Source organism: Sceloporus occidentalis, unplaced genomic scaffold, assembly GCF_023333645.1.
Source record: "Sceloporus occidentalis isolate IW3139 unplaced genomic scaffold, rSceOcc1.0.p SCAF_22, whole genome shotgun sequence".
Taxonomy (NCBI): Eukaryota; Metazoa; Chordata; class Lepidosauria; order Squamata; family Phrynosomatidae; genus Sceloporus; species Sceloporus occidentalis.
The window spans coordinates 11,203,143-11,275,231 of NW_028317002.1; the positions used below are offsets into that span (position 1 = coordinate 11,203,143).

Sequence of the window (72,089 nt, forward strand, 5' to 3'; positions counted from 1 at the left end):
GCAGCACATTTTGATGACTTTCACGTTCACACTACTCATACGCATGTTTCCAAAACATGCAAGAAAGCAATACAAGGGGTTTTCTTGAAACACATCTGACACATTTAATTGGTTTTGTAAGTTTTCCTTGCAACACAAAATTTGCTTGTACGATACAAAAGCATCCAGTTTAGGAAGCACTATGGGTTGGCACGGAATGTAAGTGCACACAGAAAGGTAGGGAAAAGCACTGGTAAACCACAAGTAAAGCACTAACACAAGTGGCACATACACTAGAAGGTCAACGAGGTTTAACTTCAGCAAGCACATACAATAGGAAAAGACTACTAGCTATGCATGGATGGCATACATTAACCCGGATTACTTACACAAAGGATGATATGAAATTATTTTAGTGCCACTACATGGATTGCTTGCTTCTATGAAATGTATCTGGCTTGATATAAGTGCACACATGGTCTCCAAGGAAGTCACTACTTTGCACTCTAAATGTTCGCAATTTAATAGGTCACAGTACATATATTGGCTGTAATTTAACATATCTATATCCACAGTGCTGTATATGTTAAGGGGCACATCTATTATGAGCACAGTAGTTAGAAAGCTACGGGGCTGTATATATTGCTGTGCAATTAAATCTGAAACAGGTCTCTGTAAGCAGCCAATACTCTTTTTTTTTTTTGAGAAACAGGCAATTTGGAGGCTGTAACAGACCTGTTAAAACATAGAAAGTTCTTCCTCCAAAGCCTACTAAGCTGAAAGATTCCAGCCGAGCTCTGCTGCAGCTTGAAGCCCAAAATCAGGGTTTCCAGCCTATGTAATGGATTATTTAGTAAGAAGAAAGAATAAAAAGCTACAATTGAGACATGTCACGTGGAAAGTAGTTTATACACATACAGACGATGGATCTTTATTTTCAGTTCTTCAGTATGGAGTCATAGACTTGGTACACGTAATTACACACCTCCGGAGCACGGCACTTCAGAGACAGCTGAGTGGGACAATAGAGAACAAACAATTATTTGTTAATTTTATCCAGCAATCATATACAATTGTATCGGAAAATAATGATACAGAACACTGTTGCTCGTGTGCAGATGTCCACCTTTGCCATTCATGGCCCATTTAGCAGTCAACCAAATTTACTCCAAGTACATATGAACAGCCACTGCCATCTGACCTAGCTTTATAGCACACACCGCTGATAAATACATTTACAGTCTTTACTACTAAGTCTTAATTCACAGCAAAAATTTACAAATTGCATCCTTTTCTGCCTGAAAGGAAGAAAACTGTACAAACGTCAGCATTTTATCTGACACGGGTGCAAATAGAATCAAATGAAATAAAAACAATTATGTTTTTTTTTATGTTTTTCAGATATTAATATGTTAGCAAGTTATATTAACAGTTGAGCTTTAATTTCAAGATTAGACCCGAGACATATGAGCAAAAGAAACGAAGATTTATTGTGAAAGGCTGCAGGAAGGACCTTGTTGGATTTAAGTAGCAGTGGCTGTGTAGAACACAAAGCAGGATCATCATTAAGTAGCTACAGCAACAGACACAGAGTCAGTTGCTGAAACACAACCTTTAGCCCCTGTAGACTGTATGACCAGATTTACAGATCATAAAAACGTACCTTACCGGGCTGCATAGAAATCTTGCAAAACGTGTTCTTGGACAGAAGGTACCGTATTTGCTCGATCGTCTTCTAATCGGGGTCGTCTTCTAATCAGACCTCAAATAGAGGTCTGATTATGAGACTAAGATCCAGATCCCCCGCACCGCTGCAGGGGACCTGGATCCTCCTGTCTCCCCCCCCCCACACACACACTTACCGGTGCTTCCTGCTGTATTGCCGGGGCAGCGGGTTGACGTCTACGCGATCCGCGTAGACAACGTCCGCTGCAGCCGGAAGGAGGTGTGGCTAGCAGCGGGGGTTGTTTGCGTCCGTCGCGCATACCTTCCCCGACTGTCAGAGATCAGAGTTCCCCGCACCGGTGCCGGGGAAGGTATGCGCGACCGACGCAGACAAACCCCCGCTGCCAACTCCACCTCCTTCCAGCTGCAGCGGAAGGAGACGTCAACCCGCTGCCCCGGCAATACAGCAGGAAATTGGAAGCACCGGTAAGTGTGTGTGCCCGTGTGTTAAATAGGGGCATAGGGCATTTCTGGAATGCCTTATACCCCTATATCCCATTCTGGCATTTAGGGGGTTAAAATGCATATTATGGGGCAGAGTGGCATATAGGGAGGTATAAGGCATTTCAGGAGGCAGAGTGGCGTTAAGGGGGCATTTAATAGAGCACTCTGCCTCCTGAAATGCCTTATACCTCCCTATATGCCACTCTGCCCCATAATATGCCTTTTAACCCCCTAAATGCCAGAATGGGATATAGGGGTATAAGGCATTTCTGGAGGCAGAGTGCTCTATACAATGCCTTTTAACTCCCTTAATGCCACTCTGCCTCCTGGAATGCCTTATACCTCCCTATATGCCACTCTGCCCCATAATATGCATTTTAACCCCCTAAATGCCAGAATGGGATATAGGGGTATAAGGCATTTCTGGAGGCAGAGTGGCACATAGGAGGTCAAAAGGCATACCATGGGGCACAGTGGCATATAGAGGGTTAAAAGGCATATCATGGGCCACAGTGCCATATTGGTGTGGCAAGCCTGGGGGACAAGTTGGAAAATACAAGGAAATAAAAACAAAAAAAATATTTTTCTCAATCATAGCTTTTATTTAAAAAAAATTGTTTACATGAATTAACATTTACTGGTAAAACTTTTTTCCTTTAGGGTCGTCTTATATTCAGGCTTTTTCTTTTTTTCCTAAGTTAATATTCAGATTTTGGGGGGTCGTCTTATAATCAGGGTCGTTTTATAATCGAGCAAATACGGTACTTCTGGTCACAGACATGTAATCTGAGTGTATCAGTGGCCAAAGGTGCTTTGACAAAAGTTATATGAATGTTCCTGAATACAACCGTGATATGGCGTACATTGATTTCAAAAGGGTTATAGGTTTAATCTTCTCTTAACTCTGCTGGTTTAATTTTAAGGACTATTCTGTTGCTGTAGTGCAAAGACAGTAATTGGTGTTCGTTTGGCTGATATGATCTGAAAGCGCCTTAATCTTCTGTAATAAGCAATTTTTACTGCAAGGTGAATAATTACTGCTTCCTAAGACATCGCGGGGCACGGAGGTCAAAATGACTGCATTTTTCTATCATCTCAATTTCTTCTAATAAGGCTGCGCTAGCACAAATTATTGCTACAAGTCAGTAATAGTAATTTAGGTAACAATATTTATTGTTTATTTTCAAAAACAATCACTGTGAAATTAAGCAGCGTGCATGAGTCTAAAGCCTCATCTAGAGACCTGGCATTTAGAGAGCGTGGCAGGCTTCTTTGAAAAAGACAGTTGTTTTCGCACATAGCACTGAGAAGGCTGGACAGGTACACTGTAAACATGTCTGAAGACACTGTGCATTAAAATAATGAAGGGGAAAAAACTAATACGTTGCAAACAGATGTAGGCGCTTGGCAGTTTTAAATACAATAGTCATAATGGGAATGCTGCAGTATTTAGCCCAACCCAGAGAGGGACCTTTTGAGAATGCTGGTTACTGTACTCCAGCTACCACTGGGATGCCATAAACACAGTGAAGAGGGAGTAGTAATGGAGTGCTATGGACTGGTATAATTTAAACTAGCATTTCAAGGAGGTGTGAGAGTGATCTACACACAATGTCACAAAACGTTAAGCATCGCCTCACCGTGTAATTAGGGTTCCCAGGCTGGATCCTCAGCTCTGCCAGTATCCAGATGCCATTGGTGAGTTTGAGGGATTGGTAAAGCATATCTTGTCCTTCAACATTTCTCTTGGCGATGGTGTAAACATTGTTATTCTGGAGTTTGCTGGAAACCGAGTCTAAAAAGAGGAGAAGATTAAACAGGAAGGTTCAATGAGACCAAAGTCAAGGTTCTGAGGGTAGGGCATAATAAGGTTTATAATACACGTTCAGTCAAGCACTTCGAGTGGAAATAAAAATTTAAATTGCATAATTTTAATGATACGGTGAGTGATGAGAAGCAGTCTACTGACATGACGTCCTGGCAGCCAAAGAGTAGCAATAAAACTCAGCAAAAAAAGAGGTATAATAATCCACTAATTGTCTACCTTTAATTATGATGCTACCTAAAGATGCAGGCATAGCAGAATTTTATAGAAATATATATATATATCTCAATACATTTTACATTATGTGGAATTTTATGACATTGTACATTTACTATAATCTTTTTGTACATTTACTGTGGGGTTTATTCACTGTAGGTAGAGTTGCTGGGAGATGTGTAGTTTGAATTCACTATGTCATTGTTGTCACCTCTCTCTTTGGTGAATACACCCGTATATGTCTAAACCGCAAAAGCACGGCAGTTTGTTCCGCTTAGGCGTTCCTATGGTGTTCTGCATCCAGACTCGAGCGTATCTTAAGTCTTAAAGCATGGCGTCATTTCCAAAGTGACACTACTAGCCTGCGTCATACGTCTGTGTGCACTGCGGTGCTGCGGTAGACTAGTTACAGTGCTCTGTATGTAGCTCTTTGTTCTTTGCTTATAAACCCTATCACTTCCAATACAGAGCTGTTTTCCCTAGGATATATATACGGGTTCTCTTCTCAGATGCGATTCCAGCAAACCGCCACGTGACTTGCTGTTATTTTTAGATCTTTCAGAGCTGAGCTGCTGAACTGGAATCAACTGCGGTGCGCTCTGCCATGCTCTCCCACTTCATCTCATTGCAGGGGAGAGGCGACGCAGGTAGAGATAGGGTTTTGATTGTACGTATGCCGTGTGGATACAAGGAGGAAAGGGGGAATATTTAAAAAGCAAAAAACAGGATTAAAAGAAATGGGTGGGGTGGAGTAACAACAGAAAGAAAAGGATGCAAAGAATAAAAAGTACCCAATAAATATTTGCTGGGGATGGATAGAGTCTTAGAGTAAAATCACAGCCGAAGGCAGGAAAGTAAAAATGTAAAGAAATGCGAAATTATTGCTTTTACATATTAATTGTCATGTATTGTGTTTGCAGGGTGTGGAATAAAAAGGACAGTATTCACCAGTTTAAGTATATACACAGCGTCATATATTTACCATTTTCACCTTGACAGAAAACTTATTTTATCAGTTTTCTTTCCATTACCCTGAAGTCTATAATCCCAGAGCAATCAAAACCTGAAAGTACTGCCTGTTATAAATCACCATATTTTCACAATACTAAAATAATCCACAGCAAGTGCTCTGTCGGTATCAATCTGCTTCAGAACTACAACACCCATGAGTCCAATAATAAATTAATGATGGCGGTAGTAGTAGTAGTAGTTCAATATAAGCTAAAACTGTTTGGAGAATCGGGCTCAGTGGGGATTCCTTAGATGACTGCATGTTGCCTCAAAATCTTCCTATGATTTAGATATATTATGGAAAGATAATATACTCAGCCCATAAGAGGTTATACATTTAAGAAGCTTCTGGCTGTCCAAGTTTACGGAATACAAGCAAACGATAAGCAACATCAATAATCGAGAGTGACCCTCTAAAAAACCTCTTGGAGCGCATACAGAATATGGAATATAAACTAGAGCTCCTTACTAATAATAAAAAAATAAATCCATAATGGCTTGCAAAAACAGAAATTCTATTGAATACAAGAAGTAGTGAGTCACTTTTGTCTCATTTCTTGAAGCAAATGGTTAAATCGTCTGTTTCAATTTATCTTTTTAAATGAAACCCAAGTATTTGTTGTGCACAACTAAGCAGCTGCATGAGCTCAATCTAAAAAACAAAAAAACAAAACAGATTTTGGTTCCATATTTAACCCCTTCGAGACAAAGGCTGATTTTACTTTTTGTACCCTTTGTGACAATGGCCTTTTTAACATTTCTGCGCTGCTTGTGTTTAGCTGTAATTTTCTTCTTTCCCGTTTACTGAACCCACACACATTAGATATTGTTTTTTTCAGGACAAGAAGGGCATTCTTTAGATGACATTGTTTTGATTGTATCATATTATTTACTATTAAAAAAATTATAAAATATGGTGAAAAATTTAGAAAAAAATGACTGTTTCTAACTTTTAGTTGAAAAATCTTTTACTCATCTATAAAAGGTAATGAAAAAACCTGCTAAATAGATTCTACTATTTGTCCTGAGTTTAGAAATACCCAATGTTTTTATGTTTTTTTGCTTTTTTCTACCCATTATGGGGCAATAAGTACAGGTAGCGTTTTGCTATTTCAAAGCCATTTTTTCCAAATCTGGTAATTCTTCCCCCCATGTGCCATTTCGGGTATCTTTGAACCCGGCCAATGCAATTTACCCCATCAAGTCATATATTTTTGAAAACTAGACAGCCCAGGGTATTCCAAATGCTAGTATTTTAACTCTTTCCATGCACCATATCTACCACCAGTCTTTGTCAAACTTTATGGTAGTCATTTTTTTGCATTTGTTTTGTCATACACATTTTACTTCAGGTATGAATTAAAATGTTCTAGTTTATGTCACTATCACAAAACACCCCAATATGTGTTCAGCAACATCTCCTGAGCGCAGCGATACCCCACATGAATGATTTTGCCTGGCTGTTTGGGGGCAAAAGGGCCACATTTGGGGCATGCGCATTTTTCAATGTTGAACTTTGGCATTTGGGGATCCACTGCCCATGCCCTATTTGGTACATCTTTGAGCCGGGCCATTTCAGTGTGCCCAATAAACCCATATATTTTTGAAAACTAGACACCCCAGGGTATTTCAAATGCTAGTATTTTAACTCTTTCCATGCACCATATCTACCACCAGTCTTTGTCAAACTTTGTGGTAGTCATTTTTTTGCATTTGGTTTTCCACACACATTTTAATTCAGGTATGAATTAAAATGTTCTCGTATATGTCACTATCACAAAACACCCCAATATGTGTTCAGCAACATCTCCTGAGTACAGCGATACCTCACATGAATGATTTTGCCTGGCTGTTTTGGGGCACAAGGGCCACATTTGGGGCATGCGCTTTTTTCAATGTTGAACTTTGGCATTTGGGATCCACTGCCCATGCCCTATTTGGTACATCTTTGAGCCAGGCCATTTCAGTGTGCCCAACAAAACCATATATTTTTCAAAACTAGACACCACAGGGTATTTTAAATGCTGGTATTTTAACTCTTTGCATGCACATATTTTACCACCAGCATTTTTTCAAAGTTTGCAGTAATATTTTTGTGTGTGTATTTTTCCCACACACACCTACTTTATGTATGAATTTACAGCTCCTGGTATATGCCGCTGTCACACGACACCCCATAATGTGTTCAGCAACATCTCCTGAGTACAGTGATACCCCACATGCATGGGTGTGTCATTTTTTGGGGGAACTAAAAGGCCACATTTGGTACGTGTGCATTTTTCTAATTGGAAATTAGATGTGTGGCCATCCTTCCCCCCGTGTTAATTGGGACGTTGTTGAACCTGGCCCATTCAATTTACCCCATCAAATCATACATTTTTTAAAAGTAGACACCCCACGGGCATTTAATATGCCAGTATTTTAACTCTTTCCATGCGAGAATTGTTTTAAGCTAATATGCTAATTTTAGGACTTGCTCACAAAAATATATTTTTTATATATATATATATATATTTTTTTTATTTTTTTTTAAAAAAAATTTAACATTTTTTTTCAACTTGGAGGTTCCCCTGATAGTGACATCAGTGGGAAATGATTTTTACATTTTACTGTTTTTTTACTATTTTTTTCTAATTATTATTAATTTTATTTTTTAATTTATTTTTACTAATCACACTGTGATTAGAAAGCTGGGCTCCATTGACTTGCATGGTGAATGCAGTACCTGTATTCAACCTGCAAGTGGAGCCAAAGTTCTCTAGATGGTCTGGACTATCTAGCGAACTTTTAAAATTTGTGGTTCCTGTTACAGGACGGCGGCCATCTTCCTTGATGGCGAAGATTGCCGGCAGCTGCGGCTGTGACCGCTCTCCGGAGCGGTCACAGCCCATCAAAAGGTTAGTGTTTGGTGTCGCTGGATGCCTCCTGATCGAGGCATTCCAGCGACACCATTTAAGTTTAGGAGGCGATCGTCGATCGCCTCCTAAACACTTTTAAAACGGGCGTCCGCCGCCATACAAAGTATGGCGGATGTTGACGCCCCGTGGAGGGGCCAGAGATGGCCCCTTCGTGCCGATCGCGGCGTTGCTGAATGCCTCGAGGTCGAGGCATTCAGCAACGCTTTTTGGGTGCAGAAAGCGATAGTAGATCGCTTTCTGCACCCGTTTAAAGACGTGCCGGTCCTGGCACGTCAATTGTCGTAAAGCACATGCTTTTCCGTGCCGTGCCAGGACCGGCAATTGTCATTAAGGGGTTAAGCAAGTAATATTGTAAGTGACCAAAGGCCAATCCCAGATCTGTTGGGCAGCCTAAAATGTGCTTTTAAATAAAGAAAGGAGAAATAATAAATAAATTGATGTTACATAGAAACACAGTAAAACCTATATTAGAACAGCAAGAACGAAAAAACATCTAGTCTGCCTTCTAGAACTATTTACTTATTTATTCCTTAGGATGGCTTTTATGCACATCCCAAGTATTTTCTTGAAACAATGAGTTACCTAACAATGGTTCTAGCTTTGACTTAAAGCTAAAAATCTTAAATTACAATGGGGTACTTATTGCGCTATAGTAAATGGCGGAGGTAATAATGTAACTATTTTGGGCTCTTTTCTAATCTGCTTTAAAATTAGATGTGAGCTGTGGGTTGCAGAAGTCTTGTCTGGGATTTCATATCTGTTAGCTTTACAATGAAGGTGAAAATGATTCCATACATACATACTATGTACTACCGACTGTTCTACTAGTCTGTGTGTATAATACTTCTTCACAGAGATGAATGAAAGATTTTAAGTGAGCTCAAGCCTAGGGGGTCTAAAAACTTGACGCATTTTGATATCAAACAGCTAGGAGCTTCTGAAACCAAGATCGTGGCAAATGATGGAAAGCCGAGCCCTGCAGGCATCCTTCCCTTCTTCTGTAAAATATTGTACCCATGTGAATTCATCCATAAGGTTAGATGAAGCAACGAGCCAGAGGCACTTGGTATGGCCCTTGAACCATAAATCCTTTAATCAGAACAAATGAAACAGAGAACGCGACAGAACCAAGCAGCCCGCTCAGTACATTCTGAAATCTCAAGGAGGCCATTCGCTAGGTAGTGAATGGAACATCAGTTCATTTATTTTTTTTGTTAAGAGATTTAAAATAAAGGGCTAAAACTGGGTGTGACCATGATGTGCAGACAAAGCATTTTGAGGAAAAACACACTCCAGTAACTCAAGAAAAGGGAAATATGAATCACATGTCATCTACCACCATAGAATCATTCTTCATGTAGAACCTAATCTGTTCCTGGAATTTGTGCTATTAAGAACACCATCTGTAGTGCCCAGAAGAGAATTGTGACATAAATGGGTTCATAGTGCGATGAAGGCATCTTAGTGTAAGGGTTAATTATTGAGAAACGGTTTAATTCGCTGTTTTTTTTTTGTTATTCTCTGTATAAAAGCATAACAAGAACTTTAAATCAAAGTGAAGTCATGTAGAATGTTCTAATGGGCTGAACACAGCTAAACATGTCCTTAAACCCTTGGATGCTGGGAGCTTGAAAACTGGAGTACTGCATGAAACCAGCCACAAATTTGCAAACGATCGTTAATGAGCATGATCACGTAGACAGATATTGATTTTAATGTATTACTAAAAGAAATAAAAGGGGGACCCTTCCAGCCATTAAAGCAGACTCTCACACGGATCGGTTAGTGATGTCTGGTGTCTCGCCCTGCAGCCCGTCTCACACTGTGAAGCAGTGCATAATTTTGAGGGTCTCTCAGTGAAGGAAGGGATATATAAGGCATAAACCGTTTCATTCTTCATTCATTACCAGATATTATGCATGTATTTTGAATTGGTTAGTAAATTATATGCATAATTTCATGAAAGTGTCATCTTTGTATCCTACAGGCGTCTGCAGTCCTGGGTTAACACATCATCTCAGAACAGATTTCTAATTATTGCAAATTGTCTCCTCCTTTTAAAAGCTTGTTTATCGTAGGATAAATCATACATTATGGCATGTGTGTATATAGGTAAGATAGATAGACAGACTGCATTAAACTAACCTGCATTTAGATGACACTCTTTAATCTGGAACTGCAGTTCGTTCTCATTGGGAATGTCCTTCCAGGTGGCCAGGAAGACTTGGCGTTCTGCGGGAGAAAAATAAATGTAGTAAAAGTATGACACTGGCGCAAATAAAAAATACTGCCTCTGTTAGTATGTCAACTAGAAAGGGACTTTGGCAGGAAAGAGTGGATTAATGATAAAGCAAAAAGGGGCAGCTGCCACAAAGCCCTTGTATTTGAAATGCAAAGTGCTACACTGAATGCTGGCAGTCAAGCAGCCATGAGGAGGCCTAGCAAGTATAAATAAAAGGGGTCAACGTGGTCAATGTGTCAATTAAGTACACACACTTGAATTAACATTAGGGAAAAGGGCCTTCTTCAGGCGATGGTAGACTGGCAGTAGCGTGCTGCTCTTACAACGTTTCATGAACCAAAATGCCTAAGGGGCTCTTCACTAAGAAGAAAGCCATGCAGTGTGTTGCAATTAGATTCAGATGAAGTCAGTTTCTACAACTGTGTAACATCCAGTATATATATAGCAGGATAATTCAACTAGCTCTGGTTGGAAGATTGAAAGGCGTAGCCGTAGCAAATCGGTGTAAGGAATGGACGCTGCGAATGAAAACCCTATTATGTCTTTTTGCTATTTATCTGTGGTATGAAAAGCATGCTTATGGTATGGTATTCTTATGAAAGCAGAACTAAATGAATTCTGCTACAAAGTTGTAAACATGGAGGAAAATGCCATGGAAACCAATGCAACATTAATGCTGATTTCTCCCTTTGTAACAGCCAATGGAATATTACCTTGATAAACATAGGACTTTTGTATGTTGTACCAGTGCCCAGGAAATCAAGAAACATGTCCACCCCGCTTACTCTGCATGGACTTAATCAGCATGATACCCCATGGCTCTTACCCATCTTTCCATCTTCCACAAACAGTACATGCAGAGGTATGAGGCAGCTGAAGTAGAAGACATCAATGTTGTTTTTCACAGCAACCTATGATACATACAAGAGTAGTGAGCAGAAAACGTGTGCACCAAGCTTAAATTACAGAGCACCCCCAGCAGATCCCAAGGACTTTAAACCACACATAACCCTCATCCTGTGCAGGGTCAGATTCAGCTGCTCCTATATCATCCTCTCATGCGCATGAATAGAAATGACACTCGTACGCCTGTGTTCTTCTAAAAATAACCAATGCCCTTTTAGTTATTACTGACCGAAATTAATACAATACATCAATCCACTTCATTTCCACCCTTCAGTTCCCTTAGCCGACACTCAAGCAAATTGTTATTTCCATAATACTGTCATCTTGTGCATCCAGACTAGGTTTGCATCTCAGTGGACCATTTGAATATATACATTTGGCTTTTGTAATCAATCATGACAGCAGATCAAGCTCTGTTAACGGCAGTGCACAAAACTCTTAACTTATATGTGCGGAGAAACACGTGACCTGGACCTGCGGGTGACCTTGTTGAAAGAGATTCCTGCAAGCTGGATCCTCACTATTGTACTGGTGACTGTATGTCTCGCCCTCACACTAGTTAAGATCCTATGGGATCATATCACATTATACAGTTGAGAAACTTGCTGACCGGTGTAAGGACAGTCTCAGCAAGAAGCATCACACATTAAAGGGCAATTATGAAAAACCACAATGCTGGGCATGGTAGGTTGGGATAGGGGACTATGACGTGTACTTTCTCCCTTGTCTTATTTTAGCATCCTGCTCGTGTAGAGACCATTGAAATGCTTCAAACAAAAGCTATGTTTTATAGGGGGGGGGGGGTTACGGTTTCTGTAATCAAAAATAATAATAAAGCCACATTTATGTAAAATATAAATGTGTTCAGGGGTATGAATATTTTGGATGTGTTGATGTAATTAATGAAATTTGTAGTACCAAATAATTTTTCGTATCTCTTCCCTTCTTTTTTGCATTAAACATAAGCAGTTCTGCTTTAATTAATTGTTTTGGCAGGCTACATGATAAATCAGAGGGAAACAAATTACATTTATTTCCCTAAATGTGAAACCAGGCATGCTCGCATACTCCCAAATGCTACAAATGTGTGGTGTTCCAGAGAGGAAAATAAGCCACAGAGGATGCTACAATCTCCAGAGGCTTTGGAGACATTTTGAAGTACGCAGATTGGGTTTTAATCCTTGGGACACAAAACCACCTGCATTTCTACCATTAACCTGGAACATTGCCACATGGGAACAAGAAGCATAACAGCCATGTAGGAGATGGCAAAGTCACTAATGACATGTCTGGCATGGGTGGAACACTCTAATTGATTTTTGTAGATGCATCACTAAGAATGAATGGGGAAGCAGATGGCTCTATGGGAATACATCAACCAACACACGCAGCTGAACATTCTGCGAAGGGAATATGTTATAGCGGGCGATTTCCCTAGCCTTGGACAAGCACATCATTTTCTTATTGTTGTGTATGCTTGCGACGTCTGCTGTTATCTGGCTCTTGACGTACACACTGTAAAATGAAATTCAGAAGAACCTCTGGCATTACTTTGGAGAGATCTCTGTTTTATGGTAATTCAGGCACCATGATTATGGGTCTCTGAAATTTTCTCTATGTCAACATAATGTATGCATGAACCAACAAACCTTACAATGAGTTCATGGTTACCTGAAGGTTGTTAAGTGGCTCCATTTTCATGACTGGCCCAAGGGTGTTAAGAGGGAGGGAAATATCAATGCTTTGGTTTGGCATGAGGGGCGTGTGGATAGCCAGAGGGGTACTGGGAATGACTCCAAAGCTGAAGTAGAAGACAGAAAACAAATACGTTGTCGGATACAAAATAAGGAGAACATGTTGCCTAGTTGTTTTAGGCAATACAAGTAGCACAGAAAATACAGAAACATAGAATGCGTTAATCTTCACATGAATCAATGTTCTTTGTTCAGTAACTGATTGTAGACTTTGGGGAAATTGTACCTGTTCTTGTTAAACTGGATGGCAAAGTCAGTCATGTGCTGTAGCGCCTTGTTTGTGAAGTTCATGTCCATGTAGATATGTCCCTGTCTGTGGGAGAACGTACCAGAGATCTCAAGCCCTTTGGCCTTTACGGCAGGCAACCACACCTGCGGAGAAGAAGCTATGTTGTCATCACTGGCAAACATTTTAAACGGATATACCTTGTACAACATAAACATAAGCAAAATTGTTTTATTAAAAATTACACATTTAAAGGAAAAGCAAGCAAGCAATTTATATTGGCTTAGAGTGGATATGTCAAGAGTATATAATACATTTTACAGACCAGTTACACTTGCGAATCGGCTTTCAAGGACCATGTCTTACAGTTGTTAAGGCAGCTTATGTATGTAGTGAGCAAGTCTGGCTGGTCTTGTGGGAAGTTTGGCGTGATGCTCACATGGTGTGGCTGGGATCCAGCTTGGCAAGCCGTGTCCAAAGTCTAGCTTGCCTGAATCAATGTGTCCATCCCTGGCATTTGCCAGGTAATCTAAATGATACAGAACCTGCGATTGGGACATTTTTTTTTCAGTAGCATGGATACCATGTTGATTAGGAGGGGTTAGACTTTAAGTAAGATTGGAATATATTTGCCCGTCAGTTTTTCTAGAGCTAAAAAGGCAGTCAAGGTGAAAATTCTTCAAACTCTCACTCAGGGTTGCAATAAAATTATGTAATGCATTTTAAAAAAAAATAATTTGCTACTGATCAATCCCAGAACAATAAGGAAAACAGCTCTCTAGGATCAGATGGAATACAGTTTCACTAATTATTTGATGAGACCAACTCACAGCTTTTGGTGTAACATATCCCCCGGGGGCCATGCCAATACCAGTGGAAAGCTCAAACAAGTCATTCAGGCCACTGCTAACCACGGCTGGGGTAGGCGAGGGAGCAAACGTTGTAGGAACCGAGGAAGGAATGAAGGTTGTCCCAACCTGTCAAAAAAATGTAAATAGAGGGAAGATTTTTCGACAATGGACATCTTTAGAGCCCCAGGCAGAAATGCATATTTCTCATCTCCTGCTCAATCACAAGCAGACCACTTTTGGCACTCACAAGAACTTCAGTAAAGCTATAACAAATTTACTTAGCAACCAATGGAATGCTCATGTCAACTTGATTTATTTATTGCTATGGTAATAAGACCATTAGTCCTTGCCTTGATGCACTATTGTGAACAAAATACCTCTGTCTTAATTTACAAATGATTCATCTGACTATTCTGATAAGAGGAAATGTTCATAATGGTGGACACTATGTCTGTAATGTAACAATAAAAAAAAAAAAACACCACACACATTCTCAAAGAAAATTGGGCTTTAACTTGCAGTGGTGCAAAAAAAACCACATAGCAAATGAAGATGTAATTAAGGGCACTAAATTTTGTCAACTGCTGAAAGCTGTACAGGAAGAAAATGCTTATAGCCCTATGACAACTATGTCCCCAATAACACAATAACAAAATGTCATGCTTACCGCAGGGCTTCCACCAATGCCTCCTCCAAGGTCACTTCCCAGCTAAAAGAAAATACAGTAAGGACCATCTTAAATGACTAACCACCTGACTTTAATAACATGCAAGGTTTTTCTATCGAGTCCTTCACCCTCTAGGCTCAAACTACTTTTGTGGCTCACTACATGGTTCCATAAGGGCAATGGAAAAGCCATCATGGTGGAAAAAAAGCAAAGATTGAAATGTAATAAAATTGCACATTAATAAAAAAAATACCAGTAAGCAAGGATGGTCAAATCAATTTACAGTTTAGAAACCAGTGTCTCTTAGAGCTGGGAAGAGATATGTCAATACAGATCAATATAAAACAACACTAAAGGCTAGTTTCTAGCAGTAAAATCATCAGCCTGGAAAAGCTTAAAAATAAATTAACTGAACCGGTACAAAGTTGTGGTCATATAGTTCTGAGTATACTATCAATATTCCTGGGGTTGTGATGTATTCAATGCATTATGCAGTCCTACTAACCAGGGAGAAGTAATGCCTTGAAGGCTCCTTTGCATTCACAGCCACCAGTGACCAAGCCCTTTTGTCTGCTGTGACTGTGGTTAAAGGACACTCCAGCCATCATTAATGCTGAGAGGTCAGTTTAAAGTTTCTTGGGTCCTCCCGCAAATGCATGAGGGGATTCAGGAGAACACCCCCATTTGCCCGTTCCCCATTGTCCAGCTGTTTTCACTGCAGGAGAAGTGGTCAGCCTGACACATTGCCTTGCATGTGATACATATCACCAGTTAGCTCCAGGGCTAGCTCCCAATGGAAGTGCTTTCCTGACTCACAAGTGTCAGACCACAGGAAAGGATGGGAACTACAGCCCTACATCTGTAGCTGCGTTTTTTAGGTTGACTAAATGCACATGGAACTATGTGATCCCTTTACATTCTCATGCCTTGGATAAATGTCTTGCAGGAGATGTGTTCGACGGAGCACATCACCCTGTACGTGATATACTCACACCAGAGCTAGCTTGGGGAAAGCTGGGGACGGGGTCTGTTCAGACCCCGGTGCGCATGGTGGAAAATCCTGCCACTGAATGGGAACGCTTTCCTGCCATTGACTGACTGCTTCAATCAGCCAAACATTCTGCACAAAGTATGTGCTTTTATGTTGCTTTTTTGTTTTGGAAGAATGCATGTTAACGTACTTACAACATACTTTAACAAGCATTGTTATGTAAATTGTAGGTCAGGGACATTACACAGTCAAAGGAAAAGAAATTAAAAAATTTAACAAAGGAAAAAAACCTTTGTAAAAAATTATGTGGCCACTTTAAGGAAAGGTTGGACTATGCCCTATTTACATATTGATTGCAAGAAAGAAAAATGCCTCGCCAAAAATTAACCATTGCTAAACGAACAGTTTAAGGGTCAGGTCAGAGGTGAGACAGGGTACAGGAAGAAAAAATACTCAATAAGCAATCATTATAGCAAAATAATTGCATGTGTAGATTGGGGAGAGACATAGGAAGACATGTCACACATGGTACCCCTTTTAACAAATTGAAGAGGAGGGAAGGAACGGCTGTTCAAGATGCTAAGCTGGGTGCTTGTGATATCTTGATGTTAATGACCATGCACGAGGGCTGCCTGATGAGAAGAATTAAGGGTCTTTAATGATTGCCAATGAAAAAAGAAGAGAAGCATATTGTAGGTCTATCAGAACGCTATTGAGTGATAACCAGTTACCCATTGAGTATCTTCTCCCATCTGCAGCGGTAGGCGGGACACAGAAGGGAAAGAAGCAGAGAGGTCACTGTCAGCAGAGAGACAGCTGAGCTATTGAAAGCAGCAATCAGCGCCTAAAACAGCCACTCTTTCAGCCCTGACAATTACCAGCAGAGGATAACTTGCTGATGTCCTTATTACATCAGCATGGGTACTGCTTCTAGTGTTTGGGTGAGGACACAATGTTCCAGACACATACACAAAAAAGGAACAGCTGCTGGCATCATGGCATGTGATATTTATGACTTAACCCCCTGTGTAGCCAAGGAAGTTCTAGCTGTCCCTAAGGAATGGAGCACATATCTGCATACTTGTTGCAAGGGACATGGCTTACTTTAACTAAAGCATTGTGACTTCCTACACAGCTAGAAAATATCAAGCTGTCAGCTTTAAGGCTAAAAACCCAGTTATTATGCTCTGCCTATTAGCATAAAGTTCCCTAAAATGCATTTTATTATTTATATATTCCCAATGAAAATAACATCAGAAACATGATGCATGGAGCTAGGTGTGTTAGAAATTTCTTAGGCAGATGTCAAATGTTTTAGACACATAATCTTGTAAATAACATGGTTAATATAAAACAGACATACTCCAACTAATTTTGATACACCAACCTACATTGCAATGAAGAGCTATGCCAACTTGGTCAATATAAAAAAGGTACCTAATGCTGAATAAATGAAAAAAGTAAATAATTCCTTTACCAGGCTATCCAGTCCTCCTCCCAGAAGATCCACTGCTCCCATCTGCATAGTGGACACTTGTGGCACATTCCCTGGTGGTCCCAGGTCCAAATTAAGGAGGTCACCAAGAAGGTCTCCCTGTGAGGGGATGACCTGCGGCTGCTCCAGAGCAGCAGATGGAGCGGGTCCCACTGGGCTGTCTCCTATATCAATGCTAATAAAAGTAGAGTAAGCAAAACTGGATTAATCTATTTATTTAATATTATTTTGCTCTGTGGCAATGTTTAAAGAGCCCCAAAAACAAAAGTGTACTGTGTGATCAGGCCCGGACTGGGACAAAAAATAGGCCCGGGCATTTAAGCCCGAGAAGCCCATTTTTATTTATTTATTTATTTATTTATTGTTAAAGCCCACCCTTCATGTACCATCTTTGCATTTACTCATTCACACAAATCATAAACACATTTATTAATGTAGTCTCACAAATCATTCAAGCAATTCATCCACACATGAATTCATTAATTGTCATACGCATTCACACAATTCATCCACACATTTATTCATTCATTCTCATACGCATTCACACTACCCCCTCTCCCCATCTTATCTGACCCTTCTCACTATGTTCCCCCTTTTCACTATGTACCCCCTCTCACTATCTATCCCCTCTTCCCATTTCTCACTATCTAACCCCCCTCTGCCCCTTCTCACTGCACCACCCTCCCTCACCCTACTTACATTGTTGCCGGAGCAAGCAGCAACTGCGACCGGGCCCGCGGCAGGACCGGACTGACTGGGCCTATGCAGCCTCATTAACGCCCGGTTTGCCCGATGGCCAGTCCGGGCCTGTGTGTGATACATAGTATCATATTCACTTTACATAAAACCTTACAGCAGTCTATACACGCTAGTCTTCAGGCATGAAACAGTGTTACCCTCTTCAGCGTGCCACTGCTCCCCTCCAGCAATGCAAGCGAAATAAATAAGAGCATCAAAACAGAATTATACATTTAAATGTCAGGCGCTTCGCAGAAATCAGCAGCAGCTGAACCCAGCAGGTTCAATTTATAATGTATTACAAAGTTGTGAACAATTTCCTGTGTGCTTCCCTCCGGATTTGCAATCCTGGTTCTTGTAAACACTATGACTTATTCTATGCAAACGTCCTGCAGGTGTAGAGCTAGAGATGCGAAGCCATGGTGGGGTAGAGGAGGACACTGGGTTAAAGGACCACTCCAGACCTATTTTTAGGCATGGACTCCAATACATTTTATGGCATGCATATTAGCGCATGTATTCCTTTCGTAATGAAATAGAAAATTAGGCTTCCGTGTCATCTTCCTTCTTCTCTGTCTATCTCTGCTGAAAGCAGAACACATCAGTTAACCAACAACATCAGTATGCTTACTGCTTTCAGTAGAGGCCATCTGAGGAGTTGTTAATGATACAGAATTCTCATTTCTTAACTCCAAAAACTCAAAAAATGCCTGCAATTAAATGCACTGTAGTCGATGCAAAATAGCTTAGAACATCGACTAAAGAAAAGGAAAAAAAAAAATAGAGTAGACAACTGTTCTTTTAATGCTGTGGGGAAAACGCTCCATCTTCCCTATGGCCTAATTTTGTGAAACATTAACATTCTGGATTGTAACTGTGAATATATCAAAAGTAATATTCAGTCCAATTTTCACCAAAAATACTTATTTCAAAGCTTCAATATCTGCCGACTCTTAACGTTCCCCTTCTGCCATTTCTGCTGGTTAACGCTAAAATAGTCCTTCAATTCCACAAAGGCTAGAATAGACCCCCTCAAATGCAGACTAAGGGGGGACGCAACAAAAAAACTTGGCAACCTAAACCTAAGATCAGACATCAATAGGGAAGGCAGCCAATGAGGTTTGTGGTTATTATTCATTGTACCCATTAAGTGAATGGATGCTTGCATTTTCCAAAAAAGTAACACACCTTTTAGCACAACGGCGTCTATCGGAATAACAACTTATAAAATATGGAAGAAAACGATACAAATCACTGCTATTTTAGTAATTGTGGAATTTCTTAAAGCTACACCCTCATTTTAAGTGATCCATATAAGTGGTCAAGTCGTTTTGTATGCAGAGCTTCTATACCGCCAGAAGAAACTATTAACAAAACATATTTGGCAATAGGTTGCCCACCTCTAGCAAGAGAACGAAAAATTAAATCTGCCCATCTCTAAACCCACCTATGAGAAGATAAGCCTTTCTGCAGAAATCCTACAGGGTTGTCTTCGTAGCATGTGCTTCACTCCCTCATATTCTGACCTTATATTGCAATATTAAATCTGCCCTGTACTATAAATTCATTCTTAAAACATGATTAGATATTCTTACTAGATAACAAAACTTTCCAAAATAAAGACGAAGAATGAAACATGTTTTCCAAGAAATCATGTTGCGTGTAAGAAGGAATCAATCATGCGGAGCCTGATTCCATCAGACAGTTTGCTGTAAAGCAGATAGGCTTTAATATTTTGATAGCCGTGTTAAATTATGATACCAGCCTAGAAGAATCTGCAGATTAGACTCGAGTGCTCTGTGTGCTGACGTTTGCTTCTGTAAAGAGCTTACCTCGGACATCAGGCAGCTTTTCTACTTTGTATGCTCGGCCCATCACAAAGCAATTTTATGAAATTCCCCATCGCCCGACAAAGAGGATTTAATAAATACCCTGTTACTCCACTTTACCGAAACAAATGTTGTACACAAGCACAGCGCTTTAGCAACCAGTGTTAAAAAAAAATAAAAATTTGAAAAATGGCAGGGTTGTTTTAATTTTCTGAACCCCGTCAGTCCCGGGGGGTTTCATAACCAAAGGACCAAAATATTATTTTGTCGTTGTTTTACTATATGTTTGTTAATGCATTCCCCTTTCCCACAAATTATACATCATTTTGTTCAGGAGAAGTAGGACCTTCTTTTAAAATGGAAATACATAAAAAATGAATAATTGGTGATAATAGATAAAAAAAATCAAATGTTTGCAATCTTGCTTAAATTTTCTTCTATACTGTAAGTGTCACCGCTGAACAATACATATTTTTGTATGTTCAAGAGGGCCACATGCATGCTGTACAACATTACATATTTTTATTTTATTTTAACCCCTTCGTGACAAAGGCTGATTTTACTTTTTGTACCCTTCGTGACAATGGCCTTTTTAACATTTCTGCGCTGCTTGTGTTTAGCTGTAATTTTCTTCTTTCCCGTTTACTGAACCCACACACATTAGATATTGTTTTTTTCAGGACAAGAAGGGCTTTCTTTAGATGACATTGTTTTGATTGTATCATATTATTTACTACTAAAAAAAGTATAAAATATGGTGAAAAATTTAGAAAAAAATGACTGTTTCTAACTTTTAGTTGAAAAATCTTTTACTCATCTATAAAAGGTAATGAAAAAACCTGCTAAATAGATTCTACTATTTGTCCTGAGTTTAGAAATACCCAATGTTTTTATGTTTTTTTGCTTTTTTCTACACATTATGGGGCAATAAGTACAGGTAGCGTTTTGCTATTTCAAAGCCATTTTTTCCAAATCTGGTAATTCTTCCCCCCATGTGCCATTTCGGGTATCTTTGAACCCGGCCAATGCAATTTACCCCATCAAATCATATATTTTTGAAAACTAGACACCCCAGGGTATTTCAAATGCTAGTATTTTAACTCTTTCCATGCACCATATCTACCACCAGTCTTTGTCAAACTTTGTGGTAGTCATTTTTTTGCATTTGGTTTTCCACACACATTTTACTTCAGGTATGAATTAAAAAGTTCTCGTATATGTCACTATCACAAAACACCCCAATATGTGTTCAGCAACATCTCCTGAGTACAGCGATACCTCACATGAATGATTTTGCCTGGCCGTTTGGGGGCAAAAGGGCCACATTTGGGGCATGCGCATTTTTCAATGTTGAACTTTGGCATTTGGGGATCCACTGCCCATGCCCTATTTGGTACATCTTTGAGCCGGGCCATTTCAGTGTGCCCAACAAAACCATATATTTTTCAAAACTAGACACCACAGGGTATTTTAAATGCTGGTATTTTAACTCTTTGCATGCACACATTTTACCACCAGCATGTTTTCAAAGTTTGCAGTAGTATTTTTGTGTGTGTATTTTTCCCACACACACCTACTTTATGTATGAATTTACAGCTCCTGGTATATGCCGCTGTCACACGACACCCCATAATGTGTTCAGCAACATCTCCTGAGTACAGTGATACCCCACATGCATGGGTTTGTCATTTTTGTGGGAACTAAAAGGCCACATTTGGTACGTGTGCATTTTTCTAATTGGAAATTAGGTGTGTGGCCATCCTTCCCCCGGTGTTAATTGGGACGTTGTTGAACCTGGCCAATTCAATTTACCCCATCAAATCATACCTTTTTTAAAAGTAGACACCCCACGGGCATTTAATATGCCAGTATTTTAACTCTTTCCATGCGAGAATTGTTTTAAGCTAATATGCTAATTTTAGGACTTGCTCACAAAAATATATTTTTTATATATATATATTTTTTTTTTGTCTTTTTAAAAAAAAAAATTTAACATTTTTTTTCAACTCCGGAGCGGTCACAGCCCATCGAAAGGTAAGTGTTTGGTGTCGCTGGATGCCTCCTGATCGAGGCATTACAGCGACACCATTTAAGTTTAGGAGGCGATCGTCGATCGCCTCCTAAACGCTTTTAAAACGGGCGTCCGCCGCCATACAAAGTATGGCGGATGTTGACGCCCCGTGGAGGGGCCAGAGATGGCCCCTTCGTTCCGATCGCGGCGTTGCTGAATGCCTCGAGGTCGAGGCATTCAGCAACGTTTTTTGGGTGCAGAAAGCGAAAACAGATCGCTTTCTGCACCTGTTTAAAGACGTGCCGGTCCTGGCACGTCAATTGTCATAAAGCACATGCTTTTCCGTGTCGTGCCAGGACCGGCAATTGTCGTTAAGGGGTTAAATTTGTTTGCAATGTTCCCAGTGCAGTATGCAGTACAAACAATACAACACTTTTTAAGAGATATGTACTTTTAGATTTTTACCTACCTACTGTAAATTTGTTTTAAACTACATTTTATTTCAGCAGCCAATCAGGAAGAGGGAGGTGAATGGCATGGTGGGGTTGATCATTTCCTCATCAGAAAAAGAATAATAAGGAAAAAAAGCACAACAAAGATGTTTTACGTGCTAGTCTTCTATTACAAATATTTATGAGCTATGAAAAGCATCAACGCGCATGCAAGTGATTAAAGTCAATTTTAATTGATGGGAACACCATCATGTAATGTTTGGACAATCTTGTTTTGACATGCTCTGCTTTACCCAATTACTTTCATTAAGAAAAAAAGGAACAGGTCTAGAGTTAAAAAACTTGAGACTAACCTCCCGTGCTGGATAGGCAGGTGCTTGCGATGAACTCCATGGCTCCCTTCGACAAAAGCATTAGGAGGCTTGTGGTAAACAGATGCCAGAGAGCCAATATGGCAGATCAGCTCATCCAGTAAAGTGGGTTCAATTAGGTCTGTCTCCTCAGATATAAGGGGTTTTTCGGACAAAACCACCTCTTTAGCCGTTACCGGATCAGTAGACAGCAAACGCCAATAAATGTAGCCACGGTCTCGCAGGTCAGGGTTATCAGAGTCCTACGAGACAGACGACACCAATATTTATTCAAACAACAAAAACGTTCACCTATGATTAATGAGAACTAGTACACAGAACATAAACATCTGCCTAAACTATAAGTTCCAGACCTGCGCAAAAGAAAAAATTATGGAAATGGATAGTGGACTGATTCACTACAATGTTAATGTTTGTTGCTGTAAATGTTTTGGTGTGTGGGTGTGTGTGTGTGTGTGGGTGTGTGTGTGTAAATATACAGATACAAACCAGCTCAAAAACTGATATACAGGAAACAGGGGATAAAGGTAAATCCTCTCTTCTGTCTTCTAATAGTGTCATGTTTTATGCATAAGATTTACTTAAAGAATGTCCTGTTTTGTGATACGTGAACGTTTGAAATAATGTTTGTCCCAAGTGCCTCTTAAAACCATGGGAAAAAAATACCAAACACCAGCTTATTATGTAAGCTAGAACGATTGGAAAATAACTGGGCAAGAAAAAGAGAGGGATCTGGTCTTGCTCTAGAAGGCAGCCAAAAAATGTAGGAGCCAGACTAACATATGCCTGCTCCCTCGCTGCTTGTGCACCCAGAAAATGGCATCATATCCCCCTCACACAGACTCAGCAGCACGTCGGCCCAACGGTATGCCAGACATGGGGTAGGGGACAGTGCTGGTCTTGGGGGCCCCCACTAGATGCAGGGTACAACACGTACCTCAGTGCTAAGTTCAGCTCCCTTGCAAAACCCTAGGTAGCAGGGAGTGCTTGTTATTGTTGCCATGGCAACCTGCCCCCTCGGGTTTGTAGAGCCCTGTATATACTTTCCAATATTATAAATTGTTCAGGAACATTGTTGCTCAAGAACTGTTTCCCCTTAGAAATTAAAGGACTTGTGATTCTTACTAAAGGTTTAAGGTATCTATACTTTGAACATCTATGTATTTTAGGTGAGCAGCCCAGGTGCAGAATTACCCAAACGTCCGAAACAGACATATATGTTGAAAGATTACTGCACAGGAGAATTGGTCCGGTACATTCTGCATTGCACCACGCTGCTCAGTTAGGAAAACACTGAATATCCTCCCCAGAGCTAAATAAATGCCAAGAGCTGATAAATAGCCAGTTAACCCAAACCACTTATTATGTGCAGCAGGGGGCCACAGGCACAACACAGCTGGGTATAATGCGCTGTACAAAGCGGCACTGCATAATAACATTTTCTGCGTGTTCAACAATACATGCCGGCTGGGGACATCTCCGGCTAAGCGACCAGCGCCGGCACTTTCAACTCCCAAGGGAAAATTCTGAGGATCTATCTCACAGTAATCATTCTAGCATTTCAGAAAGAGATATATGACACACATTAAGTTCCACTGTAGCAAGAGAGCTCTCCTAAGGCATCTGACGCCTTGTCATCAAAATAGCACACTGATATTTACAACTTTATTTCTGTGGAATATATCTACCGGTATATGTACCATCTGACCGCACAGAAGACACAACAGAAGCGCCCCCCCACCTTGCATTAGTGACCATACCTGTGTAGCCAGGCTCAGGACTTGCTGTACCAGCTCTTGTGTTTCTGATGGCTTCTTCAGGAACAGTTTGACAATGGCAGTCAGCAGAGTAAGCTGCACCTAATATGACAGAAATTTGAAGGATGGAAACGTTACAAATACTTACAAGAGAACTGTATTCATGCCAGGTACTAGAATAACTAAATAATACATTTGCTAAAACTACATATAGCCTGTTCGGGAAGAAGTCTAATTAATGTACATTCAAATTAGGACATATATTAACTTAACAAAATGGGAGAAAAAAACAAAGTAAGATAGTTACCCCACATTGGTGTATTCACAAATATTACATATATATTCAGATCCCCTGCCTCCGATGCCAACATTCCCAAACTCATCAGTTTCTCTTAATATAAATGGTGCAATCATCTCCTCGTTCCCTCACACTCGCTGCCTTGGTGACAATCTTGACTCTGATCTTTCGTTCACCCCCACATTCAGTCTGTCTCAAAAATAGCAGTCTCCATCTTGAAAACATTGTCCGCATCCGTCCCTTCCCAACACAAGATACCACTAAGGCTCTTGTCCATGCCCTCATTATCTCCCATCTTGATTATTGTAACTCTGTCTTAGCTGGTGTCCCACATACCCGTCTCGCCCCTCTACAATCCACCATCAATTACCTCTCCCCTCTGCCAGGCGGCTGCCTGTGCACCTTAGGATTAATTTCAAAATGTTGAGTCTTACTTTCAAAGCTCTTCATAGCGGTTCCCCTACTTACATCTCCTCACTCATCTCTATATACACTTCTAACCGGTCTCTCCCCTCATACAATGATCTCCTTCTATCCTACCCTGCAATACTTATACTAGTGAGGCTGGTCCACCCCTAACAGTGGTACTTTTACCTCTTGTGCAATACATCCTAACACCTTCTAGATTGTAAGCAGGGCCCTCCTCACCTGTTTATTTAAATCAAATTATATTTTGTTATATATACTACTATATATGTCCTGTCTACCCATTGTTCAGCGCTAAGGAATATGATGACGCTATATAAAACAATAGCTAACATTTATTTCCAAATATATATATATATATATATATATATAATATTTGGGAAAAGTGACAAGTCTACACATATTAAACACTTTTAAGATGAAGCCTTTCGTGGACATCCAGGAATGACACTACAACAGTTATCGCTGTGCCCCTGTACAGCAGAGTGAAACAAGCCATCGTAGCCTTGTCCCCATTTTTTTTGCAAAGAGTCTCCTTAATAAATCTCATCTTCACTTAATATCCATGGCTGCAGAAACAATCATGTCATTTGCAATCAAATATATTCAGAGCAGTCCTGGACTAATGAATATCTGTTACGATCTGCTCCGCTAACTTGGGCTTCAATTACTCCCATCTACATACTACAACAGTCACTAACAACTATGTTATAGATTCATCTGGACGTACTAAACACTAGAGCGGTCTGTTGAAAAGGAAAAGGGGATTTGCATTTTAATAACAGTCCTTTTACTCAAGCAGAACATTGAATACTATATGAGAAATTTTAGGGCCAATACAAATCTTCACTGCTGATTTATTTTAGAGGCACGTTACAATCTTATTTACCCTACTGTGGTGTTGTTATGTGCAATAGCCATTAGTAAAATACCATTGCAGTTAAAAATACAATAAAATATATATAGATATTGTTTAAAGTTTATTTTTAGCCCTTAAACACTAATAACACTGTGAGTGCTGTAAAATGTTAACACCTTCATACTCGGGGGTGTCCACATTTTTACTATAGGTTTGTTGTTGTCATTTTGTTTAGGAGGAGAAGTAGGGTATTCTTTCAGAACAATAGAAATTCATAAAACATAATGATTACTAGTAATAATAGTTCAACTATAGTTCAACTATACTAAAATAAGTGCCACAGCTGAACAATGACCCAATTTATACTCAGAAACTTCTACTGATTACAGTCATATCCCACAAACAATCTTATGTTCCAGAGGGCCACATCCATGCTTTGCTTATGACCCCACATTAAATATGCTTAAGAGTTTAGGAATAGTGATTTATTTTTTCACGTTTAGTGGAGAGGCTGAAGGGCACATTGCTGCCCTCTTGGGGACATCACTGGGCTCCCAATTACCACAATTTATAATTTTTATTATTTCATTTTTTCTCTTATTTATCGATATCATTTTTATAAGGAGAAGCTATTTTTCTCCCTCTGCTCCTCCTGATCTGTTTGTGCCAATGTGATCAGCAAGCAGAGCTCCACAGCCCAGCATTGCCAATAGCAATTATTGCAGCCAGCAGGGTCTAGAAAGACCCTCCTGAGGTTCTCCTGTCCTCAAGTGAACTTCTGTGGGTGTCAGCAGTGACATACCCTTGCATTAAAGTTTTACAGCAGTTATGTTATTAGCGCTTAAGGGATTTACTACACTTATCCTTGAATACCACCTCCCATGATCATCTGCCATGTGCATGTGTGGTAGCTCAACAACATCTGAAGTGTTTACAAGGTTACTGCTCCTATTCTACAGAAAACGACACAATACATGATTCAGGTTCAGTTATTTCCATTGACTCGGGCCAGAGGCATCAACCTGCTAAATTCATCCTCCGATACAGTTTTTGGCAAGCATGGAACGCAAACCTTTTTTGGGCAACACCTCAATTGTAAGTCTTAAATCTAACACCAAGTGATATATTGGGTGATATAATACAAAATGTGCCTTTAGGGTACCATTGTTACACTGTACGTACAAAACATGATTTCTTAAGGGACAGGGGCTACATTTATTTAAAATCTTTTTAGTAAAGTTTTACCACAACACATTAAAATATAAACAGGATAGTCAAGTTTCTAATAAGGCATGGCCAATGTGGAGACAGGCATGTTACATTAATTGTCAGTGTGCTAAAAATCAAGAAGAATGGTACAAAGTCAAAACACCTCTCATCGGTCGTATAACCTATAATGTAGGAAGGTCACAGAGCCAGCAGTTCTCCATCATACTGGACTAGACCACTTACACTGCCCCTAGCTACTTGGAGTATGTTCCAGCTCAAACAAATGCATTAAATATAATAAATGAATAATGTGCATTCAGTCACCAACAAACAGCTGATGCGAATAAGTCGGACACTGCTGTCACACACCGTAGTAGTCCAGTCATCAGTAATGGATGCCCCAATCATTATGTCAAGAGAGCTTCCTACAGTACTTATTTATGCTTCCATACCTCAATGTAACCCTAGCATGTACCAATTTATAACAGGCCTCCTGCCCAAAAGAAGTTTAAGGTAATACCAAGACGTGCATTTGTGAATTTATCTAGTGTTTGTATATCAGGGACCCAACTGTAATAGTCTTGGTAGGAAAAGACATTTAACCAACCCAATCTGGTACAATTTAGCTTTCCATTCCTGAACAGTGCACAGGGTGAAACCACAGGGGCAAAATTTAAACAAGACAGCATTAGGTTCAGTAAGTCGTATAAGCCCATCCAACTATTACAAGCAGGGTTATAAAATGAAAATTTTAGATTCCATATATTTGAGATGGTAGCAGATGTCATATCATACCTGTGTGCTCTCATCGTGGAATCCTTCCAAGAAACTCTCCAGCAGCTCATCTGCATTGTCGATGCGCTCTGCGTATTCTCCAACAATCCAGATCATGGCAGCGCGGGCATCTGGCTCATCCAGAGAGTCTAGATTCTCACACAGAGTGGCAATGATGCTCTCGTACCTAGGACAAGCACAGGGGAAAATAAACTTGGGGCACCTGGACGGAGGCTACCATGTCAAAGAAAGTTCTAACTTCACGACAATGCACAACATCGATGGTCAACTTAAATAACTAAACATACGGAATAAGAGGAATGTCCTCTTGAGGCACACATACTTGTTCGGGTACTTGCGGAAAATGTCCCTGATGACCACAATTGCCTCTTGCACCACGTAGTTAACTTTGGTCTGTATAAGGTCAAGTAAGGTGCTCACACAGCGCTCTGCAGATTGCTAGGAGGCAAAAGCTGCTTATGAATATAACTTATCTCACATAAGGTTACTTAAACTATGGTCTGCAAGAGACCATCATTCTATGATTTACCTCAACTTTGATGGCACATCGGCCTATGGCACGGACAGCCTTACGGACAAAATCCACATCCACCTCTGTAGCATATTCCTTCAGCTCTGCCAACACCTGTAAAACGTTTATAAGCATTGCGATATTTAGGTTAAACAGTGGCTACCACATTGCAACCAACTTTTTTTTTTATTATTAATTATCTCTGATAAAAATGAATAAATAGTTAGATCATCTCCTTAATTCTGCCCTGCTGGTTTATGTTTTTTTGAAGATTAGAATTTAATACACATCAGGTGGGTTTTTAATCATGCAAGTTGATGCATATCACTGAGAGAATTTGCAGCATGGGAAAATGTATATACAGGCACTACAGAAGCTTCGATCCAAACCAAGTACTGCACTCGATCCAAAAATAGACCGGCTGTCGTTATTCGGACACTTTTCAAAACGAGGATATTATTTGTTAATTATTATTCCTATCAATAGGAGGGTGAGGAGTTTATTCAAGCCAATATGGTACCACAGAAAGTGGCAGAAGGCAAAGGTGAAATCAACGCTTAAAAGGTTTAGTGCTTATCAATTATATCCCACACCGCCGGGAAGTATTCAGCTGGCCCGTTAAACCCATTTGAATACAGATTTCTAAGCACCGACATATTAGCTACCAACAGATACTGACCTGAGCGATATTGGCCTGTGATGCCAGTCGTATCATGATGTCCAATTTCTCAAGCTTGACATAAATAGGATCATTGTATTTGACAAAGAACACTTTGATCTCCTGTTTCAAAATTTCCGGCCTGAGATAAAGCAGACAGTATGCGTTTATTGTTCAATACAGATTGCTCGTACATTGATTTTCTCAGACACCTAATATGACAGAGATGGCTCCTGTCAAACACTATTCTATATCTTTTTGCATTACCTAATCAATTGATCCTGAAGTTCTCTTCCTTTTTCCTCATACACCCCTACACTCCCAAGCCAAATAACAATAGACAAGATACAACATATAGGGAATAATCTTGTAGATCCATATTGTATACCGAAAGAGCTTTTTATATTTGGGCATTCTACTAGATATTCTAAAGTTAAAAGTCAGTTACATATGGTTTTGAGAAAATTAGAGTTCAATGTCTAGGAAAATGCCTTTTTAAAAATACAGGATATATTGCATTAGGTAGGTATTAACCTACTTTCTTTTCAATTCTTTTGATATATTGGCTCCGCTCCACAATTAAGTGTTTTAATAACAAAATGTATTTATTTCCTGCGGTTTATCATTTTCCACAGGATCTAAGTAGGACGCCGTTTCCCGTGTACTGTAGATCTAATGAGGAGGACTCTTCCCAAATGCACAAAGGGTTAATGCACAAAGCTAACTGAATACAAGGACTGTTAAGAAGAAAAAGAAAAAGTTTGTCAATTCATATTAATGTTGATGCAGTTTGTTGATCTTTAGGAGAGAACAGAACATTAACTGCTTTATATTTTAAATAAATCCTACAATTATGGTCGATTTGTAGTCGTAGGGCTCCGATTAGGTTTACCAAAATGTCTGACTTTCTGAGACCAACAGCCCATGCAATAGGACAGTATATCCCAGTGAGAATACTGGATTAAATATAGCAGGCCCGAAAGTCCACAGTTTACAAAATAATCACTGCCATTCTATTTATCGCCGGAATTGAGCGGCCCGGCCATAAATAAGAAGGTCCTGAAAACAGGAGGATGGGAGGAAATTAATGTGCCATGAACAATTCAGAGGAGAGCAGATCAACCAAGAGGCAACACAGAGAATACTTAGCATCTAATTTGTATACGGTTATTGATGTAGTGGAAATGAAAGCAATCAAGTCTCAGAAACACTATGGCTAAATCAACATGAAGCCGGTGAGATACTAAGACATGCGGCCCAGGAATTTCATCTTAACAGGAGAAGTGAAACCGTAGAAGAGAGTATACTCTGGGTTAAAAGGGTATTTATTGCGACGCAAGAAGCCAAAAAAGCATCCTTCAGAAGTTTAGGAAATGTAAACTAGGTTTTATTAGCCGATTAATTAGACTGCTTCACATGTGAAGACGCTGGACAGCCTTACAATGTGGCACTTTAGGCATAGGGAGGAATCACCTGGATCTTTTTAGAGGCAGCTGCACATGGTTGAGAAATGCTAGATAAGACAATAGCAGGATTTTACTGACCGTTTTTGGACAATGAGGTTTATGTTCCTCAGAGCCACGTACTGCACCTCTGGTTCTCCTGAAAGAAGGGTCACCAGTGGAGGCGCCAGCTTCTTTAACAGCATGGTGTAGTAATCAGAGTCTTTGGGCAAGAGTTCCAGGAACTTCATCAAAACCTTAACCGCTGAGAGGACCACAGCAGAGTTGGCGTGGGACAGCCGAGGAGTGACACGCTCGCAGATGCTAGACAAAGCGAAAAAAAGTCTTCATTTTTGTCACAAAACATTTGGCACAATCAGCAAAGAGACTGCACCTTACAAAGCAACTCTCGCCGCAATGCCATCCATCCACTTATTTATTGGCAATTAGTGCAATTACTTGAAGCCTAGTTGCAGGCTCATGTAGTCCTACCTCAAAATGTTCTCCTTAATCTAAGCACTTTTCCATAGCTTGAGGGAAAAAAAGGGAAAATTGCTACTCAGTTCACATTTTTTTTCATTAAAAAATAGCCAGTTTCTCTAAGAAAAACGTATTTTAGCAGCCAGCTTTGCAATAGTTAAATACATTGATAGGTCGTAATAACATAATAAATAATAATAACGTAATATATCACACACTTGTACATACTGATTACGCAACAGTATAGAGGTACCAAGCAAGTAGGATTTACCTTTGAGCCTCCCTCTCATCCTTGGGATTGTAATTAGACAGGCAATCCAAGATGAAGATCTGACCCCACTCGGTACATTCATTCAAGGCTGTCAGCAACTTATTGATGTTTTGGGGATTCAGGTCCAGCAGATTACTATTCGGATGGGACTCGCTGATCTCAGAAAGAGCTGCCACAGCATTGGCCACCACCTGATAAGGGAGAAGAAAGAAGTTACAAAACCATAGTGCGTAACAGGACATTATAAATAACATACATACGCACCAAATATGAATATCTTGCCGTTATAACTAGAAAAAAAAGTATGCATATTAGAGTCTATAGATATATATGTATTGCTGTGTCACAGATGAAGGGGGGGGATGTATATGGAGGGGGTTCTGCAGAATACGTCTGGAGAGCACCTTTAACACTTTTCTAACTAAATACAGCATTAGATAATCCTGGTACTGCCGAGTGCCCAAGCCTTTCCAGGAATTAATTCTTTAATCAAGTTAATCTTTGCCACATACATTTTTGTTGGGAACGTATTGGTGGCATTTGGTCTTTCTTTTCAAAGCCCATTTGCACGTGCATGAGTGCAATGAATGTTTTGTGTAAGTGGAACAGCACCTTTAAACCGATGTAGTTAATGGGTGATTAGGTTTTATGCGAGGTGTACTGGGACAGATACAAGTACACAAAGCAAGATTATGTTCGTCCTTCCTAATGCAAGAACTACATACACGGGAGAGACCTGCTTCAAACATATTTCCTACGGGGACTAACCATGTGTAGAGAGAATGACATTTTACGTCGGGTCTTAAATAATGTGTAATTAAAAGCAAAGAATTAGAAGGAACTCGCTCTGATTTATTGATATAGCCATGAAAGGGCTGGTATCTCCCAAAACAGAAGACAGCAGCGGATGAAAAGAAGTAGCGGCTGCAATGAATCACGGGCTATCTCAGGTGTCGGCTACAGGCTGGATAGTGGTGGATTTCCTGTTTTGTTATGAACATTAACAATTTTTACGGACAATAGAAATTGTCGATGCCTTAAGATCTATTTTTGAGCAAAGCATCATATTGACTCCTTTACAAGTAATATTGGAAGATCCGTATCGGGGGACTTTAGGGCATTTGTTAGAGGGATGAAACACATTAACATCGCATTAAGAAAAGATCGATTCTCACTAATGGGGAAATTTCATAACTCGTAAGACGAACGTTTCATCTGTCATAATGTGTAGCGCTATCAGGGAACATTACAAATAAACACTCCTGCAAACTGCAGCGTAAGTGTATAGACCCGAGAGAGAGAGAGAGACAATGACTTACTAAACCCTCAAACTACAAAGGGAAATATGGCAGCGGCACAGTATAAGCCATGGCGGGCTGAAGCCGAGCAAACTGCCGGCACAACTGAGTTGGATCACCCTACAAAGACATAGAATGTTATCGGACTACAGAACCCATAGAACAGTTAATAAAGGGCTTTTCTCAGTTCTATTTTGGCTCACTTGTCCCTCAAGAAAAGCCAGACCCAGCAAGCCGGCGCATGAGCCTTACTAGATCTGGCTCGTCATGAGGGACAAGTGTGAGCCAATTGTTCTGCTGGGAGACTGTTCCACTTATCCATCACCCTCTCAGTAAATCGAGACTGACATTTTTATTGTTGAAATGATAAAATGTCAAAGATCTTCTGTACACTGCTCTTCCAAAATTTCAGGTCACTGACCTGTTTTCATGGAAATTTCTACCCATAACATAACTGCAAAAGGGTTTTCTAACAATCAACTAGCCTTTTAAACTTAAACTTGATTAGCAAACACAACATGCCATTGGAACACAGGAGTGATGAGAGTGATAAAGGGCCTCTGTACGCCTATGAGGATATTCCATTAAAAAGCCGTTTCCAGATACAATAATCATTTCCAACATTGTCTACACTGTATTTATGAAACTTCTAGGAGACCCAAAACTTTTGAATGGTAGTGTATGTAAAAATGTAAATATTCCTCCTTTTGATAAATTGTCACAGTACCACTGAAATATAAACTAATTGGCGAATTGTTCACAACACCCTTTACCGTCACCCTTGAAATAATTTGTAATTAGGTGATGATTTCTCTATCTTCCAGTTTTCGTGTGACCGTTCCTTTACATTAAACTTCCACTGCATGACTAAACTGGCACTATAGAATAAGGCAAACGCTGCAAAGACAGGATGAATAAGAGCAGGGACCTCATTCTGCTTTGTTACTGTCAGAGGGTAATTGGGAAATTAACTGAGTGTGTAGCACGGCTAATGAGGTGTAATACGCTTTTGATTAATAGGAATCTTCCACTTACCAAACTATTAAAACATTATAGGAAGGAAGAGTGGGTGGGGGCGTGCCGATAAACGGTGGAAGAACTCACGATTTAAACAGAGGAAACAAAGGGGAATAGAAAAAAAAATAAAATCACAGGGATTCTGGGCGGCAGATTATTCACATCCACTCGCCACCACATGCAGTCCTCGAAGCGTGGGACAGTGGGCAAGTACGTAGTCAGCTAGATACTTGGCCGGCTGTATGGACGTTTAACCCAGGCCAGGGGACGCAAAAGTATGATGGCTCAAACACTTTTACAAGGGGTACATAAGAAAGAAGCAAACTCTGCCAGTCCTGCCCAGTGGGGCTGATCTTCTCTTCTGGCATCCTTAAGTGTGTGATGAAATGACTGGTTAACTAGAATCATCAGCACAATGTTCAATACATGTGGTTCCAAGCAGGGGCGGACTGGGCCGGGGGGCAATTGCCCCCCAGGCCGCCCGAAATCTAATCTAAACGGCCGCTGGGTGCTGATGCCACCGCCCGGCGCTACTTTAATACTTTTGTTTTTAAAATGTAATATGGCAAGCCAGATCGGCCATTAAATAAAAAAGGTATTAAAGTAGCGCCGGCCGCCGGCATCAGCACCCAGCGGTCGTTTAGATTAGATGGCCGCCAAGTGATGGGAGCAGCGTGAGGGGTGAAAGGTGAGTGCGAGGGGGCGGAGCTTTTACCCCTCACGCTGCTCCCATGACTATGCGGCCATCAGATTGCTAGAAAACTAATCTAAACGGCCACTGCGTGCTGATGCCGCCGGCCGGAGCTACTTTAATACTTTTTTTTCCATTTAATAGCCGATCCGACTTGCCATATTACATTTTTTTTTAAAAAGTATTAAAGTAGCTCCGGCCGGTGGCATCAGCACGCATCGGCCGTTTAGATCAGTTTTCCAGCAGTCTGATGGCCGCATAGTGATGGGAGCAGCGTGAGGGGTGAAAGCTCCGCCCCCTCGCACTCAGACTGCTGGAGCACCAGATGTCGTGTCAGTGACATCCTGTATACATAGAAAACAGTCTGTTGCTACCAGGGGATGGAGGTCTAGACGAAACCCCCCAAAAGTGGAAGTAGAAGGTTAGTAAAATTTATTTTTGTACAAGCTATATAGTATTTTTTTTGTATTCGTTAAAAACCAAAAAATAGGTATGTGTGTGTGTGTATGTATATGTAAGTGTGTCCCCAGTGTCACTTCTGTCCCCAATCAGCCCCCCATGTCATCGCTGTCCCCCATGTCATTGCCGTCCCCATTCAGCTCCCCAGTGTCGCCTCTGTCCCCAATCAGCCCCCTCCCAGTGTCACCTCTGTCCCCTTTCGACCCCCCCATGTCATTGCTGTCCCCATTCAGCTCCCCACTGTCACCTGTCCCCAATCAGCTCCTCCCAGTGTCATCTCTGTCCCCAATCAGACCCTCCCAGTGTCACCTCTGTCCCCAATCAGCTCCTCCCAGTGTCATCTCTGTCCCCAATCAGGCCCTCCCAGTGTCACCTGTCCCCCTTTAGCCCCCGTGTCATTGCTGCCCCCATTCAGCTCTACAGTGCCACCTCTGTCCCCAATCAGCTCCTCCCAGTATCATCTCTGTCCCCAATCAGACCCTCCCAATGTCACCTCTGTCCCCATTCAGCCCCCCCCCATGTCATTGCTGTCCCCATTCAGCTCTTCAGTGTCAGCTCTGTCCCCAATCAGCCCACTTTAAGGTATGATCCTGGTAGGGTACTCATATTAGCCTTTACAATTTTCCTGCTGCTGTGTACTATACTTCCCATAATCCTCAGCCAGTATCATGGGGGGCATTTAACTGGCTGAGCATCAGGGGGACATTAGGTTTTGCTTTTTTTTTTTACCATCCTTTGTTGCTATTAAATTTACTTATGTTGAACCACATTTGAATCATATTTGTCTTTTTATAATGAATATGCGTTCAGGAAAAGATGGGCATGTATGGTGGGCTGATTTGTGGCACAACGGGCCACTTCACTTGACTTGCCCCCCAGGCCTTAGGCTGCCAGCCCTCCCCTGGTTCCAAGTGTAAAGGTGATCTGCACATTTCTAAAGAACCACTGGCCGGGTAGCAAAATATCCCAAATGAGCTATGCAAATAACAATATTGTATCCTAAGGCAATATACAGTTATTTTCAACAATCAGTAGTCTTTGTAAAGGTCAACACAAGCATTAAATGAAACGTTACTACAAAACTATTGAATATACCGACTATAATAAGGGATGATTTGGTCCTATAAGATGTACAGAGAAATTGTGAAAGTTTCCTGAAAACCATTCCATTGATTTAACTATGCATTGTGCAGGGCCAGCCTAGTCCATCACAGTGGCTGGCCCTTCAAAATGCATAGTGGACTGATTTGAAATCTTAATCTCACCAGCTAAGCCCAGTTGTATTAAATCACACCAAGGTCTGCCAGTCCCAGCTATACCAGAAGCTTGTTGTTGTACTGGCAGCGTATATTTTCATCAAAAGCGGCTTATGGGTGCTGCACTGTTAGCGACCAGCTCTGCCCGCTAGTATACCCAGAAAACACACTGCATGAAATGATCATTACTAGGCAAGTTACCCATCTATTACTGAATCTATTATGCCGTCTCATAGGAAGCCAGCAGCGCGACTGCACGCCTGTCCAAGTATTTAACTTCTTATTAAGGATATCAGACACAAATGAACCTTTTTGAGTCGGCCATGACATAAAATGATTACCAGTTAATAATATAGGGATTGGAATTCTTATGTTTAGCAAACTACTGCCTTAACAGTTTTCACGTTAAACACCTCTTTGCATTAAAGATACAAATGATGATGACAAGGGCTGTGGCCCAAACATTGTCAGTTGGCATCAACCCCACTGTAGTAGTTGTTGCCTCAAGCCGTCACACGGATCAAGATAAAACAAAGCAAAATCCCAAGCAGGCAACTCTAGAGATCTATTGAGGGATGTTGTTATTTTTTTAATTCAGTAACAAAGGCAAAGTTTTACTACCATGGATGGTTCCTCTCACCGCCTTCCATGGTTCACAGGCAATATATCGATATGCCTGTTTGGGATATTTCTTTTCTTCTTCATTTTAATTGGTAGACAGCATAATCTGAGATATCCTTATCTTTTACTTAATATTGTGTTTATTGAGTATCTGCGTAATACTGTAGAGCATAAGTGAATTTTAATGGTGGTACGTCGCCCCCTTGTGGTAAGACTAGTGAATGTTAATAAAAATGATGGGTAAAATATCTTGCATTTGGTTTTCTAAGGTCTTCAAACCTCACGAAACTCTACATCTAAATTAGCTAAAAAGGCATCTAACTACTAAATACGTAACTGAAGACATGCCTTCTGGAGGACTTTTAGAACAATATGTTTATTGCTGTATATGTGACATCACTGTCAATCCATAGGCAGTCTGAAATATTACATCAGAAACTGACCGCAGAGAAGAAAAAAAAAGTAGGGATCACATGGATAACAAGTCGGCTTGCCTTTTTAGAGGAAACTAAATAGTGTGACTTACAGAGATCTTTTCCTATAAAAAGCCAAACAGCCCTAAATTATTTGTAATGGTGGCTCAATCTCAGATTCATTAAAATCGTGATTAAAATCGTTATTTTCCATTGTTTTCAGGGAACTGTATGGCATTTCTGAGAGAATTTTACAAACATTAAAATGAAGTTCCTATGCATTTCCTGATGTCAGCATATTTCCAGCCCCTTGGTATGGATAAGACAGCTCAGGGTTTCATTATTTAGTAACATGGAAAAACTGTTTTTTTGCTATTCCTCTTAAAATCCCAGAATCCACAAATTCTTACAATTATTGCTCATTTAGCGTGTATGCATTAGTTCAAGGCACGTTCTTTTTTATTTCATATAAATCTATGTTTGCTTTCATTCGTATGGACTGATCAAATACTACTGTAACGGTGTAGCCATGGATGGCGATGCTAATAGTTATCAAGGTGGTGGTGGTGGGATCTGGATTTTTACGTATGAGTGTATATTAAACTTTCCATTTCTGCAATTTTAATCAGGAATGAAGACATCAGTTCGGTTTCAGTTAACACCCTGGGATGAACCAGGGAAAATAGGTCAGGTTGCCTAGCAACCAATAAACGCGGTGTTCATCTAGAGCATCGCTTCACAGAGACTGCCAGAGGTGGGAAAAGGGTGTTGCTAGGCAACCTTCTGCATCCGCATGCACGGATTGAAACCCTGCATGGCTACACATGTCAAAGCCTGTTCTTTTATCACTATCAGTAACACAATCAGCAACATGTCAATTACTCATGTTTCCGGAACCCAATCTTGCCTATTTCTACATTTAGACTGATATACAGATGGGTGTCTTAAAAAAACAAATGAGCATATTCACTAAAAAAGAACATTTGCTAGAAAACTGCCTTATTCCAGTACATCATTATAATAGAGCCAATCACGGTGCTCTTAATACCATAAGAAGAGCTTGTTTTGCCCTGTACAATGCATGATTAAATCGGACATCTTGCTGGTTGATTCTATCACAAAGGGCAAGCGTATTTCTTCTTGCGTAAGCAACTCGGCAAGGTGGGCCATTTATAAAGCATAACCGAGTCGGTGTGTTGCATCCAACGCTCCTATAAACTCTCATCTTAAAAAATACACCCCAAATTGTTGAGTAATATAACAGATAAAGCCATAAACACTTTAATAAAATAAAAAGAAATTATATATATATAAGACAATGCATCATTTGAAGCATTAAGGGGTACACTTTAAATAGCAGCGAGGCATTTGGGCACAGATCTTGTTTATAGGCTAAATAATTGTGCTAATATATTGGCTGTAAACATCATCCTGTCGACTTGCAAGCTCAAACTGCAATAAACAATGGAAGACAGGGGCACTTTAAAAATAATATACTTAGCTCTGAATTAACTATATAATATGGCTTATATGAAATAAAAAAAAACATGCACTGGAACATTTACAGATGGTTATTATAAACAGATTAGCCCAATTCCTGATCCAGAATTAGTTTATAGGCAACAGGACCGTGATCTGCCATAGGCACTTAGGCAGATAGATATTGTGCATCTGTCCACATGATATACTGGTAAAATAAAAAAATAAAAAAGTCTTCAGTTTATTTCCTCATTTTGTGTCCTTAAGCTAATTTATACTTTTTATTGTGGGAGGGAGGTTTTGGGGAAACATCATAATCACTGATCCATAGTTACATAAGGTATATAAGGTTGAAAAAAAGACCTAAATCCATCAAGTTCAACCCTTCTATCTAACCTTCCTATTCTTGATCCAAAAGAAGGCAAAAAAACACCAACCCTAATTAAGCTACTTCGAATTCTGCCATCAGGGGAAAAATGTATTTTTGACTCCAAAAGGAAATCGGATTTCTCCTTAGATCAAGAAGCTCTAAAATGTTACTTCTATTTATAGCCCTACGTGGACTTACAGATCCACGTGGACTTTTTTATGGCAGCAAGCAACCATATTAGGCTGCCTGATCTCTGAAGCCTGCAAGTGATCACAGCTTTTGATTTTCTTCAGAGGAAGGCTCTGCATTTCGCTGACATTTACATTTAAATGTGTGTACTTCTTCTGGAAGAAAGAAAAATGGTTTCTGGTGAACTCTGGAGCCAATCGGCAACCCTCCACACTACAGAAAAGTAAAGGGGAGACTCACAATGGCATCCTGGGTCCATTTTTCAACCAGGTATTCCATATGTGGTTGTATATATATATATATATATATATATATATATATATATATATATATATATATATATATATATATATATATATGCCTTTTAATAATTTACGCACTAGCGTAAATTTAGATCTTTATTAGATAATGGCAATTTTACACAGGTCTTGTAATTATAAAAACATTTTTTTCCTCTTGATTTCAAAGCGGTTTATAAACAGATAAGGAATACCGTATTGGCTCGAATATAGGCCTCACTTTTTCCCCCCACTTTAAGTGGGGGTGCGGCCTATATTCGGGGTCTAGCGCCCGGCGCCCGGGAATGCAGTCCCGGGCGCCGGGCAGGCAGCGGCGTTAGGATACAGATCCCCGCAGCGGTGCAGGGGACCTGCATCCTACTCCCCGATACGCTCAGACAGCCTCCCCTGCCAGCACTTTCCACGGGGGGGGGGGGGGTGCCGGCAAGGGAGGTTGTCTAAGCGCATCGTGCGGACCGTCACCGGCTGCGGAGGTTGTTTACCCGCATCGCTGCAGCTGGTGACCGTCCGCACGATGTGTTTTACCCTCTGCCTCCAAGACTTACCGGAGCAGACTCCCGGGTGTCTTGCGGGGCCGGCGGGGGACATCTACGCAATACGCGTATACAACTTCCGGTGCCGGCACATCCGCTGAGTGCCGGCACCGGAAGTTCTATACGCGTATTGCGTAGATGTCCCCCGCAAGACACCCGGGAGTCTCCTCTGGTAAGGGTCGGGTGGGGGAGAGACACAGAGCGGCAGCATATCTCGGGGGGGGGGGGAGACAGAGTGGCAGCATGTTTTTTTGGTGCTTTTTTAAAGAAAAAAACTTTCTTTAAAAAAGCACCAAACTTTTAGGGGGCGGCCTATATACGGGGGCGGCCTATATCCGAGCCAATACGGTATTAAATACAGCTCTAATGCAACATGGTTATCCCAGTTGACCCAGAACAGGTTAAGCAATTGTTTTGTAAATAGGAGAGTTTCTCCATTGCAACTTGGTGTGACTTAGAAGAAGTGACGTCTTCTGGCCTAGGGCAGAGGGTAAAGGGGGTGCAGTAACACCCCTGCTGCATAACAGGGGGCCGATCACTCTCTTGGGCAGTCAGTGCCACTGCTGTTGAAACCAGTTTATTAACACTACGGTTGACTGTGCCAAGTTAGCATAGCTGGGATAAGACGGCATAGCCTGGTGCTCAGCAGCAAGGATGGATTCTCAAAATTTACATTTCAAGACTTCTGATGTCAGTAATTTTTTGAAGATGTCAGTATGTATACATATAAATTCAAAGGCCTCACCATTGGGTTGGAGTCTGCAATAAGATCCCGTAGCGAGTCAAGGAAGCCCTGGTCCTCCACCATCTGTGCGTTGATGTCATGAAGTTTGGCCACGCACACTGCAGCAGTCTTGCGAACATATGGGTCCTCATCCTTCAGACACTTTCGCAGAGGCTCACAAAGGTACTCTGTGATCTTATCTACACGAATACAGCCCATTGTGCGCACAGCAAGGGCACGGATCAGAGGATTGGGGTCTTCACAGTCCTGGATAAAACGAAACATGGTCATTGTTTAAATCAACTTTGTGGTATGGAGGGGAAGTAACAGGAGAATTAATTTAAGCTATACCCCCTTTACACTTGACCATGGTCAACATTATTCAAAAGTTAGTAAAAGCAAGGTGTGTCAGCAATAAATACTTATTTTCAAATACAATATGCATTCTGTTAAATGAGCATTATCATTTCAATATACCAAAGGACCACACAACTGAAAAGCTAAAGGTCATCCATGGTATAACGCAAATGACATATCTCCTGTCCTGCAGGAGAAAAGGCAAGTTAACTAAAATTACCGTATTTGCTCGATTATAAGACGACCCTGATTATAAGACGACCCCCCAAAATCTGAATATTAACTTAGGAAAAAAAGAAAAAGCCTGAATATAAGACGACCCTAAAGGAAAAAAGTTTTACCAGTAAATGTTAATTCATGTAAACTATTTTTTTTAATAAAAGCTATGATTGAGAAAAATATTTTTTTTGTTTTTATTTCTTGTATTTTCCAACCTGTCCCCCAGTTACGCACATCTGCCCCCAAGCTTGCCACTCCAATATGGCACTGTGGCCCATGATATGCCTTTTAACCCTCTATATGCCACTGTGCCCCATGGTATGCCTTTTGACCCCCTATGTGCCACTCTGCCTCCAGAAATGCCTTATACCCCTATATGCCACTCTGCCTCCAGAAATGCCTTATACCCCTATATCCCATTCTGGCATTTAGGGGGTTAAAATGCATATTATGGGGCAGAGTGGCATATAGGGAGGTATAAGGCATTTCAGGAGGCAGAGTGGCATTAAGGGAGTTAAAAGGCATTGTATAGAGCACTCTGCCTCCAGAAATGCCTTATACCCCTATATGCCACTCTGGCATTTAGGGGGTTAAAATGCATATTATGGGGCAGAGTGGCATATAGGTGTATAAGGCATTTCAGGAGGCAGAGTGCTCTATTAAATGCCCCCTTAACGCCACTCCAGAAATGCCCTATGCCCCCATTTAACACACACACACACACACACACACACACACACCCTATACCCCCATTTAACTAACACACACACACACACACACACACACACTCTCCCCTCCCCTCCCCTCTCAGCCCTCTCTTACCGGTGCTTCCAGCCGGGGCAGCGGGTTGACGTCGCCTTCTGCTGCAGCCGGAAGGAGGTGGAGTTGGCAGCGGGGGTTTGTATCCGTCCGTCGCGTATACTTTCCCCGGCTGTCAGAGATCAGAATTCCCCGCACCGGTGCGGGGAACTCTGATCTCTGACAGTCGGGGAAGGTTTGCGCGACGGACGCAGACAACCCCCGCTGCTAGCCACACCTCCTTCCGGCTGCAGCGGACGTTGTCTACGCGCATCGCGTAGACGTCAACCCGCTGCCCCGGCAATACAGCAGGAAGCACCGGTAAGTGTGTGTATGATGGGGGGGGGGGGTGAGACAGGAGGATCCAGGTCCCCTGCAGCGGTGCGGGGGATCTGGATCTTAGTCTCCTAATCAGACTCTATTTGAGGTCTGATTAGAAGACGACCCCGATTAGAAGACGAGGGGTATTTTTCAGAGCATTTGCTCTGAAAAAAACCTCGTCTTATAATCGAGCAAATACGGTACATCTGCCCATGTCTTTTTTTAAGGGCTATTTCAAGGCCCGAAAGAAGAAAGCGAGTACTGGGTAGGCAATAATCTATTTACTTGTAAGATATAAAATAAATAAATGCACCTACCCTGAGAAAAAGCTGCAGCATATCCCCTACTCCATTGCCCAATTTTAAGCTTTATTTTTTGTGGCTTAAAGCAGTCAGTCACAGGCAGGAAACTGCTCATTTAATTCAATGAGAGCACTTTCTTTGCACACATTTAGGGGGTGTCATCAGATCCCATGAAACTCTCCAGGAACTGGCTGACAGCAAGTATAGCATGCATGTGTAAAATTAAGGAGGAGTGTTCAGTCAAGTGCAAGGCAAGGAGAGAGGCAATGGATCCTGCCATGCATTTGCAAGAGAAAAAGCAAATGCCATTAAAATAACATGAGATGGATTAGAAATGCTGACAATGGCTATTGAAGCAACTTATTTTTAATTGAATATCCTCTTAGGTATAGAGAGGCCTTTTATCAGCAACCATCACACCTGTCTTCCAATGACACATTGTGTTCGCTAATCCAAGTTTAAGTGGCTAATTAATTGATCATTAGAAAGCCCTTTTGCAATTTCTTTTGCACAGCTAGAGATTGAAAACATCTAAGTGACCCCCAAACACACACACATATTATATATATATATATATATATATATATATATATATATATATATACACACACACGGAGAGAGAACATATTTAAATTGAAATCATCATTGGCTGATCTATTTTTCTTTGTTAAGAAAATACTGTAATAATTCCCTCTGGGATAAAAAAAAAAACACAAAAAAAAACCAAAACATACCTTAACAAAGCTATTAACGGCCATAATAGCCATGTCAGGCTGGCTCTTGGCATAGTTCATCAGATATAGGTAGACAAGTTTCTTCAGTTCCAGGTTGTCTGTTTGCATGCAGTTTACCACATCTGGGAAGAGAGAGCTGCAAGGCACACAAAAAAAAGTTAAGCGTACTGGCAAGGGGCAAGCCAAATTCATCACCTCTCAAGAAGCATGAGCTATTAGTGGTGGGGAGTTAATGATGGCTCCCATCATACGTGGATGCACCGAGTACTTTACAGCCATTGCAATCCTAGATCATAATCTGGTGTTACAAAGGAATGCCTTGGCAGAACATAAGAATGAAATAAAGAAGATCTTTACTGCCAACAGCAACGTTATAACTTCTGGCCTAGTTTAGAGGCCAGAATTCCATTAAGTATGGTAACCCCAGGCATTGCAGGCAAATCGCTCCTCTAGTGCCATAGCTTCTTATTTCCAGTATTCCTTATGTGTTTATAAGGCACAATGAAAAGCAAAAGAAAAAGAAATCTGATACCTGACATCTTTGCCCACTGTCATGGCGGCAATAACCTTTTTCACAGCTTCCTTGCGTTTCTCCTTCTTCTCATTGTTCAGCTCAGCCTTCAGCTCAAAAATCTCCCCTGGAACAGAAAGGCGTGATATCAGGTAAGGGAATTATACTTCATTTACTTTGGTCTTGCTTACAAACAGGGAGAAAAAAAGTTTGCATTCGCCAATAACATTGATGAATATTTGAAACTCTCCATTTAAACTGTAATCTGTGGTAATATCTCAATAAGCTAAATGCATATATAACGTCTTAGCAAGGTAAGGCGAGGAGTATTTAGTGGTCCAGACTGATGACTACTAGGACAGGCTGACCTATTAGAGACAGCAATTACTGGCATCAATACAGTTCCTCACATTTATTCACTGTATTTGACATCGGGTTTCATTCTTTCACTTTCTAATCAATACAGTCCTGCCAGAAACTAACACATCTTATTTCTTAAAGCTTTATTAGCTCTTGAAGGATCTCCTAGGTAATGATTTGGTAATATGAATACTGCTAGGATGGTACGGTCATATCAAACCAAATACTCCCTTCTAGGCTAATCTGAAGATTGAAGACAAACTCCTTTGACTGTTGACAAGAATGTTATAGCCCATGCTGTACCTTTTTTGTTGGTGGTGAAATACTTTGAGTCTGTCATGGTTCTGTCTCCTGTTGAAACACCTAAAAAAAAATAAAAAAAAGAATTTGATTACCAACTATACCTAATTATAAACGTAATGATTATTGCTTTGATGTGTAAATGAATGAGTGTAACTGTTGAAGGCGATAAATGATCAGTGAGTAACTACTTGGTAAGCAACTCTGATCTGGTTTCTGGTGACCCTACCTCATTAAGTGACCCTACCTCAAGAGACATCAAAACACACATAACGTTATTAGATTGGAAATTAATTCCTGAATGCAATCCATGATAACCTTATGAAGTAACCGACACAAACATGACTACCTATTCACAAACACTGCAAAATCCAATATTCACGAGGGAACAACTATGTGGTTATTTAGACCCGGGGTCTTGTTGCACACCCTCGAGTGGCAGCGGCCATCATACTCAGCCACGAGTGCCAGTAGCTAATAAGGAAGGAGTAAATATTTTCTTCTGAGAAAAACTATTGCTGTATAGCTGTCACAGCTTTAAACATTATACCATTTACTTAAAATTACATATAACCTGTGCTTTTTTTTTTTTTTGATAACCCGCGTAATTGTTTGAGGGTTTAAAATCCCACCTCATTGAAGCGGAGATCAGTGGCCGCATGTGCCACAGCCAGCGCTACTCATTCTTCTCCTTACCATCATAACCACTTCCTTAACCAAATTGAAAGGAATATTCATGCAGATCCTGGGAATTGGCAGTTTAGATAATTGCTCCAATAGTATATGGTATATACATTGTTTATTATAATCCATAAACACCATGACGTAGATTTATTTACTGCTCTGAGCTGTAAATTCTATGAAAAGTGAAAGATCCACTTTAAACGTATGTGCCACCACCATTACTTGTCCACCAGGCTGCAGTGGTTCCAATGACAGAGTTGAGGCGCCTTCTTGGGTTAATTTATTAAACTGGCTGCAAGAACCAGAGCTGGCCCATACCGGGCAAATGTCTGGTGAGCCGATCGCAAACGGCACCCCATACTGACCCAATCTGCTGCTCCAGTGGCAGATTGGGCAGGTGGGTTGCTGCAGTGCGCGGCCAGCGGTTGGATATTCCTGGCTACACACTAAACAAGCATTCAAATGTAACGTATGGCTTTCCATATACACCCTTAGAGCGCACTTATACCATCGGATGGCCAGTGGCCTTAAAGAGTCTTGTCATCACCATTCCAGCCCTGAACAGGAAGATATGTATGAAGCTCCCAGAGCCTAACAATCTAGTCGGTGGTTGAAGGGGAAGTGAAACAGTAGGAAAGGACAGCTTGGATGGGGATGAGTCGGTTGAGTCAGAAAGAGCCTTAGAGGATGACTGTTGTTCAGATGGCTTAAACGGGATGCTGGCTGAGAGTGTCATGAGGAAAGGTTGTACGGTTCTTGAACGATGTATACGAAGGAGAAAATCTGACAGAACAGGGAAGGGAATTCCCAAGAAGTGGTGCAGCAGAGGTGAAATCCTGGATGCTGGAGCGGGAAAATGGAATGATGGTAGAAGAGACGAAGGTCATGAGAGGAACGAAGAGAGCGGACAGGGGTGTATTCAGATAGGAGAGTAGAGATATAAGGGGGTGCAGAGTTATTAAAGGCTCTGTAGGTCAGGAGTTTGAATTTGACTCAGAAGGGTATGGGGAGCCAGTGGAGCGATTGGCACAGAGGAGTGGGAGATGAGGAACGGTGACGGAGAAACATTAATCTAGCTGCAGTGTTGAGGATGGATTGAAGCAGTAAAAGGCAGGAAAGGGGAACACCAGTTAGTAGCGAGTTGCAATAACCCAGATGGGATATCACAAAAATCATATACTATGTAATTTACATAAAAGGTTCATTTTATAATCCCCAACTACGTTCTAAATGATTATTTCTTCAATGCCACAGCTACCACGATTTGCCCCATTTTAACTCCCACCTTAAGCAACTATTAAAAGGGAAAACAATTAAAAAATTAGCAATAAAAATACAGGACATTAATAAACAAATCCTTCCTGGGTGGCTAATAATTTACATATATGATAAATTGTCATTCCTATACATGGAGACTGGTGAATAACCAGTTATTTAACACAAGATTTTTATAATTTTTCTGCAAAAAAAATTAAATATATATATTTTTAATGCACCGATCATTTTTTTCCCTAGACAATTAATACAATATAGCAAGAGGAAAATTAATGAGCAAACAGAATAGCCAATGACACATCTGGACACATCTGCAGATGCGACAGGAGACAGGGCATTGAGGCCGTTCCCAAGGAAAGCAGTCGGTCTATTTATATTCGTGGGGTAGTCTTACCAGAGAATTTACCTAATCTTTCCTCACGCACCGGCTCGATGAGATCTGCTGCGGACCTTCGGTGTAATTTGCGACCGGATATGGACGAGCCCCGGGAGTTCAGAGGGAGCTGCACAGACAGCTATTCCGGAAGCTAAGCCCTTCCAAGCGTATCCACCTGCGTTCCAAACACCGGAAATATGCAATACGCCTGCTGGGGGAAAAAAATACAGTGCGTTCCACGTGCAGGAAGTTACTAGTTCTTTACTTGTCATTTTGCGTTTCAAATGGAGGAAGTGAAAGCTGCTACGCGAGCTGTGCTGTTCTAGGGGCGCAAGTTGTTATTTAAGGAAAGGGGTGGAAATTTGGGTTGCGAAGTTAACTGCTGATTTGACGCAAGGATGGTAAATGGCAATATTTGGGTTTTATTTTCTGCTGAATAGTCTGTTAAATGTGTGACAATGTCTATGCGACAGATGGTTAGAGACACGTGTGTAAATATGACCTTTAACCGTAACAGACCAAAGGACCGCTGTCACAGTGCCGGCTCATCATCTTCCTACATATATATATATATATATGTTTAAGTTGTACTGTTGATGCATTCAAATATTGACTATTCTTATCATGCCTATAATGAGTCTGTTCTTCAAGCAGTCTTGAGCAATGTGGTTCAAGACATTGTTAACTAGTAGTTAGTATAAAAATGTTTTATTTGTATGACAACCCTGGATGAGATGAAATAAGCATTTTAGGAGTTACGTATAACGAATTATTGTGGCCTTGTCACCATAGCAGCCAGCTGAATGGTCTTATCAGCAGGGCTATTCCATTGGTGATACAACTAGCTTTCAAAATTTGCACCAGATTTATGTCTATACATAGAAACAGCATCGTCACATTGGTGGGCAACTCTGAGAACACTTTCTTTTTTTCCTCCATAGAACGTAGACCACCAACGCTCCAGGACTACACAATGTGTTTATATAGGGGTCTTTATAACCAGAACCTGAACCATTGTCTCCTAGATGCCTTTACCCGCATACTGATCTGGTAACTTGTGTCATATTGGGGAATTAGTGAACACAATAGTGAACTTGTAACTCACAAAAGCAGTGCAGTCTTCGTAACAGACGAAACATGGCAGAGCGTGGAGCCCACATCACGACGGCCTCTCCAGGGGATGACCGTCCCACCATTTTTGAGGTAGTTGCCCAGGAGAGCTTAATGGCTGCTGTAAGACCTGCTCTGCATCATGTTGTCAAGGTAAGTGAGTAAAGGGTGCTGACAAGTACTGTTTCGGAGACCTATATAAAGGCCAGCTAATACTCTCTTATGTGCCTCCAATTCATTTTAAAAGCACTTTAAATGCTTCCTGTTTAATAAAACAAGGAAAGGTCTATCTTGCTGAAAATTATTTTGATGTTTGTAATGTATTATTTCTTAATATGAGCTGATGTAACCCAGGCTGGAAATAACATGGGGCTAGGTTGCATGTCTTTGAAAATTGTCTTCCTAGCACATTTGTTTTATGGCTTTCTTGATTTAAAAAAAATGCAAATACCAGATCTGCAGTATTGTATAACTATTATTGGTATAGAAGTGGTATATAACATAATAATTTGACTTACAGAGACAACAGGTGAGGAGGGCCCTGCTCAAAAGAGCTTACAATGTAGAGGGAGTTAGGGTGTGTTCTACCAGAGATAAAAGTACCGTTGTTCGGTATGGACCAGCCACCCTAGTATAAGTATCGCAGGAGAGGGACCAGGAAAGGTGAGCTAAAGGGTGTAAAGCCTTAAGTTTGTAGGTGTCCTTAAAAAAGTGGGGGGGGGTAAAGGACCAAAGGCAGGGGGAAAGACACATAGGCCGGGGGAAGCCATTCTTATAGGGTCAGCCCTTAAGAAGTCTTGTAAGCATGTTGAAAGATTTTGAAATTCTACAGGCAGCCAAAGAAGACACTGACAGGGGGGAGCGGTATTAGCAAAAGGGACGGGAACAGAAAATAAGTCTAGCAGCAGAGTTCATGGTTGTTTGTAGAGGGGCGAGATGGGTATGAGGGAGACAAGCTAAGACAGTAACAATAATCAAGCCAGGAGAGCATGGATAAGACCCTTAGTGGCATCCTGTTTTAGGAAGGGACCGATGTGGGCAATGTTTTTAAGATGAAGGCGGCAGTTTTTTTGAGATAGACTGAATGTGGGGAGTGGACGATAGGTCAAGGGTGACACCAAGGCAGCAAGCATTATGGTATGAAGAGAGGATTGCACCATTGACACTGAGGGAAATTGATGGAGAAATGTTAGCATTGGAGGGAGGAAATATGAGGAGTTGAGTTTTTGAGAGTTTAAGAAACATGCAGACATCCAGTTAGAGAGACGAGGAGGCAGTTAGTTACACGATCTAAGACAAAGGTAGAGAGTTAAGGAGAGGTAGATATGGGTGTTATCAGCATACATGTGGTATTGAAAGCCAAAAGGATGAGATTAGTTTGCCAAGTGAGGTAGTGTAAAGTGAGAACAGAAGGGGTCCTAGAACTAAGCCGTGTGGTACCACGACTGAGAGGGGATGGGAAGCGTTACTGGAGAGTAAGTGCGGTTTTCATCATAGCTTTTTTGTCAGGTTTTTGATAGGTCATTTGTATTAGCACGATAAATGTATTCAAATACAGTGGTTACAAAAAAAAAATCAGATGCAACAAGATTTCACATGCGTCTAGTTTCACCATTAAAATTTTTAGCCATCATAACCCTATGTGTGCTTTTTTTGAATAGAAATGGATACAAGCTTTTTTTTTCCTTAAAGGTGTTGCAATAAATCATCAAAAACAACTTGGTTGACCCATTTCGTACACTCATTGATGTTAATGGCATTTTCACATTATACAAAAGGCTAGATTCTAGAACTTGACTATGCTTTTCCATATGGCAAATGACAAGTAATCCATGTTCTATATACTTAACAGGTGCTTGCAGAATCCAATCCTGCACGCTATGGCACTCTGTGGAGGTGGTTTGATGAACTCTATATGCTGCTGGATCTTCTTCTCCAGCAGCACTACTTGTCTTGGGCCAATGCATCTTTCTCTGAAAACTTCTATGGGCTGAAGAGGGTGAAAGTTGGAAGTACAGGAGCTCACTGTCCCTTGCCAAGAAAACAGTATTGGAAGTCGCTGCTGCTTTTGGTGCTAGTACCTTACTTGCGGGTGAAGCTGGAGAAATTAGTTAGCAGGCTGCGAGAGGAAGAAGATTATTCCATACAAAACCCAACATCTTTTCGCAAAAGACTCTATAAAGCTTTCCTGGCATCTTATCCCTTTGTGAGATTTTCTTGGGAAGGTTTGTTTCTGTTTTACCAACTACGGTATATTCTGTGGCACGGCAGACATCACTCTCCTCTGCTAGGCTTAGCTGGAGTGCAGCTTGCAAGACTGACGCTAGACGATCTCAAGGCCATGGAAAAGATAACAGAAAAGCCAACAGCACGCCAGGCTGCAATGAGGTAAGATCTTGTTTTTAAAAAAGTACAATTTACAAGAACTAAACACATTAATTCTTCAGCTACTTGGTGAAATACTGTATCCATATATATCTGTAACTGCTCTTCTTACTACCTCTTAGCATGATGGTCTGTAGGCACCACACAAGCTACAGTTACTGTTTTCCGGAATAATAAAATCACATCATAGTACCTATAAGCACATTTGTCATGGTATTTATGGCTTATGGTTTCGTTTAGCCTCTGTCAGTGTTAAATACAGCAGTTTTTCTTCTGCAGCCTGAGCCAGCGTGTCCGCTGCATCATGAAAAAAGCCATCGGTGGTGTGGCCTTCTCAGTCTCGTCCAGCTTATCCTTGGGTGTCTTCTTTCTGCAGTTTCTAGAATGGTGGTACTCCTCTGAAAATCAAGAAACTCTCAAGTCCCTGAATACGCTTCCTGTCCCTTCTCCTCCCCTGCATTTCGAACTAGAAACCTACTCGCCACTCCTGCCCAAACTTAAAACCGTATGTCCACTTTGCCGTAAGGTACGAGTTAACGATACGGCTCTTGGTACCTCCGGCTATGTTTTCTGTTATCGTTGTGCCTATTACTATGTGAAAAATCACCAGCGCTGCCCTGTAAGTGGCTACCCAACTGAACTACAGCACCTTATCCGACTCTACACACCTGATGGATGAAGCCTTAGTATACTAATGCACCTTGAAATCCGAATTCTGGCTTAACTGACTGAGATCTATCAACCCAAGGTGACTAAAATGTTCGGTATTGTAGTTCTGTTAAAATTCTTCCAATCAACATATTTCTAGTGTCTGATTACTTGAATAACCCTATGGACGAATGAGGATATCCTAGTTCTGTAAACATCCTTGTTTTTCAGGTAATGCACCATTTGCAAATCTTGTTATACTCATCACTTTTGAGCAGTTAAATTTATATAGGAATGTTTGCAAGCAGTGGCAAATAAAGAGGGTAAAGACAGAAATTTAACAGGCATCCATAACCTATATTTTGTTTTCAGGAATCAACACATTTTACTTCACCGTGTCCATCTTTCAGCACGCTACAAGCGTGTGCACAGGCAGTGGCGGTTCACTTTTATATACTCGCAATAGATTCCCATGCCACTGGATTCATTAATGGATTAGGCAGCACCCTGCTGTACTTTTGCCAGGGAAACCCTGGTTAGCAATTTTTAATGAAGCCGAAGAATTGCTACAAAATAAATACATATGAAACAGTATTACAACAGCTAAAATTGTACAAAACACAGTAATCTTTACTGATGCAGTAGTGGGTTAATCTACCCGCAGCCAACATACATTTACTAACTGTATATAAAGACTGCATTATTACATAGCAGATGCTTTTATGCCTAGACTGACAATCTCAGGTTCTGATTTTGAATTATAATATTGCTGTTCAGTGATTATCTTCATAGACAAATAAGCTACACGTAGATCAGCCCTACTCAATCATGTCGAGAACAGGTATGACATCTGTCACTAGCGCTCAGATAAAAGCAGCATGTGATGAGTGAGGGAGCAGAAGAGGTGTCCTGAACCAAAAGGTTTTTGAAGAAAAAAAAAAAAAAATGTATGTTAGAGTGTGTGTTAGTATGTATATGGAATTGTTACTGAGCGTGTTTGTATGTGTATGAAATGTGTGCATGTATGTTACTATATGTGTGTGTAAAGGTTACAGTGCATGATATTTGTATGACAGTACTGTGTGTATGAGTGCATAACTTAATGTGCACAAGTATGTTTACATCCGTTAGTATGCGTAGGCATCTTAATGTGTGTACGTTTATGAACGTATGTTACCGTGTGTGTTAGCTATGTGTGAATTAGTATGGGGGGGGGGGGTAGCGCCTACACATTGTCTGGCCCCTGACAGATCATTCTAGTTTTGTTTGAATCATAATCAGGTTTGCAATCGCAGCATTTGCCTTTACTATTGGCATAAGCTATCCATTATAAATGTTCCGCAGCATTTCCATACCTTTACTTGAAATGATTAGATTAATTTGTCATTGTGTTTTAAGAGCAGGGGCAAATTGCCAAGTTCAGAATGTTTAATACTACAAGTGTGATACTTGGCATTGCGTACCTTGTATTTAACAATGATATGCCGAAAAAATTAAAGTAGTGTGCGTGTAACTAGCTACTGGGTCATTTGTTTTAAATCCTCACAGCATTTGTAAAGTCAACACCCTTGTATCATTATCTAAGGCAATGACCAGCCAGCTTCTACTGGAATACAGTCTGGAGTTCTGTATAATGCATAGCCACCATCATTAAAAGACCATGTATTATCTAGCTCAGCCATTAGCTAAGAAGCAGCTCACAGGGGTTGGCCAGTGACACGAATACAAAAATGTTCGAGTCTTGTGTAAACTCCCATGTTCGTACACGTACTCTGCGTGGGGAAAGCCAGACAAAGTTATTAAAGTCTAGCTGCGGTCACTACAGGGGCAAGTTTCTAGTATCCTGCTCACAGGCATCCCCAAGATAATTGCCTCACTTGTCTGTGTGAGAATGGGTGTGGGGTTCCAGCTGGCTTTGCACCACACACCACTAGGAGAGAATCCAAAAAATGCTGTCACAAAGCTATCCTAACAGTCTATATTTTGTTTTTCTCTGACTGGTATATGCACACCATATAGTTAAATTCCACATTTAGCCATTAAAGCAATAACTGATGAGGCAATTTTGTTCTGTTCACTATAAAAGAACCAAGGAAGGACACTTGAGTTAGAGATGCATTTTAGTATTTATTTTTCTACAGTCAGTAAATGTGCACAGATGCCACCTTTTAGATGTACATTTTATTTACTCAAAACTAACACCAAAATTACTTTTCCCAGCACAATACATTTCATTTGTTAACATATGATCTAGTATGTCTGGTCTCAGGATGCAATGCTACTTCAAGACCACTTGAATTTAACCCCCCCATATGCACATATTTTATTAAATGATTTTTATGGCAATCAAAAAATAAATAAATAAACTACCAGACAAACATCTCCATTCCTTATAATGCTGCCCTGTGGTGAAGTCACTCACTTCTAGAGATACCCTCTAGCTAAAGTCTACAGAAGAAATAGCTTCTAGATTAGGAGGGCATGGTCTTTGCGAAGGAAAAGGCCAAAATATCAGGACTGCCTAAAAAAAAAAAAAAAAAAAAAAAAAAAACACGGCAGCCTCCAAGCCCACTGATAAAAGTGGACAAAAAGGAAACAAAATTAAGTTTTCTTAAATGCCAATCTATACTACTGCTTACAAAATTGTACTTAACACTGCATTAAAATTGCATTTTTCCCATGACAGTTCCTCCTTGACGATATTCCATACAATTCTTACACGGTGATCTTTAAAAGGGGAAAAAAAGCTGGGGGTACGTTTCATAAATCCGATATTGTGCATTCCTGAAAGTAAACAGAAGTTGGTTGAATATAAACTGGTAAATAAAGTTGTAGATTAATTTGCAAAAGTAGTGCAATATGGCCACACAACACTTCATAATCTCAATATCTGCAAAACAACTTTTAGCTCAGAGAGAAGATTAAGGTGATCACATCCTGGTCAAAGCAGACCTGAGTCAAGCAATACCAGGTCAGAAGAAATCTTGCTCATCACTGCTAAGTAGTATGCATTACACCTAATGTTAAATATGGTGGAAAACCTCCCCTTTACACCATTTAGTTATTGCTTAATAGTTGTAAGGACTGATAGTGTTTCAAGTAAGATCTGAACAAGGTATTGTTTAAACACAGCATGCAGCACGATCACATGCATTTGTTGCAAATACCATCACATATCCCTCCATAAGCCACCTGTTGCTATTTTGGGGACACTAGCTTCATACAGAGTATGGGAAGTTTGATATGAGCGCAGGCTAGTTCTACACCCTATTGCCTGAAGTCTAGATAGGAAGAGCAACACAGCTACAGCATGCCCCATATTTAAAAATGGGACAGTTAACTGCCACTTATATCCCCCTAAAGAACGCATAATAAAGGGGGACACTTGCAGATCCACTCTCCCTCAATAAAATCACCACATGTATGGAGAAGGGTTAAACCCCCACAGGAGAAAACACACACGGGGAATTCTGCAGAATCGTTTTAAAAGGGAGCACAGATCCATCATATGCATTAAAGCGCACATAACGGCAGCAGTGCACGTAACTCACTAGGAATATGAATTAGATCCATACAACCTCCCCTTAGTTCTCCTGCTCTTCAGCCGCTAGATACTTGGAACATATTGCTACGTTGCGTACCATTAACATATGTTTCACGCTGGCGGGAGTTTTTCAGTGTCTAATAAAGCTTGTAAAATATCCGCCTAAATAACGTCAAGCATATTCCAGCCGCTGGACAAATAATACCCCCCACAAGACTGCTGTGGGTTACACGAACCTACATAAGAGACTTACGGCAAACGTAGCAGCCATAACAGCAACCTCACCTGCGCTGGCGCGTTCCGCTCACCACACGCACAAACGAAAACCGAACGCCATTGCCCTCAGAGCTCTTCCTTTACGTACAAATACCGTGGCGCCACTTTCTGTAGCCAATGGCGTGGCGACATGTTAGCACGTGACACTCTCCCGCATACACTGCTACTTGATTGGGCTAGCAATAACAATGATGGGGGGGGTTTCGCTAGAGTCAGTTTCGTTTTACTAGAAATGATGTACACTAGCGCCACCCTCGGGTGTTCTCTTCAGCTCCTCCCTTTTTATACTGTATAATATTTAATATAGTGATAGCAGAAGCCGCGTCCCGTCCCGAGACCTTTTTCTAAATCTCAGCGTTCTCTGGCGCCATTTTTTGGCGGCCAATTCGAAGCCGAGACTGAGTTGTGTAGAGACGTTGCTTAATCGTATCGGACCTACTTGGCTTGTCGTTCAGCTTTTTATCGCCGGTTTGTTTTCTACCAGACCCTGCTTTACTTTATCGAAACGTGTTAAGAAATTATACCGTAGATTCGTATAGCCGATGCTCCTTGCTTTTTTCTTATGCAGTGACAGCGGCTTGCACTGTCGCCTCAAAATGCTGAAGCAGAGTACCGGGAATTAAATCACGTAGGATGGTGACAGAGTTTGAAACTTAAGGGTTCAGTAAAGGGGGAGTTGGCAGGAAAACTGCAATATCATCTGTTTGATTTCACTTTACATTGTGAAGGGCAAACTTCAGTGCGCTTCTGCTCCAGGAATAGAGTATGTTTTTTTATTCATCTTAAAAATTGAACTATACATTGAATATGCAGGGCTTGTAATATTGAAAAGAAATTTGCAATGGAAAGTCTTTTATAATGCATAGTGAATTCATCGAGTTCTCCGACCAACTACCGCTTTAGTGAATAAACCCCCAGAATGACTGTTTATTTTTGGTTTGTAAGAGGAAAAAAAAACAACTTGTTTTTGCCTACTACCAGCAGGACCCCCCAGTGTCTTTTTCTTTGTGATACATCCTGATCCTTGCTGATGGGGTTAAGTCCAAACTCTGTTTATACAGCCTGATCTCCTGCAGAGCAGCATAGTGATGCCAAAAGGCTGGATGTACTGATACATGCTGGCACCTTTTTGCGAACATATTTGTATGTCCATGGGGACAGTCACAGGTTAAATGAATATGTAAATGCTAGGGGAGATCCCTCAAAACAAATAGATTAAGATAGCCGTGTGAGAAATACAAGAATAGAGGCATGATGTGCCTGGCATGCCGATGGTTGTAAAAAAATTACACAAAAAAGCTCTGGACTTTAGGGTGGGAAAAACCCTTGGTACTTAAGAGGTTAAATACATTTTGACACAAAAGCAATGCAGCACAAAGCACACAGTGCCCCTCAACGAATATTGGCACCCTGGGTAAATATGACCAAAGAAGGGCTTTGATCTTTTCTTCAAACAATAAACAAAAATACTCTGCTCTCCTCCACATCAAACACAACACAGGTCTAAAAAAAAAACTAAATATACACATTGCACCCTTTTAGTCAATACTATGTGCTACCTCCCTTTGCCAAGATAAGTGTCTTTTCCTATAATGCCTGATGCGGTTGGAGAATACATGGCAAGAGATCCAAGACTAATCCTCCATACAGAATCTCTACAGATCCTTCAAATTTTGAGGGGAAAGCCAGACAAAGTTATTAACCCCTTAAGGACAATTGCTGGTTCTGGCACATCATGCACTAACATCAGGTTAGTGACAATTGACGTGCCAGGACCGTCATGTCTTTAAACGAGTGCAGAAAGCGATCTATGTTCATTTTCTGCACCCAAACGGTGTTGCTGTAATGCTTCGACCTCGAGGCATTCAGCAACGCCATGATCGGCACCAGGGGCCGTGTCTGGCCCCTCCCCGGGACGCCCATTTTAAAAGCGTTTAGGAGGCGATCAACGATCACCTCCTAAACTTAAATGGTGTCGCTGGAATGCCTCGATCAGGAGGCATTCAGCGACACCAAATACTTACTCCAGAGAGCGGTCACAGCCGCACTGCAAGTGATCTTTGCCATCCGCAAGATGGTGGTCGCCCGGTAAAAAAAATAATAAAGATGAAAAAGTTCGCTAGATGGTCTCTAGAGAACTCTGGCTCCACTTGCAGGTTGAATACAGGTACTGCATTCATCCATGCAAGTCAATGGAGCCCAGCTTTCTAATCACAATGTGATTAGTAAAAATAAGTAAAAAAAATACAATTAATAATAATTAGAAAAAAATAGTTTAAAAAACTGTAAAATGTAAAAATAATTTCCCACTGATGTTACTATCAGGGGAACCTTCAAGTTGAAAAAAAAATGTTAAAAAAAAATTAAAAAAAGGCAAAAAAAATAAAATACATATATAAAAAATATATTTTTGTGAGCAAGTCCTAAAATTAGCACATTAGCTTAAAACAATTCTCGCATGGAAAGAATTAAAATACTGGCATATCAAATGCCCATGAGGTGTCTACTTTTAAAAAATGTATGATTCGATGGGGTAAACTGAATTGGCCGGGTTCAACAATATCACGGGGGGGGGGAAGGATGGCCACACATCTAATTTGCAATTAGAAAAATGCACACGTCCCAAATGTGGCCTTTTAGTTCCCCAAAAAAATGACTGTACTCTGAACACATATTGGGGTGTTGTGTGACAGCGGCATATACCAGGAGCTGTAAATTCATACATAAAGTAGGTGTGTGTGGGGAAAAATACACACAAAAAAATACTACTGCAAACATTGAAAAAATGCTGGCGGTAAAATGTGTGCATGCAAAGAGTTAAAATACCAGCATTTAAAATACCCTGGGGTGTCTAGTTTTCAAACATATATGGTTTTATTGGGCACACTGAAATAGCCTGGCTCAAAGATGCACCAAATTGGCATTTGGGGATCGACTGCCCATGCCCTAAGTTCAACATTGAAAATGCGCATGCCCCAAATGTGGCCCTTTTGCCCCCAAACAGCCAGGCAAAATCATTCATGTGAGGTATCGCTGTGCTCAGGAGATGTTGCTGAACACATATTGGGGTGTTTTATGATAGTGACATATACCAGAACCTGTTTATTTATACCTGAAGTAAAATGTGTGTGAAAAAATAAATGCAAAAAAACGACTACCACAAAGTTTGACAAAGACTGGTGGTAGATATGGTGCATAGAAAGAGTTAAAATACTAGCATCTGAAATACCCTGGGGTATCTAGTTTTCAAAAATATATGATTTGATGGGGTAAATTGCATTGGCCGGCTTCAAAGATACCCGAAATGGCACATGGGGGGAAGAATTACCAGATTTGGAAAAAATGGCTTTGAAATAGCAAATAGCTACCTGTACTTATTGCCCCATAACGTGTAGAAAAAAAGCAAAAAAAAAAAAAAAAAAAACATAAAAACATTGGGTATTTCTAAACTCAGGACAAATAGTAGAATCTATTTAGCAGGTTTTTTCATTACCTTTTATAGATGAGTAAAAGATTTTTCAACTAAAAGTGAGAATTTTTTTCTAAATTTTTACACCATATTTTATACTTTTTTTTTTTGAATAGTAAATATGATACAATCAAAACAATGTCATCTAAAGAAAGCCCTTCTTGTCCTGAAAAAATTACAGCTAAACACGAGCAGCGCAGAAATGTTAAAACGGCCATTGTCACGAAGGGTACAAAAAGTAAAATCAGCCTTTGTCACGAAGGGGTTAAAGTCTAGCTGCGGTCACTACAGGGGCAAGCTTCCAGTATCCTGCTCACATGGATCCCCAGGATAATTGCCTCACTTGTCTGTGTGAGAATGGGTGTGGGGTTCCAGCTGGCTTTGTCACACACCACTAGGAGAGAATCCAAGAAATGCTGTCACAAAGCTATCCTAACAGTCTATATTTTGTTTTTCTCTGACTGGTATATGAACACCATATAGTTAAATTCCACATTTTAGCCATTAATTGAAGCAATAACTGATGAGGTGATTTTGTTCTGTTCACTATGAAACAACCAAGGAATGCGAAGACACTTGAGTTAGCGATGCATTTTAGTATTTATTTTTCTACAGTCAGTAAATGTGCACAGATGCCACCTTTTAGATGTACATTTTATTTACTCAAAACTAACACCAAAATTACTTTTCCCAGCACAATACATTTCATTTGTTAACATATGATCTAGTATGTCTGGTCTCAGGATGCAATGCTACTTCAAGACCACTTTAATTGTACATGTTAAAGGTATTTAATTAAATGATTAACCCCTTCGAGACAAAGGCTGATTTTACTTTTTGTACCCTTTGTGACAATGGCCTTTTTAACATTTCTGCGCTGCTTGTGTTTAGCTGTAATTTTCTTCTTTCCCGTTTACTGAACCCACACACATTAGATATTGTTTTTTTCAGGACAAGAAGGGCTTTCTTTAGATGACATTGTTTTGATTGTATCATATTATTTACTATTAAAAAAATTATAAAATATGGTGAAAAATTTAGAAAAAAATTACTGTTTCTAACTTTTAGTTGAAAAATCTTTTACTCATCTATAAAAGGTAATGAAAAAACCTGCTAAATAGATTCTACTATTTGTCCTGAGTTTAGAAATACCCAATGTTTTTATGTTTTTTTGCTTTTTTCTACCCATTATGGGGCAATAAGTACAGGTAGCGTTTTGCTATTTCAAAGCCATTTTTTCCAAATCTGGTAATTCTTCCCCCCATGTGCCATTTCGGGTATCTTTGAACCCGGCCAATGCAATTTACCCCATCAAGTCATATATTTTTGAAAACTAGACAGCCCAGGGTATTCCAAATGCTAGTATTTTAACTCTTTCCATGCACCATATCTACCACCAGTCTTTGTCAAACTTTATGGTAGTCATTTTTTTGCATTTGGTTTTCCACACACATTTTAATTCAGGTATGAATTAAAATGTTCTCGTATATGTCACTATCACAAAACACCCCAATATGTGTTCAGCAACATCTCCTGAGCGCAGCGATACCCCACATGAATGATTTTGCCTGGCTGTTTGGGGGCAAAAGGGCCACATTTGGGGCATGCGCATTTTTCAATGTTGAACTTTGGCATTTGGGGATCCACTGCCCATGCCCTATTTGGTACATCTTTGAGCCGGGCCATTTCAGTGTGCCCAATAAACCCATATATTTTTGAAAACTAGACACCACAGGGTATTTTAAATGCTGGTATTTTAACTCTTTGCATGCACATATTTTACCACCAGCATTTTTTCAAAGTTTGCAGTAATATTTTTGTGTGTGTATTTTTCCCACACACACCTACTTTATGTATGAATTTACAGCTCCTGGTATATGCCGCTGTCACACGACACCCCATAATGTGTTCAGCAACATCTCCTGAGTGCAGTGATACCCCACATGCATGGGTGTGTCATTTTTTGGGGGAACTAAAAGGCCAAATTTGGTACGTGTGCATTTTTCTAATTGGAAATTAGATGTGTGGCCATCCTTCCCCCCGTGTTAATTGGGACGTTGTTGAACCTGGCCAATTCAATTTACCCCATCAAATCATACATTTTTTAAAAGTAGACACCCCACGGGCATTTAATATGCCAGTATTTTAACTCTTTCCATGCGAGAATTGTTTTAAGCTAATATGCTAATTTTAGGACTTGCTCACAAAAATATATTTTTTATATATATATATTTTTTTTTTTGTCTTTTAAAAAAAAAAAATTTTAACATTTTTTTTCAACTTGGAGGTTCCCCTGATAGTGACATCAGTGGGAAATGATTTTTACATTTTACTAGTTTTTTACTATTTTTTTTCTAATTATTATAAATTTTATTTTATTTTTTAATTTATTTTTACTAATCACACTGTGATTAGAAAGCTGGCTTCCATTGACTTGCATGGTGAATGCAGTACCTGTATTCAACCTGCAAGTGGAGCCAAAGTTCTCTAGATGGTCTGGACCATCTAGCGAACTTTTAAAATTTGTGGTTCCTGTTACAGGACGGCGGCCATCTTCCTTGATGGCGAAGATTGCCGGCAGCTGCGGCTGTGACCGCTCTCCGGAGCGGTCACAGCCCATCAAAAGGTTAGTGTTTGGTGTCGCTGGATGCCTCCTGATCGAGGCATTCCAGCGACACCATTTAAGTTTAGGAGGCGATCGTTGATCGCCTCCTAAACGCTTTTAAAACGGGCGTCCGCCGCCATACAAAGTATGGCGGATGTTGACGCCCCGTGGAGGGGCCAGAGATGGCCCCTTCGTGCCGATCGCGGCGTTGCTGAATGCCTCGAGGTCGAGGCATTCAGCAACGCTTTTTGGGTGCAGAAAGCGATAGTAGATCGCTTTCTGCACCCGTTTAAAGACGTGCCGGTCCTGGCACGTCAATTGTCGTAAAGCACATGCTTTGCCGTGCCGTGCCAGGACCGGCAATTGTCGTTAAGGGGTTAAAAAACCACCAGACAAACATCCCCATTCCTTATAATGCTGCCCTGTGGTTAAATCACTCACTTCTCTAACTAAAGTCTATGGAGGGAATAACTTCTAGATTAGGAGGGCATGGTCTTTGAGCAGGGAAAGGCCAAAATATCAGGACTGCCTAAAACGGCAGCCTCCAGGTCCGCTGACAAAAAGGAAGTTTATTTTTCCCATGACCGTCCCTCCTTGATAACATCCCGTACAATTCTTACACGGTGATCTTTGAAGGAAAAAAATGGGACCGTTAACTGCCACTTATATTCCCCTAAAGAACGCATCATAAAGGGGCACACTGCAAGTACTTGCAGATCCACTCTCCCTCAATAAAATTATCACATGTATGGAGAAGGGTTAACCCCCCTCACAGAAAATATATATGTATATATACACGGGGGGGCTCAGAATCGTTTTAACCCCTTCAATCCCCTATAGACGTACCGGGACGTCCAAAAAACGCCCACAAAGAAACCCCTATGGACGTCCCGGTACGTCCAGCCCTTCGTGCAGCGTCAGGGACACATCCCTGCCGCTGCACGGGAGACAGCCTGGACTCCCCCCCCCGGCAGCAGAAGCTTTCTGCTGCCCGATCTCCCGTAACAGCTTCCTGCATGAAAGCTGGTAAGCTGTTACGGTTGAAAGTAGTGATGTCCGGATCATGAACGAATCGTTCATTTGATCCGGTTCTTTTTAGTGATCCGGATGAATCGGTTCACTAGACTGAACGATTCATTTGTAGCGGTTCAGTCTGTGAATCATGCAGCTGTAACCTGATCCTAGAGCTGTGAGTCATCTGCAGAGCACTCAGACACAGACTCTGGGGTCAGCTTACAGCTCATTAATTCACACAGGAACGATGACTCAGAGTCAGAGACTCGTTCAAAGAGTCGAATGATCCGAAGAGTCGAAGGATCCGAAGAGTCGAAGGATCCGAAGAGTCGAAGGATCCGAATCTTACAAGGATCCGAATCTTACAGAGATTCGAATCATTCAGAGAATATTACTGATACCATACTTTTATAAATAAATACATTAATAATGTTCACTGCCCCCAGGATTTAGATTCCCCTGAGTTTGCCCCCCTTTACCTATAACTGCACCTACAGTTAACTTTATTAAATTAATTAAATTAACCCTCAGTCATCAGCATAAAATTAACCCTTATACCTCATCAACCATAACTGCCCCTGAAATTAACCGTAAAGATCCCATTAACCATAACGGCCCCTGAAATTAACCCTAAAGACCCCATTAACCATAACGGCCCCTGAAATTAACCCTAAATACTCCAGTAACTGCCCCTAAATTAATTGCATGTACTCCAGATAAATTACGTAATAAATTGGTATGCTTAATGGGGTGTTTAGGGATAATTTAGGGGCAGTTATGCTTAATGGGGTCTTTAGTGTTAATTTAGGGGCAGTTATGCTTAATGAGGTGTTTAGGGTTAATTTGGGGGCAGTTATGCTTAATGGGGTCTTTAGTGTTAATTTAGGGGCAGTTATGCTTAATGAGGTGTTTAGGGTTAATTTGGGGGCAGTTATGCTTAATGGGGTCTTTAGTGTTAATTTAGGGGCATTTATGCTTAATGAGGTGTTTAGGGTTAATTTGGGGGCAGTTATGCTTAATGGGGTCTTTAGGGTTAATTTGGGGGCAGTTATGCTTAATGGGGTCTTTAGGGTTAATTTGGGGGCAGTTATGCTTAATGGGGTGTTTAGGGTTAATTTGGGGGCGGTTATGCTTAATGGGGTGTTTAGGGTTAATTTGGGGGCAGTTATGCTTAATGGGGTGTTTGGGGTTAACTTGGGGGCAGTTATGGTTAATGGGGTGTTAAGGGTTAATTTTAGGGGCAGTTATGGTTGATGGGGTGTTAAGGGTTAATTTTAGGGGCAGTCATGGTTGATGGGGTGTTAAGGGTTAATTTAATGGTGAGGGTTAATTTAATTAATTCAATAAAGTTAGCTTAAGGTGCAGTTGCAGGTAAAGGGGAATGTAAATCCTGGGGGCAGTGATTATTAATGTATTATTTATAACAGTATGGTGATATTCTCTGACTGATTAGAATGCCAATGAAGGCAGAGAGTCGTTCAAAGATCCGGATCTTACAATGATCCGGATCTTACAATGATCCGGATCTTACAGTGATCCGGATCACTGTAAGATTCGGATCCCTGTAAGATCCGAATCTTTGAACGACTCTCTGCCTTCATTGACATCACTGGAGGCAGGGGGAGGATTCATAATGAAAGGGGCGGGGCCAATCGTTAGTGTGCCTGCACGGAGTTACTGGAAAACAGTAACTCCGTGCAGGCACACTGAGTGATCCGAAGATCCGGATCATGAATCGGATCATTTCAGTGAACGAATCGAAATGATCCGATTCACTTTAATGATCCGAACTTCCCATCACTAGTTGAAAGTGCCCGATCGCGCAGGGGATATCCTGCCCTCCGATGAGGCACAGAGACGCTGCGATCTCTAGGCAGGTCTGTGAGGACCTGCATAGAGATCACAGTGTGATCGGTGCAGGGGGATCGCGGGGAGGGGAGTGAGAAACCATCTCTCTCACTCCCCCTCTTGTCCTGAAAGAGAAAAGCAGAAAAAAAAAAAGTTAATTCATTTAAAAAATAATATTAAATAAATCATAAAAATAATAATATATATAATACAAAAAAAAATTATAATGTGAGCTGTGATGTCATTGTGACATCACTGGCATGTTCAGGAGGTCCCTAGGAGGACCTCTAACCATATCTGTGTAAAAATAATATATGTAAAAAAATAAAAATATAAAAAAAGATAAAAAAAATTATTAAAAAACCTTACTTCCCATTGCCCTAGCATAACATCTAGCCAGTATAACCCCCGTTCACAACCCCCAAACCCGTTAAGCCATAGGCATAAAAATCATACAAAACCTGCTTTACTTTATCGAAACGCGTTAAGAAATTATACCGTAGATTCGTATAGCCGATGCTCCTTGCCTTTTCTTATGCAGTGACAGCGGCTTGCACTGTCGCCTCAAATAGCTGAAGCAGAGTACCGGGAAATAAATCACGTAGGATGGTGACAGGATTTGAAACTTAAGGGTTCCGTTAAAACAGAGGGGTTCATTCCGTAACGGGGATTTGACAGGAGAACTGCAATATAATCTGTTTGATTTTACTTTACATTGTGAAGGGCAAACTTCAGTGCGCTTCTGCTTCAGGAATAGAATCTATGGTACTGCATAAAGCATATATAAGTCGATGATTTCTTTTGTTTTTTATTCACCTTACAAATTGAACTATACATTGAATATGCAGGGCTAGCAATATTGAAAGGAAATTTGCAATGGAAAGCCCTCTACAATGCATAGTGAATTCATAGCGTTCTCCGACCAACTCCTGCTTTAGTGAATAAACCCCCAGAATTACTGTTTAATTATATTTTTTGTTGTTTATAAGAGAGAAAAAAAACTTGTTTTTGCCTACTGCCAGCAGGACCCTCTTGCTTTAGGGTGGGAAAACCAATGCTCTCATCCATATCAAACAATTGCAAACACAACACAGGTTTATAAAAAAAATGCTAAATATATGCATTCCACAATTACTGGCACCCTTTTAGTCTGTGGTATCCCCCCTTTGCCAAGATAAGTGTATTTTCCTATAATACCTGATGTGGTTGGAGAATACATGGCAAGGGATCTGAGACTATTCCTCCATACAGAATCTCTACAGATCCTTCAAATTTCGAGGTCTATACTGATGGATTCTCCTCTTCAGTTCACCACGCAGGTTTTCTATGGGGTTCAAGTCAGGGGACTGGGATGGTCATTGTAGGACCTTGATTTTATGCTGGGCAAACCATTTTGTGTTGATTTTGATGTAGGTTTTGGATCATTGTCCGGCTGAAAGATCCAACCACGGCCCATTTTAAGCTTTCTGGCAGAGGCAGTCACGTGTTCATTTAATATCTGTTGATATTTTATAAGAGTCCGTGTAACGGGTTCACCAAGAGAGCTGTAGTAACTCCCAGAGATCACCCACATGTATCCTCCTGTTGTCCCCGGAATCACTTCCAGCACCAGCCAGCATGCGCACCTTGGAACCCTGCTATGTGTATCCAATAAGTAGACACAACTACCTTGAACTGAGTACAGCAGGAATGAACAGTTTATTGTTGTAAAACATAGACTGATATAGCCAAAGAACGTCATTAACATAAATCAACATTGATAAACAGGTACATGTAGACAACCCAACCTTTAATCCCCTTTAGCTACTGAATATCCCTCCTGTTAATGGGATTAGTTTAACAATGGAGTTCCTGCCTGTTTGGCAGCCAGGCTGGAGCCATCTCTGAGTACCTTGGGGCCCTCTATGACAGGTCATTCTGTCACAGTCCATAATGCCATTTATCTTAACTAAATGTCCAGATCCTCTGGAAGAAAAACAGCCCCAAAACATTAAAGAGCCACCACCATATTTAAGCATGGGCATGAGGTACTTTTCCATACGGTTACCTCTCTCTGTGCGCCAAACCCACATCTGGTGTTTATTGCCAAAAGGCTCCATTTTGGCTTAATCTGACCATAGAACCCAATACCATTTGTCTGCCAAACTGAAGACGGTTGAGTTTTTGGATAAGAGTAGTTGCTTTTTTTTCTTGAAGCCCTTCCAAACAACTTGTGGTGATAAAGGTGACGTTAAATTGTAGTTTTGGAGACGTTCGGACCCCAAGACACAGCTAATTTTTGCAATTCTCTAGCTGTGAATGGCACAATCATTAAACTAAACATGGCAACAACAACAACAAATGAAATGATCCCTGTTCAAAAGTCTGCATACCCTTAGTTATTAATACTGTGTATTGCCCCCTTTAGCATCAATTTAGCATCTTTGTAATAGTTTTTTATACCAATAAGACAAGCCAGGGCAGGAACCAAGGCGCGTAGTCAGACGAGCCGGAATCAGGAGTACAGAGATCAGCAAAGTCAGTGTACAAATATCAGGAGCCAGGAAGGCCATGGTCCCTGTACCGTGGCAGGAGGAGGAGGGGTTTTAAAAAATTAGGCAACAGAATCCTTCAGATTATGGAATTGTTAATGAGGCTGTGCTCTGAGTATATTTGTACTAATTTATTTTGTTTTTTTTGGTAGTGTGAGAGGTGTGGATAAACGTATACAGACTGATACTAGAAATGACTACAAATCAAAGGTAAGAACGTGCAGCGAGAAATACATGATCTGAAAATCGGCTTGATTCAATATTCTCTGTAATCATATGCAGTGTTGTTTAAAAATAACAGGGGTGTGGAATTTTTTTTTTTGAAAATGGAAAGAGTTAAAATGCTAGCATTAGAAATACCCTGGGGTATCTAGTCTTCAACAATATATGGTTTGATGGGGTAAATTGCATTGGCCAGCTTCAAAGATACCCGAAATAGCACATGGGTGAAAAAAACTTAAAAACACTGGTTATTTCGGGGGTTTTTTCAAGTCAAAGTCTCAGTTTGATACTTGTTTTTTATAGTAAATAATATGATACAAGGATATCCATAGGGCTGCAACTAATTAATATTTTCATGATAGATTAGTTGGCCGATTTATTTTTCCAATGAATCGGATAAAAACAATATGCACATTTTTGGTTTATTGAAAATCATTTAATAAATAAGCTGGGTGTTAAAAACAAACAGCAGGAAAAAAAACTTTAACGTGTCATTGTACACTTTTCTTTCTATCACAATGGCATTTCTCTAATCGCCTTCTTATTTTACTTTGACATAATAATGAAAGCCTTATTTAGGTACAAGAACCCAAACAATATTTCTCAAACTAGGTTTTAATACCTAAAAGTTTCACTAGTACCGTATTTGCTCGATTATAAGACAGCAAATGCTCTGAAAAATACCCCTCGTCTTATAATCGAGGTCGTCTTCTAATCAGACCTCAAAAAAATGTCCGCTGGGGCCAGGCTGCTTACCGGTGCTTTGGTCGCGAGCAGCGTCTCTTCTACTAGCAGCAGGAGAACAGGAAGCTAGCAGAGTGTCACATAATTCTGCCTCCCCCTCCTTCCTCTGGGGGCGGGGCCAGAGAAGTTGCTTGCACAGCCGGGCCCCTGCAGAAGTCTTTGAGTGGGAGATCTGCGGTTCAGGTAAGGGGGTGGGGGAGGTTTTTTGAGCAAGTATGGGTGATTAATGGAATGAATGAGTATTTCAGTGTTTGTGAATGAGTGTGTGTGTGATAGCATGGATGTGTAAGGGGGGGTGGTGGTGGTAGCATGGCATAGGGAGGCTGTACTCACACTCCTATCATCCCCAGGTTCCAGCATGTACTGGCTGCCTTGGCTTGATAGGAGTGTGATTGCTGTTAGCAGTTATATATATATATATATACCTCCAGAAAGGCCTTTTAACCCCCTATATGCCACTCTGCCCCATGATATGCCTTTTAACCCCCTATATGCCACTCTGGTTTAAAATACCTGCATCATCGCGATTGCTGCGTTTTTGCCGAGATCGGTGGCTTTGCAGCATCCACAAAAGCCTCATAACTCAGGCTAGCCTTGGATCATGGGAAGAAAGCCCTACCCCCAAAAAACTTCGCCTTCCGGCTAAAACAGAGCTTACGCTCGATATCGAGGCATTCAGCAACACAACCCCCTACCTCAATCTACCCCTACCCAAATCTCCTTCTGATTGTACCCATGGAACAAATAAAGGACTTGGGCACGGACTGACCAGCTGTCCAAATTCCAAAAAATGCAGACCTCACAAAGGTGGCTTTTTACCTCAAACTCATGCATGTGGGGTATAAATGTGCTCAGGAGAGGTTGCTGAACACATATGGTGTGAATACAATTTGTGTGGGGGGGGGGCCTACTACTACGATAATGTTTGACAAAGGCTGGTGGTAGAGTTAGTGAATGGAAAGAGTTAATATACTAGCATTTGAAATACCCTGGGGTGTCTAGTTTTCAAAAATATACGGTTTGACAGGGTAAAGTGCATTGGCCGGCTTCAAAGATGTCCCAAATAGCACATGGGGCAGAATGACCAGATTTGGAATAAAAAAAGTTTTGAAATAGCAAAACGCTACTTGTAATTATTGCCCTATAACGTGCAGAAAAAAGCAAAGAAACATAAAAACATTGGGTATTTCTAAACTTAGGACAAATAGTAGAATATATATATATTTTTTTTCCCCAAAAAATATTTATTTAAAGGTGACAGTGGCATTTACAAAATGTTACAGCATCTTACGGTACTGTTACAGTAATCTAACACGGGACCTCCATTCCCAATGGACTCTATAAAAGATACTTTCCCAGGCGCCTGCCGTGGAACGCACACAAACGGCCCAAAATTCAGAGAAAACAGAGATTTGGTGCCATTTAAAACAATAACTGATAATAATAAGTGGAGTTGACCCTTAGTCTGAAGAACCCCCACCTATTGTATTAAGGATGGAAAGGAACGGGTTTATAGATATGGTATAATCTCCACCTTCTGACTTCTCCATTAAGTGGTCTCACTATGGATCATTTATTAAATGATTTTTTTATTTTTTTTTTAATGTCAATATTTATTAACAAAATTTCCAAAAACAATTTATGGCATTACTCTGTACTGTACTTGAATATATTTAGCAGGTTTTTTCATTAGTGTTTGCAGATGAGTAAATGAGTAATTTTTTAATAGTAAATTAGATGATATGATAAAAATGGTATCTAAAGAAAGCCCTGCTTGTCCTGAAAAAAACATTTCATATGCGGGAGGGAAGAGGCGGAAAAGAGGATGGGGAGCTAGAGAGAAGAAGAAGAGAAGAATGAGAGAGAAAGATTAAAAAAAAAAAGGGAGGTCGAGCAATCCTAGTGAGTACCCAGCCGTTCGTGGCTAAAGACGAAGCAAGGGAGCAGATGGCCTGGTATCCGAGAGGGTAGCTAGCCAAGGGTCCCAAATGCTCTCAAACTTGTGTAGCTCATCTCTGAGTTTGGCGGTCATGTGCTCCATCGTAAGAGATGGAAAGGCCCTCCACCAACTCACGGTGAAATTGCGGCACGTATATGGGTGAAATTTCACCGTGAGTTGGTGGAGGGCCTTTCCATCTCTGCGCTACAGTTACAGGTGTACAGGTGGGGGATGGCCAGACCCCCTGCCAATTTCTGCTTGTACATCGTAGTCCTGTTGATCCTAGCGCGCCGAGAGCCCCAAATAAAGCCAAATATATACGGGATTGGAAAGTTGCGATGTCGGTTTTGTTGACTGGTGACGGAAGCGCTCTAAATAAGTAAAGAATGCGGGGGAATATGTTCATTTTTACCGCGTATATTCGGCCCAGCCATGAGATGGGAAAGTGGGACCATTGCTCGAGCTCCCCACGAAGAGCGGAGAAGAGGGGAGGGAAGTTAGCTTGGCACATGTAGGTCCAGTCGACCCTGTCGAAGGCCTTTTCCACGCCAGCCTGGTTGCCAGAAACTTTGCGTAAAGCTTAATATCCACGTTAATGAGGGAGATTGGGCGGTAACTGCCGCAGCTGGATGGATCTTTGCCTTCTTTATGGATGACGATTATTTTGGCCTGCAGCATCTCCCTAGTGGGGGGGACCCCGGACAAGAACCTGTTGAAGAGTTTAAGCAGGCGCGGAATGAGCAGCGACTGGAATTTTTTATAGTAGGAGACTGGGAGGCCATCCGGGCCCGGAGCTTTAGAGGATTTAAGAGAAGCCAAGGCAGTCCGGATCTCCTCTTCAGTGAAGGGGCCACTCAGCTTGTCGGCCTGGTGCCGTAGAAGGGTCGGTAAGGGGAGGGAGTCAAGGAACTGGAGCTGGTGGCCCTGGTCTTGGGCATTACCCGGAGCCTTGTTGCCATCGTATAAGGTTTGGTAGTATGCGGCGAATTGATTGGCAATATCTGTAGGGTGGACCCAGGTTTTCTGGTGGGAATCTTCGATTTTTAGGATGTTCTGTGTTTTCCTCTGCATCCTCAGTCTCTGGGCCAGCATGGTGTCGGGTTTGTTGGCTTTTTCAAAAAATTTCTGATTGGTGGCATTGAGGGAGTGTAGGACTTGTTTGCTGATGAGTAGATTGATTTCACCTTTCAATTGAATGATGTCGTGAAGAATGGTAGTGTCTAGTGAGCGTTTATGTTGTGATTCCAACCCCTGCAATCTGGAGGAAAGAGAGTCTAGAGTTTCCCGGTAGAGTCGCTTGAGGCGAGCCGCTATGCGGAGAAAAGAGCCCCTGATGAACGCCTTGTGTGTCTGCCATGTAAGCATTGGGTCTGTGTCTGGGGATTCGTTGTGGTGAAAGAATTCTTCCAGATCCCTGACGATTTCCTCTATCACAAGGTGGTCGGTAAGTAGGAATTCGTCGAGTCTCCATTGTCCCGCTTAAACGGTGTTGCTTCTTCGGGACGCTGGTGAGGTGAAGAGTGCATTCCACTGCACCGTGGTCTGACCAGGTGATAGGGTGGATCGCTGAGGACACCACGGAGTGAGACGAGTATTGGCCCAAAAATACATAGTCTATCCTAGAGTAGGACTGGTGGGGGTGGGAATAGAAGGTATAGTCCAGAGTTTTCGGGTGGAGAAGTCTCCAGACATCTACCAAAGCAGCGGTCCTCGTGAAGTCCTTGAGGTGTTTGGTGTTAGGAGGGGGGTGCAGCAGGGGTGAGTGACCCCGTCTATCCAGGAACAAGTCCCACAAGGTGTTGGTCTCCTCCAACTATAACTTGATGGTTACGTTGTGGTAGCAGAATGTCAGAGAGGTGCGCATAAAAAGAGGTAGCCGCTGTGGAAGGAGCATAGACATTGAGGGTCGGCTGGGAGTGTAGAAGACCAGTTACCAGGAGATATCTGCCCCATTTGTCAGCTGTGATATTCTGGAGTTGAAAGCCCAATGAGAAGCGGAGAAAGATGCTGACCTCGTTTTTCTTCAAAGTGGCGTGAAAATGCGTGCCATAGTGCTTACTCCAATACGTCGGTAGATACGAGGATCTAATATGCGTTTCCTGGAGCATGACAATGTCACCTCGGTGTCATTGGTAGTAGGTCATAGCTAGGTGCCGCTTCCGAGGGGAGTTTAGGCCCTTGACGTTGTGTAAGATTATTGTGACGTCACTCGCCATTCAGAAGTGTAGGTATGTGGCGGTAAGTCGAAACAGAGGCCGTGGAGTGGCAGATGTCCTGGAGCGCTCGAAGAAAAGAGAAGGGAGAGAAATAAAGAGGAGAAGAAGAGAAAAAAAAAAAAGAGAGGGAAAGTGGAGAGGAACAAGGAGAGGGAACAAAATTGCATTGCAAACATTTGATACAAAATTTCGGGTAAAGGCCGCCGAAGAACATGAAAGTAAGGAGCTAAGTGGCTGTGGGGCAACCTGAGGTGAGTGAATCTGACCGTCGAGTCACCAAACTGACTCGGCGTCTGAGACGGAGACTCAGGTGTCAGATCATCACAAGACCAGTATCGGTCTCTAGGGGGTTCTGGCATGGCCAATCACCAAGGTGGGTCCTCCAGCCCTATAGAAGGAGGCGAAACCTCTAACAAAAAACAGTGGGAGCAATGGCGGTACGGAGCAAATATGGCAAGATGGCCAGTGTAAATGCAGTTTGTGCAAAGGCCTAGAAAGCAGTAGAGTGTGTGGCCCAAAGTAAGTGTCATGGCGGGGTCGGGGCCAGCCGCTTGTGTGCTGGAATGGTCAGTAGAGGAAAAATAAAAGAAAAATA

At 41.0% G+C, this 72,089-nt stretch overlaps 2 protein-coding genes and 1 non-coding gene across 7 annotated transcripts; 1 reads left to right on the plus strand and 2 right to left on the minus strand.

Moving 5' to 3' along the window:
• Nucleotides 1-916: 916 nt before the first annotated feature.
• On the minus strand, nt 917-44,648 carry LOC149301020 (AP-2 complex subunit beta-like). Of its 5 annotated transcripts, XM_089484439.1 has the most exons (22): nt 44,612-44,648; nt 43,970-44,075; nt 43,438-43,573; nt 40,728-40,973; nt 31,358-31,548; nt 30,709-30,930; nt 29,186-29,306; nt 28,525-28,620; nt 28,318-28,433; nt 27,996-28,161; nt 24,412-24,510; nt 22,634-22,893; nt 17,233-17,425; nt 14,765-14,806; nt 14,077-14,223; nt 13,247-13,392; nt 12,938-13,067; nt 11,187-11,271; nt 10,264-10,350; nt 3,789-3,943; nt 1,592-1,600; nt 917-991 (listed from the first exon to the last, which is right to left on the minus strand). In XM_089484439.1, exons 1-22 carry the CDS (start codon nt 44,646-44,648, stop codon nt 917-919), a joined length of 2,865 nt encoding a protein of 954 aa, XP_089340565.1. The 5 variants fall into 5 exon arrangements, with proteins under 5 accessions (XP_089340565.1, XP_089340567.1, XP_089340566.1 ...); XM_089484441.1 differs by lacking the exon at nt 14,765-14,806; XM_089484440.1 differs by lacking the exon at nt 1,592-1,600.
• Nucleotides 44,649-48,080: 3,432 nt separating this feature from the next.
• LOC149301021 (peroxisome assembly protein 12-A-like) lies at nt 48,081-51,117 on the plus strand. Its single transcript, XM_089484690.1, has 3 exons — nt 48,081-48,206; nt 49,906-50,441; nt 50,718-51,117. The coding sequence occupies exons 1-3, from the start codon at nt 48,081-48,083 to the stop codon at nt 51,115-51,117; spliced, it is 1,062 nt and encodes a 353-aa protein (XP_089340816.1).
• A 2,874-nt stretch (nt 51,118-53,991) lies between these two features.
• On the minus strand, nt 53,992-54,085 carry LOC149301022 (Z30 small nucleolar RNA). The gene has a single exon (XR_016272273.1). It is a non-coding gene; the product is annotated as a Z30 small nucleolar RNA (small nucleolar RNA).
• Nucleotides 54,086-72,089: the final 18,004 nt, after the last annotated feature.

Excerpts from the sequence above, each read along its gene's own strand:
- LOC149301020 (XM_089484439.1), bottom strand. The coding sequence starts at position 44,648 with ATGACAGACTCAAAGTATTTCACCACCAACAAAAAAG. Across the intron at positions 44,076-44,611 it reads TTTCACCACCAACAAAAAAG|GGGAGATTTTTGAGCTGAAG; the intron begins GTACAGCATGGG and ends TTTCTGTTCCAG. Across the intron at positions 29,307-30,708 it reads AACCTCATTGTCCAAAAACG|GCCGGAAATTTTGAAACAGG; the intron begins GTCAGTAAAATC and ends GCTTTATCTCAG.
- LOC149301021 (XM_089484690.1), top strand. The coding sequence starts at position 48,081 with ATGGCAGAGCGTGGAGCCCACATCACGACGGCCTCTCCAGGGGATGAC. Across the intron at positions 48,207-49,905 it reads CTCTGCATCATGTTGTCAAG|GTGCTTGCAGAATCCAATCC; the intron begins GTAAGTGAGTAA and ends TATACTTAACAG. Across the intron at positions 50,442-50,717 it reads GCACGCCAGGCTGCAATGAG|CCTGAGCCAGCGTGTCCGCT; the intron begins GTAAGATCTTGT and ends TTTCTTCTGCAG.